The sequence below is a fragment of the Dunckerocampus dactyliophorus genome, chromosome 17, assembly GCF_027744805.1.
Source record: "Dunckerocampus dactyliophorus isolate RoL2022-P2 chromosome 17, RoL_Ddac_1.1, whole genome shotgun sequence".
NCBI classification, from domain to species: domain Eukaryota; kingdom Metazoa; phylum Chordata; class Actinopteri; order Syngnathiformes; family Syngnathidae; genus Dunckerocampus; species Dunckerocampus dactyliophorus.
The window spans coordinates 11,131,763-11,203,851 of NC_072835.1; the positions used below are offsets into that span (position 1 = coordinate 11,131,763).

Below are 72,089 nucleotides of genomic sequence, written 5' to 3' on the forward strand. Positions count from 1 at the left end.
GAGAGAAGCTATCCACAATTAGCGGTCATGGTTGAGAAGCCATTTCAGCGATGTTTACACTTGCACGCATTTTGCCTCCACATCGTCTCGCAATTTGCTGTGGCAATAGGTGTCGTTTATGTACGGCACTCCTGAAAAGTGTGAAGACTAGTTCACGCACTGTTTGTGTTCTGCAAACGGTGTCCATTGGCATGAAACGACCACGATCCCACACAACTTATTAACACCTTGTCGAGTGTTTACGTCTAGTGCACGACGAAAGTACACACGCATTGTTCCCGCATGGGTATGCATTGTCACCACCACTGCCCGCATCCGTGTAGCAGTCATGGCATTATTTGGTCCCGCAGTAGGCATATAGCGTCATTAATTCCTCTATTTGCAAGGGACCTAAAAGATATTGAACTCCAGAGAAGAAGCTCGTACAAAAAAAGGTAAGTCTATATTTTCTTGCAGCTGCAGATAGAGAATGTACAAACGGCAGGAAGGAAACAATAAAAAACCCAAGACAGCTGACAATGTGGGAGATGGAATTGCTGACGACAAGACATCGCTTTGGGCATTATGATCACTTATTAACAGAAACTCACAAGGAAGATCCAAGAGGCTCCGGAAATTACTTGAAAATTACCCTCGACTTGCTCCAGGATGTGGTGGAAAGGGTAACCCATTCATGTGAATGAGACACGCTCTGATACGCACCGCCCGCTGCGTTCACGACTAGTTCACGGAAATTTTGCGTGCCACAAATTTTTAACATTTCAAAATTTTTCTTTGCGCACTGGCACGCAGCCCCGCACAGATTACACATACCTCACAGCTGTTCATTTCCAATTGGCTCATTGGCGTGCCATTCACGTGCAAAATTGTGTACCACAATGGGGACAAAGTGTGTGCAAGTGTAAACGCTGCTTTACTCTTTGCTGTTGTTATGATAGGAAATAATGTACATTCAGCTCGCTAGCTGGCAAAAGGCAATACGGGAATAATTGTAGGTGATATTGTTCCATATAGTGTTTACATTTTTTCACAAATAGTAAAATAGTATGTTGATTAAAAAATGTTTTGTTTGCCTAAAATCGTTGTCCTGTGTTTAATTGTGATTATAAACGTCATCAACAATTTGCAGGCAAAAATCACAAAATCCTTCAGTGATCTTGAAATATGTTCAGGTAAAAGTTTTGGTTTCAGTATTGCCATATTGACTTGGTATCGGATTGATACCAAAGTGTGCAGTATCGCCCACCCGTACTTTCTTTTCTCTCTCTCACACACATTCACCCGTACCCACACGTATTCAGGCGCGCACACGCGTTTGCCTTGCCCGAGTACGCGCCGCTGACAATTCCCGCGTATACTGCTGGCGCGCCTGCAGAGAGCACCTGCCGCGGAAGGAGACTGCTGCGCCAAGAAAGCTACATTTTTTCACTTTGTGACTTTTTGAAGGCGGCGTTTTTTTTGTTTTTTTTTTATATAAGTGTGTGTTCCAGAATGATGCCTCAAACCTGGAGAGCCATTTTCAACTTGGCCTTTGCTGATGGCACGTTTTTTAATGATGTGTGGCAAGTTACGCAGCGGGAACAAACTTTAAGCGCGTGAATCAAAAGGACATTTTGTAAATAAATGAAGGAACGTGAGTCACCCCTTGCTTGAGAGCATCTAACGTTTCCGCGGCTCTGGATTGGAGAGACAGAAGAAGTCGTGATCATCGCGGAGGGGATTGCTATAAGAACGTGGAGGTGATGCACCGATGATACAACATGGGTAAGTGAGGGCGAGAAAGCATGCATGTTGTATTTGCATTGAGTGTGTCATGTCAACAACAATGTGGATTCATAGCGCACTCATAAAAAGGACACCTTCAGAGGCTCCAAGAGGTATTTTCAGCCCACTCTCTACAAAAGATGCTTCTACAAAGCAGCAGCAACAGGGTGCATCATTTCATCACACAAATTGTGTGCATAAAGTAAATGAGATAGTGTTGTAACTGAGTCAGTCAGCATGGGTGAAGTGGCATTGCGCAGTGCACTGATGTGGAATAAATAGAGCCCCCCCCCCCACTCAACCCGTAATTGAAGAGCTTTGACTAACACAAGCTGTTCTTAGAAAAAGATGACATTTGTTCAGCATCCCCCTTTTTTTCTGTAGCATTCCAAGCTGTGGCAGATTTGAGTCATTTTTCTAACTTCTGCACCCCCCCCCCCCAACCCCCACTCTCCTGACAGCTCCTCCAATCTCCTCATCCCACATTGCCTCCTCCATTTTAGTGCTCACAAGGTACATCACAAACCCACACTTCCCTTGCCTTCTGCAGCTCCAATCAATCAAGCATCAGGTTACATAGGTTTGTTTTTGTTTTTTGTTTTTAATTTGGAGAAAAAGCCACCAGACTGCTGCTGTGGTATGCGACAAAGGATGTTGCCGCTTTTTTTTCATTGAAAAAAATGAAGCAAGGGATTCATTTCCCTACGACTGCACTGACATTAATAGTGGTACTGACAGGAGCCAACGTCTGAAGGCATCCGTTACCCGTTACTTTTCACCATTCACCTTGTCGCCTTAACTCATTAAGTTGGTCTCTTACATGTTGGTTTCTTTTTGTGTCATATTTATGTTTGCCACATCATATGGTACACCTATGCCATGGGTATACAAACTTTTTCCAATGAAGGCTCGATATTTTACATTTTATAAAAAAAAGCATTGTGTTAGTATTAATTATTAGTGTCAACCCTGTGCCTTTTTTCTCTATTTTTTAATCAATTTTTAGGGGGTTTTTTTGGTTTAATTTTAATCCTACAATGCTGCAAGTCAACAAAAAAATTAGCCCCAGCCAAATATTGCCCCCGAGCCCCACTTTGGACACCTCTGACCTACACAATCAAATACAATCCAATACAGGAGCGGTATCACAAATTTTTGATTACTATCGTGCTTGCAGGGCATCATCCTGGTGGAGAGGGTTTTTTCTAATATTAGTTAGAATCTTTGGTCATTTGAAAGGGGCAAAATAATAACCACAATAATACCTGTGTTGGTAAATTACGGTAATACCTATTTGACAATGTTAATCACAACTGAGCATTTTTGTCTTGCTGGTAGACTTCTTGTATTGGAACTCATTAGATGATAGCGCACACCATACAAATGTTACGAAAACACGTGACAAATGCTAAGGAGCATACCTGTCAACATTTGCATTTGAAAATTACCTAATTTCCCCACTCAGGTCTTTCAAATTTTACTCACTGCCAATGCGCTGCACCTCACAGATTGCTGTGGCTCAAGGCTGGATACTGGCACCACTGTGCCCTGCAGGATTTTTGCAGAAATTCAATCTATGGGAAATTTACAGGAAACGACAGTATTTAAAGCAAGGCAAAATATGGGAGTTTCCCGGGAAAACAAGAGCGTTGACAGGTATGATAAAACTGGCATATTTTTAATAAGCAGCTTAGTGCAACTACTTAACACACACCACTAAGCTTTTAATTATTTCATAACAATTAGTAGTGATAGTGATATTGGTCCGATATCAGCCACAAAACAGCATCAGCTTATATCGTCCTGGATCTAAAATCTCCAATTTTGGCACTCCAATACAAGCAGTCCATTCACGAGTCTGCAACAGCACTTCTATCTAGCAGAAGCCCTTCTTTTCAGCATGTAGAACCCATGTGATCACAACAACAGCGTGTGCTAGCGTGTTTAGCAAGGAGTAGGAGTGATGTCAGCCGTGTGGCTGTGTTTTTCGTTAAAGTCCGAAAAAGACGTTTCCTGTGGTGGCACAGAACCGGAGAAGTTTAATACGACCAACCTTATCGCACATTTGAAGAGGGATTTTTGCAACAGGATTTTCCTGAAACATCCACCGCTGTTTGACGTATTTGCAAAGTGTGAGAAACTCCTACCGAATGGCAAAACGTCTTTGGCTGTCACAGAAAAGAGCCAAACCCTGTCGGTGGTGATCAATGTTGACTTGATCGAGCACGTTGAGCCTTGCTCCATTATGCCTATCGCCGATAGATGCATCAAGAAGTAAATGGGTCAGTTTTCTTCAGACCCACTTGGAACATACCATTTTTGCATACCAATGTAATATGCGCCACGCAGCTGTGGTTGCATTGTCAGGCTCATGTATTTTATGTGCACATGCATTTTTATAAAACTTCACTTGTGTGGAAGGACTTTTTTTTTTTTTTCATCAGATGGGGGAAATGTGCATTCTTGAAAATATCCATGTTCGTGCCCATTCATGCTTGCTTGAAATATCTAATTTGTCCTGACTGCTGATTGAATGAGCTCAGAACCGGTAGAGGGAGACAAAAACATCATGATCTACGAGATGTGTAACCCGGGAGAGTTTACAGCTGTGGAATGGGCTGATTACGTGTTTCACAGTATACTTTGTTGTAGTTAAAATGATAATTTTTTACTGTCGTATGCCTTTTTAAGGTGTTATTTTGTACACACAGGTTGGAATAGTTTAAAAGTAGTGCCGTTTTTAGTTGTGTAAAGTTAAACTATAGTTGCTTTGAGTCCGGATCTGGCACATTTAGTAACGATGGTTGGGCAAGCAGTGCTGTATATCATGCAGTGGCCACTTCAGTTCAGCAAAACTACAGAAATAGTTGAAACTGACAGAGTTACTTTCTTGCGCAAATCATCGTAAGCATGTAGTTAATGCTATTTCAATGCTATTTTATTCTTATTCAGATTTGGCCTGCAGGACTTTAGTTTGACACGTGCTGTAAGCAAAGACACCCCATGATAAACTCCAAACTACATACTGTACACAATAATTAACATAATGTTGTAGATTGTGCAGATACACCTCGTGTTCTGGTGAGTGATAGCAATCTACTTCAAGTCAAGTTTCCAGTTTAAAATATGTGCTATCTTGCAGCAAATTGCAGATAATCATGCAAACAGCACAAATTCTGAACAAGTCAAAGGCACGATTAATGAGTCCCGGTGAAAAACAAGAAAGTCTTCCATCTGTGCTCACTCATCTGCTGCAGGGATGTCTTCAGTTCTTTTAATATTGTACCAATGAACTATTCAAGAATCGTAGTAATAGCAATTTTAGTTGAATGGTGTGTAATTATTTTGACACATAAAGTAACGTGAACAAACAAAAATAGACAAACTCTTCAGGGAACATCGAGGACTTTAGACTGTGATATTTGCTGTGTGGATCCAAAGTGACAAGCTTGAGCTGATTTTAAAGATGCTGAAATATGTGTTCAGTCATTCTGAGACACGATCAGCATTTGTTGAATATCTTGGTTAAAATACATTTTTTCTCTCTGTCTAGTTCCACTTTGTGCTCTTGTCATTTAAAGAACGATACACTGGAAGCCGCAAAAACATTTAGATCTAAAAACATTTCACTCTCAAGCTAAAAATTTGCTCAATTTAATGTATTAAATAAGCTCCGCTTCTGATGCATTTAAATGTAACTGCATTTGAAATAGACAAGATAAATCAATGATCAATTCCACAATCAACAGAAGTGATAATTGATGACTTGACTAATTGATTATTGTACACATCCCTAATGTCCAAGACTGCATACAGGAATTTACACATCAACAAACATATGAATACAACCACACCAATAGAACCAATCTTCTTGGCAAAGTTCAGCCACTCAGGAGAGAGACAAACACATTGAGCACATACGCAAGAGAGAAAAGGGGATGGATGTTTTATCATGGAATGACTGGTCAGTCAACACCCTAGTGATCAACAGCAAAGGGCAGAGTGGTCTGTACACTGTGTTCCATATTATTATGCAAATAGAATTTTAGTATTTAGTAACAATCCTGTTTACTGGTGAGGGCCATGCAACCTTGGGTGGTCCGGATGGATGAAGTAGAGTATGGCCAGCATATCTCAACTAGGTTGTGATGTCAGCAAGGAGGTGGCTGAGTCATGTTTTGGATCGGAATCATTGGGAGAGAGCTTGTAGGCCCTTTATGGTCATTGAAGGTTTGAAAATGACCTCAGCAAAGTATGTAGAGTTTCTGACTGACCACTTTCTTCAATGGCACAAAATGAAGAACCGTACCATCTGGAGCAAAATGACCTTCATGCATGACAATGCACCATCTCATGATGCAAAGAGTACCTACCTCTCTGTTATTGGCATAAAACGAGAGAAACTCATTTGGACCCCTTTTTCCCCTGACCTCAAACCAATTGAGAACCTATGGAGTATCTTCAAGCAAAACATCTATGAGGGTGGGAGGCAGACATATAAGCGTATTTACTAGTGCTGTCAAATGATTACAAATTTTAATCAGATTAATCACAGTTTTCAAATTAATTCATCACGATTAATCACCGTGTCACACACTATGTCTGAAACATGCCCATTTTTTATGTATTTTATGGAATGAAACATAAATGACAGGGCAGAATTATATATATTTGTATGTATTGACAGCGCCGAATTAACCGAAAATGTAAATCAAGGTAAGATATAGCATACATGTCTGAAAATCTATTTACCTAGCACTGGTTTCTTTAATAGCAGAATATTTGAATCAGACTTTAACTGTGTTGTTATGAGCAATGAGGTGTTGTGTTGAAAGACACCGCGTCATTTAAGTTGAGTTTACAAGTTTTGAGTGAATTTTCTGGGATTTTCGAGCATAATTAAACGCAGCAAATTGTACTTCCGGATTAAGAGTTACAAAGTGAGTGATAAGAAAATCCACTTGTTGTTTTTCTTTGCATTTATGTTTATTTAGACCACCCATACACGCATAAAAAAGATGTTGTGATGTTCGGAGTGTCCATGAATGCATCTCACGGTTTGTCTATTGAAAATGCGGAAGTGTTGTTGCAATGACAAATGGACTAGGGACGTGTTTGTTTGGCGTTGGAGATACATATATGGTGTTGGAGTTGCATTATTGTTGATGTGTTCAGGTGAGAATAAAGTTACAAAAGAGCGTCAGAGACTTCGTGCGACTCTGTGGCGAGCTACACACTGCACCGCCGTCTGTCGTCATAACAGAGAGCCTTGGTTTGCCATGATGCGTATGCATGAATTACGCTAAAAAATGTAACGCAATTAATGAAATAAATTAGTTACCGCAGTTAACATGCTCTTTTTGGCAGCCCCAGTATTTACATTAGCATCTGCTGTGGTCAAATGTCACTGCTGCAGCAGACTGCACAATCTTAAGTAAGGTTAAAGGACAAACACATTGACATGACTACAACCCTGGTGATTTGCAAGACGGCATGGTGAAAATAGTGAAAAAAAAAAGTGATTTACAACTAAAAGTGTTATCCAAAGGCTGTGCACTTAAGCTATAATGCCGTAGTCCAACGTGACTTAAAATCACTCAAAAAGCATCATCACAATACACAAGACTTGTTTAACTGATCCCCGATTCCTCTTTTTTTTGCATTCACGTTTCCACTTTCAGCTGTCATAATCCGCGTGATTCAGCACATCTAGTTGAGAAAAGTCTCATTTTAATTTGCTTGAGTCGAAGGAACGCCTGCGGGGGGGATGCAGAGAAGAAATGTAACCAAAATTCAGAGATTCCAGTGTGTGACAGGAGGAGAAACAATCACACAGCACTAATGAGTCTGCGTGCGTGACAAGAGGCAGCCTGTGTGTGCCATAGAGATACAGCCCTGTCTCTGCTCTAAACTAGATTTACATTTTTTTGTGGAGCAGAATCCTGTACTCTCCACTTTTTTTTATTTTTATTGCCTTCATTTGAATGCGTATTGCCTCAAGAAACCATGCTATTTAAAATAGAAATGTGTTGTGAAATATGTTGACTCATGTGGAAAGAAGTTGATTTTTGTCCAGATCAGTAAAACGAGCTATTCAAAGTACAATGCACACATAGTTTTAAATGGCAGTGTCAATATTAAGCTGATTTGCAGTCAGTTTGGGGGGTGTCACCACACACGCAAAAAGCAATGTAGCAAAATGACTAGGAGGCACAGGCCAGGAGGCACAGTTAGGGCTAAGATAAAACTCAGCAAGGAAGGTGGAAAACAGGAATGTGCCCGAGCAGGAGAATAGTACCGCGGTATAAGGAAACCGCTAACGAAAATGCATCTTACACACACAGGTAACAGGAGTCCTATTTGTAACATTGTAACAGCATTTTCAACACCGACTGCTAATTCATATTTGCTCTTCCTTGTTGGGACTCGTAGGATAGGAGTGTAGGGGATGTTGTCTGGACATTCTATGCAGCTCTGGTTTTGTCAGAGGAAAAAAAACAAACAAACAAAAAAAGGAAGCTCTCATCCACAGTCGTAAAGTTACCAATAATTGTGTGTGTGCATGTGTTCCCAAGCTTGGCAGGTCTGTACATTGCTCATCTTGTGAGGGTCACAGGGGGCTTCAGCTTGGTCTTGTTGTTGCGATAATGAATGAATAAAAATATGGGTCATTCTCCTGGAAGGTGGACCAGCGAGGTTGTTGTTACGTCAAGGGTCATGACGCACAGACTACAGTGATTTGAAGCAATAACCAAATAAAACTATACTGCAAACATGTTGAGACAACAGTGCTGAATACTTTCTTTGTGTCTGTTTCAGCCTGTTTGCGCATCGCCATTTTGCGACATGCAACGAAAGTCCCACACAAGTCACATATGATGTAATGTCCCGGATATGTGTTACATTCACAATTTCTACTGATCTATTTTTTCTAATTAATACACTTTGATGAATAATTTTTGTACATTTTACATCAGTGAAGCGTGTTTTTGCAGTTCGCGCTAACAGTGTTTTAAAGAACAGAGTGACAATTTAAGGTAAGTTTAAAGGGCTTATAGTGTAGATATACATACATTAAAGTGATACTTTATTTTAATATGCAAATTGGTTAGAAAATAAGTCAGTTTTGCTTGCTATGTCACGCGTTTGGTCCCCCTTTCAGCAGACTGACGAAAAAATGTAAAAATGTTTGGTTTTTTTTCAAAACCTCTGACGTAAAACTCATTTATCAGTTAGTTGTTAGTTGTTGTGTTAGTTGTCTTGGGCTTCACACCCCTTAGTTGTCCTAGGCTGTGTTCACACACAGACATGTTAACCTGCTGCAAACCTTACTACGAGCCCTTGACGTCTGTCAAAGCAATTCATCATGTGATTGGATTGGATTGTGCATCTACACTAGTGATCGTGGTAAACTCCATTGTTTTTACTGACTTGCGTTTTCATGAGTCACTCTCTGAAGTAAACCTCGATTCACTTGCGCACGCAAATACGTGAGTCCTGGTTCTGTAAAAAACTTGCGAGTTTTGAATGTCTTGGTAAATACCGGACCGTCTCTAATCTACGCACTGATCTCGAACGTTAGCAGGTACACTCTGCATAAGAGTTTAAGGTGGCAATAGTGCTTCAAGAGATAATAATTTAAGCCATTCTTCCTTTCTGATAACAGTGATAATAAGCAGCTGAAGCATTCTGCACAGCCCTACATTTATCTACTCTAATACTTGGGGAGGTCATTGCACTCTTGAGACCTTGGTTAGAACATCCGCCACAAATCCTGTCAGCATATTTGAGTCCACAAAATTGACTGGTCATCGGATTCATTTTTAATGTCGGCTGCCCAATTGCCGTTACTCATTGTTATTCGCCAGCTACTGTATCTTTCCTCCATATGTCATGTTCTCGTTCTTGCATAAAACGGTGTGTTTAAGGTAGATTGCTGCTTTCTGCTTGGTTTACACCAAAAACTATGTGCAGCTCCAGTTGTTGTAAAATAAGCTTTTATCATCAATCAGCCACTTTATACAACTACCTACTTTTGCTGTCAGTTGAAAATAGAGCTGACTTCTAACTTTTAAATGAATGGCTGTAAAATAATGGGATGTAAGTGTCCAAAAGGTACATTATTTGAATATTGCAATGCTGAAGTATCTAGTGAATCATTGTCGCCTGGGATGAACACCATGCTTGATAATATGTCACATACTTTGAACCCTGGAAGTACTTTTCATTTTATGTGCCCTAAATCTGAGAGCGCACGGTCAGTTATGTAGTAAATCACAACACTAAAGTGCATCTCTCGGATTCTGCTTGGCTAAGCTCAGTCACACATTATGCACTTTCAGACTTGTGGTTTCCATGACAGGGAAACATAAAATGAAGTTGAACTTTAGAATTCTCAATTTAGATAAACATGATATGTGAGGTATTATTTTACAATAACAAAATACAATAAGCCTTTATTAATGCCTTAATTGGGAAATTCTGGATGAAGCCATCATATGGAACTGCACTGCATCATGTAGCAGCGGTGCATTTCTATACCACTCAATTGTATTATTTATTATTATTTGATACTGCTTTTGTACGAGGCAAAAGTTTTAATGGGGCCCTGTCTTGCTCATTTCAGGTTTTTTTTAAATGATATTGGCTCCCAGTGGTGCACTATAGCAAGTTTTAGGGGTGTCATGGTACATGTATTCATGTATCCCCACCCCTGCGCACGCCTGGACCAGGGTTCACGGAATGAGAGCCGAGAGCGCTAGCCATCGAGCTAAAAGCCCAGAATGTCAACTCGATGTCCAACGCAGCTCTTATTTATTTTAGTTATTTTTCTACCATGCAGACTCAGCTCCACGCACTGGTGTCACACAAAACATCGCTCTCCATGTTTTTTTCAAATCGATCCGTTTTTAATAAGACACCAATCTGCATTCTCAGATATTAAATATTCTCAGAGCGCCAGCTGAAGTAGATCGTTTAATTTTTCTGATGACATTCAAAAGTATTGAAAATAGTTTTCAGCATCGATACTTCTCCCTTCCTCGCCTCTATTGGCATTTAATGGCTGTAATTGTTTCATTGCTTTGCAAAACCAGCAGGCAGAACAGCTCTTGTTCCTCGTCATCAGTGTAGGATGCCACTACATAACAAAGTGTAAACAACATGCAAGGATTGTGGAAAATGTAGCGTTTCACAGAAATTTCACAGGAAACTACAATGCGACAATGAAAGCTCTGATGACTGCGGACGTTCGCACAGAGTTTGCTTTTCACCCAAGCATCAATCTCACTAACGCAACCCGTCTGGTTTGCCCGATGCTCAAACCAGGGTCTGCAGAATGAGAGTTGAGAGTACTAGCCATCAAGCTAAAAGTCTGGACTGTCAACTCGATGTCCAGTGCAACTCTTAAGCATTCATTCTGACATATTAAATCTGTAACGACCAAGCCAGATGATGTAACACACATGCTCTTATGATGTGTATAACGTGTTGCACAGCTGAGCATTCAATAATAAATAGTGGATATGCTTTGGTTTCTTGCTCATTTGACATTTATTTGAAGTGCTTCAGCGTCAGTGCTGAGAACACTGCATTCAAATGAAGTACAATGCCAAGCAACTGACAGCCCACTCTTTGGGGACCACCACAAACTTTGGTATCCTTGGGCTGGAAAGTAGATTTATTTTTTTGGGGGATTAAAAAAAAAAGGTTGCCGCTGGAGCTTAACCTGAGGTGGCAACATTAAACAATGTCGTTTGGGAACTTCTCTGTGGTGCTTTTACACGCTTGTTTTAGTTTTAAATACCTCAGATGTTGACGGAGCAGGGAAAGGGGTGCACGTCATTTGGTCTTTGTTGTCTACTGTCTGAAATTGCAATTTGATGAAGCACAAATTGAGCAGCAGCGGTGAGTAATGACTAAATAAAACATGTTTTCATAGTTTGTTGACGTGTCAGTATATTGCGTATGTTTACATTCATTATTTATCATACAAAAAGCTCTACCAATCTATTGTATGTTCCCACCCTCACCTACGGTCATGAGCTTTGGGTCGTGACTGAAAGAATGAGATTGCGGATACAAGCTGCCGAAATGAGTTTCCCCCGTAGGGTGGCTGGAATCATTCTTAGAGGTAGGGAGGCTGGACTCACTCTAAGACAGGGGTGGGCAAACTACGGCCCGGGGGCCTCATCCGGCCCGCAAAGCATTTGAATCCGGCTCGCCAGTTGCTTCCAAAGTATGTAATTTAAATTTCTAAAATACAAACTGGCAACATGACTTGCAAGTAGTCAGACAACCTTTTGATATTGTAAGTAGCTTTTCACATGCAGCGATCCAGACAACGACCTCACCCATGGTGCCAAACAAACACAAGTCAACAACTTTGTGACACACAACTTAACCTACACACTGCGCTGTCTGGGAGGTAAAAAAAATTAGTGACGTTCACATACTCTGTAATAGTCAATGTTTTATTGTTCATAGTTCATATTGTACTGTCTATCACACATCATTTATTAATGTATATTCCAGATGTCAGTCAAAAAAAAATGTAAAATTTAAAATGTTGTTACTGGATGTGGTCTGATGGTTAAAGTGCTCCTGGAAAAAAAGGGACACAAGCACATATTGCGGATTTTATGACACTTTTACAGATAAGATATGACAAATAATTCCAAGTGGACTGTTAGAATTCTAAGCTTGAACTAGTGTGCGTGTATCAAATATATAGTCTGGCCCCCCAGCCAATTTTGTTAACTCAATGCGGCCCGCGAGTCAGAAAGTTTGCCCACCACTGCTCTAAGAGGTAGGGCAAGGAGATCGTTCATCCGGGAGGAGCTGCTACATAGAGAGGAGCCATCTAGTCCTGATGCCTCTTGGATGCCTCCCTGGTGAGGTGTTGTAGGCATGCCCAGCCGGGAGGAGGCCCAGAGGCAGACCTAGGTCATGCTGGAGGGATCATGTCTCACAGCTGGCCTGGGAATGCCTTGGTGTGATCCCAGTGGAACTGGAATAGATGGCCGGAGACTGCTTCAAACGCAACCTGGACGCGGTTAAGCGGAAGCAAATGGATGGATGGATCATACAAAACTCAACTGCAAACAGCAACAGTATCAACATCTGATGGATTTTGTTGTGCATGTCCATAATGCTTAAAGAATTGTTATACTAACATTTGTTAAGCTTTCAAAGTGTTACTTTGTTAACAAATCTAAGACCCTTCTGGTAACAATTGGTCAAGCTTCGCTAAGAGGAAAACGTGAGAAAATTAAGGACAGTATGTGTAGCAGATCTCTTCTGAGGGTTTTTTTTTAGTCTTTTTTTGACTTTTCATATCCCTTTTAATGTTGTCTTTAGTGTTCCCACAGAGATGAAGCCTTTTATAAAGAAGTATTTTACATCATTTCGTGTTTGAAATGCTCTGGCTGCCAAGCACAGTCTCTCAAAATGAGATGTTAATGTTTTCCATCACTTAATTCACAGAACAAGAGTAAGATTACAGCATGGATTGATGATTGGTTAGTCGATTCATTCAAAAAGGAAAATCTTGACTCACTCTGTTAAACCTCATATGGGGGTTTCCATTTTGTCGATGCAGGAATTTATACTGAATCAGTATTTGCTAAAAGCGAATGAGTCTGTAACGCCTGATGTTTCTGAAATGTATCTTGTCGCCTCCCTTGGGCTCAGGAAAGACCCCTCTAAATGCTCTGATGAGAATATCATTTTAAGAAAACTAATGAATGGGTACAGTGCATTAAACGCTGAGCCACTTCACAGAGCAGCTAATGGAGAAGATAGAAGTGGCGGTGCATTTATGGCTTGGAGGGGTCAAGAGATTTATTAATAGCACCCATTTTCACACGGCACGTCGTCCCTACTCTCATTGACTCACCATCACTTTACCTCATTTACGTTCTCCATCAGTGAACTTCTACATGTTTTCACCTTTACATGTCAGTTTTTAAACAGGATAAATTGGCCGGTCAGTTCAAATGTAGGTTTCTCCAAAAGCCAAGTGTGTTAAGTGTTTGGAGCGAGTCTATTTCTTCCATCGAACAGCGCAAAAGTATATTTCTTCTGCCTTCAATAACAGTCATAAAATATGTGTAATGAAGAGCAACATTTCTGCCGTTGCCATGGAGACCCCACATAATCCACTTTAGTGTGAGTGAATCTCACCAGGACACGTCTAATGTATTTGTTGTTGCTTTCAAGTTATTGTCTTACTGTAACATATAGATATAGAATTTGTAGTTATTTTATTATTTTTAAAATAATTTAACTTCATCGCTATTTAAAAATTAAATACTCATTTAAAATAGAAATAGTTGTGCACCTGACAAATGTGTCCCCTAATAATATATGCTGTCTGTGACTTGAGACTGATATCAGTCAAACTAATTACATTTGTCTCTTTTTTTGTTTTGCTCCCTTACAGGTCCAATGCTGAATGATGGCCGAGTGACACATCTCCTCTTTCCTCTCCTCTTTCTTTTGCGGGTTCCTTTATTGTTGAGCTTTGGCGAGCGTACATGCCCCAACAGTTGTCGTTGTGAGGGGAAAACCGTTCATTGTGATTCATCTGGCTTCTTAGATGTCCCAGAAAACATTTCAGTTGGGTGCCAGGGCCTCTCCCTGCGCTATAATGAACTGCACACCCTGTTACCTTATCAATTTGCCCACCTGGGTCAGCTTCTCTGGATATACTTGGACCACAATCAGATTTCAGCAGTTGACAGTCGAGCATTCCAGGGAGTCCGCAGGCTAAAAGAGCTTATAATGAGTTCCAACAAGATCACGTCCCTGCACAATTCCACCTTCCATGGAATTCCCAATCTTCGCAGTCTAGACTTGTCGTATAACAAGTTGGAAATCCTGCAGCCAGGTCAATTCCATGGTTTGCGAAAGCTTCAAAACCTGCACTTACGGTCAAATGGTCTCTCTAATATCCCTATAAGAGCCTTCCTAGAGTGCAGAAGTTTGGAGTTTCTGGATTTGGGCTACAACAGAATCAAGGCTCTTACCCGCACCACCTTTTTAGGGTTACAGAAGCTAATGGAGTTGCATCTCGAGCACAACCAGTTCACACGGATAAACTTTTTTCTGTTTCCTCGACTTGCCAATCTAAGATCGCTTTATTTGCAGTGGAACCGCATTAAGGTGGTCAACCAGGGACTTCCGTGGACGTGGTATACACTGCAGAAACTTGATTTATCTGGAAATGAGATCCAGACCCTAGACCCAGCTGTGTTCCACTGCTTGCCCAACCTTCAAGTTCTCAACCTGGAATCCAACAAACTGTCCAATGTATCACAAGAGGCGGTGTCAGCGTGGATCTCACTGACTTCCATCAGCCTTGCCGGGAACATGTGGGATTGTGCCACAGGCATTTGTCCACTCGTGGCTTGGTTGAGGAATTTCCGTGGCACGAAAGACACCACTATGATATGCAGCAGCCCAAAATATCTCCAAGGAGAGAAAATTATGGAGGCCACAAGAAACCACGGTATTTGTGAGGAAACTGATTATGTTCTTACTGAGACACCCTCACCGATGTCAGAGCTTTTTTCGGAAGTCACCAATGAGCCAACATTTGCCCCCACAAGTGGGTCTCCACTGATGCCACCAACCTATGGTCCACTCCCACCTTTCAGGCCTCAACCTATTCCTCATCCCACACTCCCAGGGCACATGAGCAAAGATCCAAGAGACTCAGTAGCTCGTAGTCGGCCCACTCACATACTACCTCCAGAGATGGAGCACATGACTCTACACAAAGTGGTGGTGGGAAGCGTGGCCCTCTTCTTCAGCATGTCTCTAATTTTGACAATTATCTATGTACTGTGGCGGCGCTACCCAGGTGCCACTAGATTACTCCAGCAACGATCCATGGTGGGCCGAAGGTGTCGCAAAAAGAGTCCAGAGCCGGAGCAGGACCTAAGTACCCAGCTCCAAGAGTATTACATGAGCTACAACCCTGCTGCCACACCAGAGGCATTGGAAGTGCTCGGCAACGGCACCGGCTCCTGCACTTGCACAATTTCTAGCTCCAGGGAGTGTGAGGTATGATCCATCGCATCTGCCTAAAAATTGAAATCAAATTCAAAATGCAAAGACTCATCAGCAAGGTAAATAAATCATCAAGTATGCCCTCACAAAATACTCATTAATCACCGCACCAACCCTGACTCACATTTTGATTTCAAACATTTATACCTCCAATTATTCAGGTTTTAACTTTTAAGATTATCATTCTAAATATGTCTTATAAATGATGAATCCAGGGGTGTCAAACTAATATGTGGGTCAGATGGGAAATCACACAAAAACATTGCAGAAATGGTTTTAATTTATTGAGATTTCATATTTGTTTTCCTTTAAATCTTACAGTTTCAAGCTTTAATGGGACCGTGAATAATTGGACACTAACACTTGAGCAGAAATGACTCCACACCAAGTGGTGCATGAGTCACAATTTTAGTAAATATGCTTTTTACAATTATTTTGCCACAAAATAATTTTTCATAAGCATTTAAAGGAAATTACTAAATGGCAGCATATGGAGATTCTTCTTGTGCAAATGGAAAACATAACACCTTGGTAAGCATGCCAAGCTTTGATGAATTCAGCTTTGATGAATAACACCAACAGCTTTTTTGTTGTAAATGTTTGCTCGGAACAAATAACAGTGCCGACTATAAGACAAAGACGTTCCAAAGGAACCATCACATTCCACCGCCTTTGGCATGTAAAGGAAAAGTAATGGTTTCTGATTACGTACATAAGCTTTTGCAAGAAGATCATTTTATGGCAGTTTTGCACATGCAGTATCTCACAAAAAAGAGCACACCCCTCACATATATATTATTTTCTCAAGCAGCACACTCACTACTGGATAAAATATACTCGTTTCATTTCTTTAGTATTGCCCCCTGAGAAGATATCCTGTAATAAAAATGGTTGTTGAAATGTGATGGCGTGTTCACTTTTGTGAGGTACAGTAAGATCTGCAGATGATGACGAGCAAAGTAGCACCCAGACAAGCAATTAGTGATTTCAGGTTCCTTAATGTTGTATCATTTATGGGGTGAGACAGATGAACAGTCGTAAACCGTATTTATTCCATTTAGTATGCCTCGTGGTATAAATCCAGTCTAAGCCATGTGTCATATATGTGGCTTTTTGAAATGATTACAGTGGCATCTAATGCCTGATCGTGCTGATGATGCAAAGAACTGCGCATCACATGAAGCACATCGCTTTTTAAAACGTTAAACGTAACTCACGAGTGTAAAAAGAAATTAACAGTAAACTCAACCATAACAGTGAAAACAAGTATGGTGACATATTGCATGCATTCCAGCGGTCTTTCAGTCGGAAAAACGGGGCCTGATCTACTACCTACTAGTCCATTTTGTGTGTTTGACTTCATGAATATGCAGAGAATATATGCAGATTATCAGAATGCAAAAAATAATTAGCGGATGATATATATAAGGTATATGAACATATCAGGTATATTTATATATATGTACAAAAAATGCTTTTATTTGAAAAAATGCAAACAGGACTTTTTAAAAATAAATAAAAGCGTTGTAATGGACAGTTGCAGTTAAATAGCTCTCTGTTGCACGTGAAGTCCAACCATCTGTCGTAAGTGAAATAGCGGACACATGTGATAGCTCGTTGACGACATCACTTTTAGCTTTTTCATAAAGTGCTGGTATAACTTTCAGGCTCAAGTGAGGACATGATGGTATTTCGTAGCGAGGTTCAAGAACTTTAATCTTATACAGTCATGGAAAAAATGATGAAACCACCCTTGCTTCTTCAGTTTATTGATCCATTTGAATGCCTGGTACAACTAAAGGTACATTTGTTTGGACAAATATAATGATGATAACAAATATAACTCATAAGAGTTGAATTTAAGAGCTGATATCTACAAACGTCCATGGTTTTCTTGATAATAACCAAAATCGCTTAAGTTCTTACATGAATAGCTATAGCATTGTACTGCCAAAAAATGTAACTCTTATGAGGTATTTTTGTTGTCATTGTTTTGTCCAAACGAAGGCACCTTTAGTTGTATCAGGCATTAAAATGAACAAGACACTGAAGAAACAAGGATGGTCTAATCATTTTTTGCATGACTGTACTTAAAGCCAGCACTCTCAATAACTGAACGTAGACGTAATCTCGTAGCTATAAAAACTCTAATACCAAGTGTTGCTGCTTTGGCCCGGTCAGAGTTGCTTGCTAGAGGTTGTTTATATGCTGAAGTTATCGGTGTTTGCACTAAGGTGGTTTTCTTTCTTGTAGATGAAACATTCACTGCCGGATGATGCCGCTTTAAGTGCGCTAACATGTTAGATGTGTTTCCTGCAGCATACTCAATATCAGTGGAACAATGTCGACACACAACTTTGGATTTATCCACTCGCCTTTGTCCATTCGTAATTTTAACATGGAAGCCAAATTGTTCCCAAACAGGAGACCGTAGTGAGATGGGAGGGCATTCCAGCTAAGGCTTCTTGCTTGAATTTGCCATGATGCCATTTGTCACGCCTGCGAGCTACTAGCGTTCCTCCCCCTCAGTCAGTGGTGTCCGACACTCAGAGGCGTCCGTGTGAGGACCCATACCATATCTCTGCATTTTCTTGTATCTGGGTCACTCTAGCGCACCATCGCAGACCGGCACGGTGTGGTTGAAAAAAATGTGCGTCCACACTGTGACAGATTAGTAAATAGATGCATTTAGACGGGAAAGGATCACTGGGTGAAAACGATGTAATACCCAAGGCACACGTGTGGCGCAGTGAACAGACTCGCTGACTGTACCTCGTGACACACCAAACTGTAGAAGAAGAAAGAACGCATGTGCTCCACTTTCCAAGGCTCATCGCACTTACGACAAAGTGGAATTACTTCTGCCAGAACACGACAACAAAATATCAAGAGAATGTCGACTGGTGTGAGTCATGTCCGTCGAAATATTCAGATATTATGCTGGCTTGTCGTCAAAGCTCACTTCTGGTCACGTTTTTAAAAAAATACTGTGTCAGTGCACCCAGAACGCTGTTTCCGTGTGGATGAAAGGCTGAAACAATACAATAGGTTTCTGTGTGGATGGCCCCTAAGTAATGCGTAAGTAGATAACGCAATATACGGAAATTTTCACTGATGTTTTGTGCATTGTCAGGAATGGCAGCTCTTCCAGGCATTTTTCTATGCAAAAGATTTTGGTAATTCTGCATTGTGCAAATCCAGGGGCTTATCACTTAAGAACTGACACTGTATGTCCATTCCCAAATACTGTGTTTTTTTTTTTTTTACTTCACATGACTAATAATTGAGAGGCTGTTGCCACATTGCTTTTGTTTGCTAAAAAGTGGCATCTTGCTAGCCAACAAAGCTGGACTGTGCTTTAATTATGGCTTTGTGGAGAACAAGCAGTGGGTGGCTGCAGGAAAGCCAGTATAACACATCTGTCGTGCAATGGTTTGAATTCAAAAAGGTGTTCTCTACAATGGTGCAAAATGTGGCCAACAGGGGAAAAAAGCTTGAACAGGACCCAGTTTAGGGGGATGAAAAACCCCATACTAAAAGGTTTTGTTGCAATCCCAGACAAGTGTTGTCATTTCCTGCTGATAAGACAGTGATGCAGATGAAAAACACCTTGGGGTTGGCAAAGCAGCTCCAGTGATGACAAATAGGCCACATCTTCTACTCCTGTAATTTTAGCAAAGATTTGCAATGAATTATGTTTGTCTTAAAATTGTAATGTGAGTGTAAATGAACTGACTTAAAGATTATTTATCAATTATTTAACAAGACAACAAAAATACAAGGGTCTATTGATACACTAGGTCCCAACTAACGAACACAATTGGTTCCAGATGACCGCAAGTCGATTTGTTCGTAAGTCCAACAAAAGGTAGTTTACCGGTTATATAGGTACTACATGTACGTGTATACATATATACATACAGTATATGCGTATGTATGTAAACATGAGTTTGGATGTAGTAGTAATATTAAACGAGGATAATTAATGAAAAAAAAACAATAATAATAAAAATGATATAATAATACGTAATGATAAATGTTATTTACCTTTGAAGAGGAGTGGTCGAGCATACGTCGTTGGTGGTAGTGGTGGAGGAGGAGGAGGAGTTATTGAAAAAAGGACCAATCATAGGCGTCGTTAGACTCTTCTAAAAGAGGTAGTGTTCTGTGGGTGGTGTAGAATTAAGCAGGCTTATTAACTCTTCATAAACTTTAATCACACGCTCTGTCCGGGTTGCATCGTACAGCTACAATTTAGCTTTGCATTTCTCCTTGACACTCTCTGCCCACCTTCTTCCTCTACCTGTTGGTCCCATTAGCAGTGTCACAGTGCCCTCTACTGGTCAAGCATGTAGCAGTATAAATATTGAGTTACTGCAAGGCAAAATACATGAAAATACAGACCAGTCAGCTTGCGTTCGTATCTCCGAATGTTCGCAAGTCAGATGTTTGTAAGTTGGGGACTAGTGTATATAGTTTTCGATAGTCAATAGTTAATAGTCAATAGTCAATAACCGTATCGAGGCACATGCTCACAAAACCAAAATGCTAGTTTCCTCCTGTGAATCAGAAGTTGATAGCATACTCGGAATGATACTTTGATGAGCAGCTAAATATCAGGAGTATCGTTTGGAAAATGCATCGCTTATGCAAAATAAAAATATGCGCAAATGGAGCATGGCAGCCAACTGCTGGACGTTTAAAAATCCTTTATCGTCCTTAATCAATCAAATGAAATAAAGGTTCACTCAATAGTTAATTTTGGTTTCGTTTATGTCAACAACCGCTTATGTTGACATTAGTCAGCCAGTCCGAGGATTATCATAATAAGTTCCACTCTATTACATTTGCACTCAAATGGACGCTGATGTTGTATACAAGCAAATATTCTAAGCAAGTGAGCTTGAACATTTCAGACATTTGATGTGTACTTTATGTACACTGATGGCTTTAAATCTGTCTAATAACGGTTGGTTGTGGTGTATCTCTTAAAGAAATTATTCAATGTCGCAGTTTTTTATTGCTCCTGAAAGACAACCCGGCGTCATGTCAGTGATGAGGAATGGGTAGAGAAACATGGATAAAGAAGCAATTGTAAAGACAGTCTAAAAAAGTCAACACTAACTTTAAATGGTCTGGGAGAGAAAATACAATTTGTCTCACTGGTCATTTCATTAAGCGTTCCTTGTATGTTTGGATTCCTGTGAGTGTAGCCTCTTCCCCTTCGAGGGGGTAGGGATGCCACACAGAGAGTCACGGCGCTCACGCTGCATGTTTTCTGGTTAATTTCCCTTCTAATCTCGTTCCACTTGATAGGTATTCCTCCAAAGAGAAAAACATTTAGAAGAAGAACATTTCCTTTTCAACTCTCTCCCACCACATCAGTTGCAAAGAAGGATTAGGATTTGCAGTGCAAGCATGCGTACAAATTCTGTAAGATAGTACGGTATCTCACTGAATATACTTTGAAGTTTATATTTTAATCTCCTAATTTGTTTTGTAATTTCCCCTCCCCGGTCTGTGGTTGAAAACCTTTTTGTTCACAACTTTAGGCAAAATGCTGTATCTGCAAGCCAAGAAATGAACTGAATTTCCATTGGCAAACAAAATGTTCTGTTTTTCTGCCTCACAAAGTGAACAAACAACATCTTCATTTGGTCTCATTTGAACATGCAGATGGTGAGAGCAGCTGTTCCGAGCGACAATGCAGGCAAAGCCCTTGTTGAGAAGGATCTCCGTTTAGTCAGTGCAACAACCTCTTAACTATAACCGTGGGGCAATTTCATGCCCTCTTCTCTCAATTGCTAGGTCATTCTCAAAAGAAGTCCCTGCAGAGGCAGAGCTGGATGATGATGCATGCACTGAGATGTAATCGCAGCTCTTACCCCAGGCATCCTTTCCTATTACATATGCAGAACTACTGTCATACATACTCCAAACAAACCCCGATGAGTGTTGTATTATTAGCAGCATCAGGAGTTGTGTCTGTGTAATAAATAGCTGTCACAATGGAAAGATGCGTTTCTTTCACGTGTTTAGTGAATGTGGGGAAACAGCTCAGTGGTACAAAAGATCCGCCCCCTTTGCTGGCTTAAATTGAATTTTATAATCCTCTACCTACCTTCGTGTTGCTATTGCCTCAGGCTGAGGTAGACACTGTATCAAAGCATCAACCCACCCGCTTCACTGGTATGACGCTGCCTTAAATGAAAAGCACACTTGCCCACACATGTTTACACAGACTCTGAATGTGCAGTGGCGCTAATTAATTCATTAGCAGTAGTAAGATGGTAATATATTAATTAAGTAATTTGTTGACTCGCTGATTATTACATGAGTGAGAAAAGAACTGGTGCCAATATGTTATTGGAGGAAGAAAAAGCACGCACTTGCAAATTTTACAGCGTCCATGTGGCAAAAAAATTGTGGCATTCTGTTAAAGAAACAGTGACATGAGGCACTGGATCCTTTGGAGTTTGTTAAATGTTACAACAGGCTGCTCATTAAGAGGATAACAAAAAAAAGAAGAGAATAATTTTGGTTAAAAAATGTTCAAATGCTTCTTAGTACCACACATTTATTTTTTTTAAACTGAGGATTTGTGTTCTTACATTTTATCTGTATAAGAAGTACATGCACCCTATCCCTATAATGTCACTTGCTGTTGACCGGAAAGGACGTTCATGGAAAGAGCTCCGCTTTTGCTACCGGAGTTTTGAAAAAAAACAAAAAACAACTACAATAGTATGCTGACATCTCCGGCTTCAACTCGGACTGATGAGCAGTATGAATTATAAGTGCCGATAGCCGTTAGCAAGGCAAGCTAAACAGCTAACCGCTGAAGCTTAAAGCAGTTGCTTAGCAACAATGGCGGGGAAAAAACAATTTGATTCAGGCGCGGAGACCTCATGTCCACATATTCCAGAAAGGCCATCCCTGGAAATGCCATCACCAACAGCCTTGGAGCCACCCAAGATGAAGAAAGACGGGGCGTCATTTATGTCGTCTCAGCCGTTGACCCAAGTGGAGATCTCAATATACTGTATAATGGCTTGACAATCTATTCATTGCGCAAGGAGCTGCAGCAGGGAATTGCAGCAAATCCTGCATATACTGCGGCACAAGTACGGCATGCTCTAAAAAGCCTGCAAAAACAGATTGTAACTACAACATCAGAACGACAGCCTCCAGAAGACTTTCTCTGCGTTTCAAGAGGAGGTTAAACACCTGATGGAAAAGGTTAAATACCTGAGGGAGGAAAATAGAGAACAGCGCGATGAAATCAAAGTATTGCAAGATAATAATGCTGCCTTGAGCGCCGCTCAAGACAAAGAACCAAAAGAAAAAATAATTCAGCAAATGGAAAACACAGTTGTGAAATGGATCAGAATGCACAAATGAACTATGTGATCTTGACAGGGCTCGGACTTAAACCCAGGTCGTATGCCAGTGCAGTCGGGAACAAAGAAGAACCATTTAATGTCATGGATGTCACTTCAACGGAGCAACAAATGGCAAACTTCCTACATTCAAGGGAGGTGGTTGAGACATCTATACTATCGATACTTCGATACATCCCACTGTATGGCAGAAACAACACCACGCCCGTCATCATCGTCACCAACAGGAAATTCAAATCCGCACGACTGAAACAGGGAAAGCTGAAAGGAACAAACGTCTACATGAACGAGCATCTGACAAAACACAACGCTGACATCGCTAAGAAAGCACACTTCTTGAGGAGGCAGGGAAAGATTCAAGGCACTTGGAGTACCACCTGCAAAATCTACGTCAAGCTACACTGAAGACTGGAGTGCTTGTTGGCAAAGACATCAAGGACCTGGAAAAATACTAAAGATAATATCACCAAGACAACAAGAAAAAGGGACACAAATCACCAACAAGAACGATGCAGAGGGAAGGATTACAGTACATTCATTATCATTTGCCAAAACCGTCAGCATGCCGTAAGGGACTGATCATGAAGAAGCACTCCATGTAGGAACCCATTTATCTACATTTAATGACACTCACAATACAACACAACAGTTTGTAGGACAAGAAGATCTGGAATTGGAAATCTTTTGCTTTCCAGACCACAAACAACTGGAATTGGAGAAAGACATAGATCTGGACACAAACCTTTTTTCTCATATGAGAAATGACTTCTGTTACTACACGGGGGAACAATACAATAATAACTTTAATATCGACAAAAGCTGTCAATTATCCACATGAACAACAGAAGCATGTATACAAATTCAAACATCGGGCAATATTTGTGTCACTTCAAGGAACCCTTTAAAGTAATAGCAATCTCAGAAACTTGGATTGATGTTGAGAAGGGCATGGATTTTGAGCTGGAAGGATATAAAATGAACTGCATCAACAGGAATAACAAAAGTGGAGGAGGAGTGGCTGTGTATGAGGACAAACATCTAGCTAGTATTATTTGCAGACGATACTACTGCATTTTGTTCTGGAGAAAGCACCTAAGTAAAACTAAAACAATGCTATTTGGTACTGTAATAGCAGTAAGGATACTTATGCATATATACAAATTGACGGCATGGACATTTACAGGGTGACTGAAAATATATTTCTGGGGTCTCACACTACAGTAGTAATATACAACATAAAGTGGCAAGAATTATCTCAATACTGAATAAAGCAAAATTGGTTCTGGACCAACAAGCACTGCATAGGCTCTATTCTCTGCTATTAAAGGGATAGTTCGGATTTCGGAGCGCCGCGGCCATCTTGTTTACGTATGTGTTCCACAGCGGAAGAAGATGCGAGTGTCTTCGTCACATTCACATGAACGCACAGGCGACAGTGCACAGGGATACAGCCGAAGAGAGATATAACGCCTAGCGTTTTGTGAGGTTTGAGTTTTTATAGAAGGCATTTTTGTGACGCAAATCTTTTGAACGCATATTGTTTTGAGAAGCCAAACTCGTTACTTAATTGTCCCCAGCAACTTCATCACAGAAATCTGACCAGAACTGGACTTAGGAGACCAAGTGGGGGGTAAGTCGCTGTTATTGGACGACAATGCTGATGGGGATGTCATACAACTCCATGTCAAAAAAATCGGAACTATCCCTTTAAGTTAGATATGCTAACTTATTATGTGGAGATATGGGGAAATAACTATAAAAGAACATTTCACTCACTAACTGCGCTAAAAAAGCGGTCATTTAGGATAATTCATAATGCCGCTTATAGACAACATGCAAACCCTTTATTCCTAAAATCACAATTATTAAAATATGCTGATCTGGTAAACTTTCAAACAACTAAAATTATGCATAATGCAAACTATAACCTGCTACCCAAAAACGTACAATTCTTTTCAACAAGGGAGGAGAAATATGACCTTAGGGAAAAAAATTAACTTCAAACACTTATGTGCTAGAACAACGGCAAAAACATTTTGTATATCAGTATGTGGAATCAAATGATGGAACGGATTGACTAAAGAACTCAAACAATGCACTAAAATGAGCGATTTCAAGAAACAGTACAAGCACAAGCAGTTGATGTTTACAAAATACAAGGAAGAAGAGTCTTAAACCACTGTGTGCATACAATGCTGTGTCTAATCCCTCTTGCGCTCACTACTAACTCTTCATTTCTTTGTGAGTACATTGTGTGTACTCACTCATCATCCAACTATGTTTGTGTCAACTTTTAACCATTTCAACAGTTATTATTATATATTTATTATTATGACTGTTATATAATGTATTGACAGTGATTCCTATCGTACCACATTGTTATACTGCCTTATCATTTTCCTATGGATTTAAAAATTGGCAATGAGTACATTTGGAATGCAGGAAGTGAACATAGATTGTGATTGATGTGAAACAGAGAGGGGTAGGATTACATAAACTTTGTTTCTTCCTATTCCTGGAACTTTGAATTTTACTATGTGATTTATTCCAATGTAACTTGTATTCATGTTCAAAATGAATGAAACTATTACCGTCCTTCAAGCAGAAAACGCTGATACTTTGTTGTAAAAGTCTGATCACCTACTGGTGAGCTTGGATATGTAATCCTCCATTTTGGCAGTCAAATTGATTCATTAATTCAGAGGAGCATAGCAAATATCTTGCATTTTACTTGCTGCTCTCCAGCTGCAAAAAAAAAAAAAAAAAAAGCTGGCTTTTTCTCTCTATGGAAAGACAGCAGTGACAAGCAATACAAATACATGTTTCTGCAACATTATATTATTGGCGACATGCTGACAAACAGAAACTGGCAGGTGCTATCATCCAACTCAGTGCAAGTCAGTCCAACTGAGTGCAGGCAGATGGTTGGCTGGGCTTGCACACTTAGCCGAGAAGAGACGCTTGTGGGAGCCTGATCGTAAGTTTCTGCCTTGTATTTGATCAGGAAATGTGCAAATTCAGCGATTTTTACTTCAGAAAATGTTAAAAAGCGATTGAATCATATAGAAAATACATATATAATACAGTTCAATGGACAAATTATTATATAAATAATACTAATGATTATATAAATTATTATTTTATGCCATCATTATTCAAGGTTCTGCCTCACCTGCTACACCCTGACAGCCCATCACTGTAGAGATCGATCTCTGTATGCATTTTCTTCATTAGAGTCACAAGTGAGCTAGCCCGGCTGACTTGGGGCAATCAAATCACCAGGCAATCAAAGGGCACATACACTTCTGATCAAAATTTTAAGACCAGTTGAAAAATTGCCAGAATTTTAATTTTGCACTGTTGGATCTTGCTGCAGGATGCAGCCAGAGGAGCTGTGCCTCACTCTTTCACAAACAGACAGTGACTGATGATCTTTCTGTGCTTGCATGGCTTAACTCCAGCTCAAGTTGCTCAAAGCAGTACTCAGTTTTCCTCAGCTCCTCTCTGTTTTGGTTTGTAGGATATTTAAAATTAGTTGGTAAACTTGTTTCGTAATGTATGCGGTGCAATTGGCAAGACAGAGTTGAAAACGGCTCGTGTCACGTTGTTCACTGCCTCCACTCCGGACGTTTTTTTTTTTAGGTTTTCCTCAGCCTGCCTCTATTTCGGTTTGTATCTATAGTTACTTGGTAAACTTGTTTCGTAACGTACGCGGTGCAGTTGACAAGACAAAGCTGTAAACGGCTCGTGTTGCGTCGGCCACTGCCTGTGTGTGTGTATGTGTGTGTGTGTGTGTGTGTGTGGGGGGGGGGGGGGGGGGGGGTTCCGTCTGCTTGCTGGTGATATCAAGTCAATTGGAAAACTTTGCTCATAGTACTGAACGCGGTGCTTTTGAGAAAAATGCAGTGAACTAGGCTGACAGATTATTTCCCTGTTTGCCATCAATGGATGTTTGCATGAATCACCGACCTCACACAGATCATTAAAAAATTATTAAATACTAAAGTCTGACAGATCACTTCCACACATACACAGTACACATATAGCTGAATCATAAACAATAAATATAGCAAATCTGATCGATCCATGTCGTTTTCAGACTTAAAATAATGCACATATTTAAGCTCCACCCTTTCCGGTTAAACCACGCCCACTTCCGTTTTTTACCCGCACAATCCGAGTCCAGACACGGATACAGATAAGTTAGATAGTCGAACAGATACAGACACAGATAGTGGTGTACACGCTCATCCCTAGTAATTAACAAGTAAAAAAAACATTGCCGTTACAACTGTTGCTGTAGGCAACCTCCTAATGCATTTTTTGAATTATCTCCACCAGTAGTTGAATTTCAAGAATAATGAGTGGACAGCATCAGCGGCTTTATCTACCTCTGGATGGACTTTAAGATGTTGGTGGGTGTAAAATAATGCGTGTTACACTTGCCGTATTGTTTATGCTGAACTCATCAGCGGTATTAATGCTGGCTGAGTAGTTTGCTCAGCCACATATGCTGAGCTGTGTGCGATATATTTTTCATTAAATAACCATATGGTCAAAGGGAGCTATTTCTAAGCTATTTTCTATCAAATTAAACACATTATTCCAACTAGCACAACTCAATGTCCCACGTATAACTTTCTTTGCTTTTATATGTTTTTTTTCTATTATTGTCTCATCCTACTTTGAAAATTCTAACAATGTTTTACATCATTCAGTGTGTGAGTGTGCTTTCCCTGCTTAACCTCTTGGAATGTGACTCAGTTCAAACTTAATTTGCATGGACTGCATGTGATCTCATAGAAATGTTCCGAGTGACCTGGCCTCCGCGGATGACTGTGACTTGCTGTTGACAGGCACATGGGGAAATACAGTGGGACCACGAAAGTCAAACACAACCTGTTTCATGACAAACTTTCATTGAGATTAATTATATTCCAGAATCAAGGGTGAAACCTTTTTAAGTTTTAAGTTATATTTAATTTGCCTTACATAACTGTCATTCAAGTACACTGGAACTCAAACCTCAATGCTAACCGAAACGGACGTTAACCAAATAGATTTTTCCCATAAGAAATAATGTAAATCATATTAATTTGTTCTAGAAAGGCAAACATGTTAACACAAAACACATTTTTATAGTTTTAGAAGTATAGTTTTACATGCAGAAAACGATTCGAAATTAATATAAATACATATAAATGATGAATGAAAAGGATGAATTAACATTTAAGGTTACTTTCAGCCAAATGTGAGGTGAAAAGGGTTAAAATACAGTATAGTTGTAGTAGTACTGTAGTAGTACTGTGCAGCGTGGGACAAAGTTAGAAGGTGCGTTCAAGGACTGTCAAACAAAGTGGGACAAAAGGCCGCTCGCATTAAACATGCATAAACTGTGGGCTTTTTAATTGTACATTATTTTTTGAATTAAATAAAACAGAAAATTTGATGTAGTTGTAGTTGCGTATCGAATCGTTAAAAAGATTTACATCCCTACTTATTTTTCATCTGCAATTAAATGTGATTAATTATGAGTTAACTATGGACAAAATGTGATTAATCACGATTAAATATTTGAATCGACTGACAGCCATAAACTTTGCAATAATGTATGTATCCAGCCAACCAAAGGGGTTATGTGTTACGTGTTTCTGTAATATAGTGATGATCAAGGATATTTTTCAATTTCTGATCTTGTCACTATTGTCCAATACCCCAGTTTTCCTGTGCAAAACCTTAAAGGCTTTTAAAGTGATACGTGATGATGAAACACATTGGTTTAATTGATTTAAGTGAAGTGCTGGGGCCACGTTTTCACATCATTCACCCATTTGCCCTGTTGAAACTTCCTTTCTGGGCCCTGCAGTCCTCATTTGCTGTATAGTTTTATTCCCCACAGGGAGCACAAAGAGGCCAACTGATTTTAACATATGAGAGAATACAAAGGCTGCATGAAATCAGCTGGAGAGGGCAAAGACACGAACACCATGCAGTTAAGGGAACTATTTAAATCGCCACAAGGTCAGTAGATTAGACATGAAGATCTGTCATGAAATCACCTCAACCTCAACGGTGCACATTAAAGCACGTTAAACAATGACCAGTTTGCCCAAAATAAAAGGGATTGAGCAAATTTGCTGCTGTTCCTGCAGCTCAAATGACTTCATGGACCTTTAACTAGGAAACAAGCTCATAGCAAATTGTTCTTAATTGAGTCATTCTTCTCTTTAAGAAGCACCTTGGAAGATTAGCATGGGTTTTGTGATCCATAGTCTATTATGTAGACCTTTTTACTCACCCTTGGTTTATTTAATTAACAGAGACTGATTCTTCACTAAAGAAAAACATTGTTCTGGCTCTGACAGTACACTCGTCCTTTTTTTTATTGAGGTTAATTGGTTCCAGACCCGACCGCGATCAGTGAATTTCCGTAAAGTAGGATTCAATGTTAATAAATGCAATGTTTTCGTAATTACGGCATAGAGAACCTGTATACAATCTTCTAAATACGGTTTTTAACATTATTAGAGACCTCTAGACATGAAATAACACCCATATAGTTTACCTTTTACCCAATTTACCCTGGGTTTCACCATTTGTATTACCCAAATGGTAATCAGAGAAAATCAGACATATTAGACATAAATAAGATAACACCACACACATTAGCAATTCCCTGTTTTTTCTGGACAGCGTACTCCATGCGGTGGCTACTGTCTCATCAATGTATTGTAATGGCGGCTTTAAATGCCTTTTACTCTCGTATTAGCCAATATACAGTAGTAGACATAATAAGAGCAAATAAGCCATTTAAGACGTAAATAAAACTGCTTGTTTGTGTCACAGTAAATGTGTCCCTAAGGGACTTTAGTGGCGGGCAAACGTGGAGGACAGGAAGTGACGTCGGAGGTTCAGAGTTGAGATTTAGCTTGTAGTGGGTTATGGCTCCTACAGTAGCTTGTTTTGTTATTATCCATCCACCCATTTTCTATGCCGCTTGTCCTCACTAGGGACGCGGGGGTATGCTCGAGCCTATCCCGTCTGACTTCGGGGTACACCCTGAACTGGTCTCCAGCCAATCGCAGGGCACATATAGAAAAACAACCATTCACACTCACATTCATACCCTCTATTGACGTCTTTTCAAAAAGTAACGTTGACTGCCAAAGACGTCTATTGACGTCGTTTGCTTTTTTTTCGAGGGAGCTACAGATCAAAGTCTTCTTCATTTCTGACTTGTGGGCAATGTGTTTCTGTCCCAGTCGGGGGCAACAGTTCTCTTTTCCTCCAAACGGCAGCGACAGATTGTCTATGAAGAAGACGGATTGTGAGTTGAGAGAGGAAAATGGCGAAACACATGCAGAAATTGAACGGAGACAAAAAAAAAAAACAGGCAGCTAAAACTGTCACAGAGCTTGTCTGGTGGTGGATCTGCCTTTAGTAGTGACGCGATTGCGAAAGATAGAGGTGACATGGGTGATGTAGGTGACGTAGACACAAACGCAGTTGACAATGGCAGCCGAAGTAACAAGCTAGTGGTTTGCGTTGCTGAGCCATGTGGCGCGACACCGGAGCCTGACACCGGAAGCAGTTCAGAGTCGGGTGGCTCAGAACCCGACCCTGATTATTCTGATAAGTGGCCGCCAACTGGATCGGTCAGCAGCAGGGATTCATCCCCACATTCAGCAGACCCCACCGTCACTCTGCTTGACTTTGCTTCTTTGCAGAAAAAGCTTGTTTTCTCTGTTTTTTGGTCAAAATCACGTGTTTTTGCTGAAACTACCCTATGTTCTACCGCCCAAGACCCAAAAAGGCTAGAAACGTTTTTTTTCTGATGAAAGAAGAGGGTCAAAAGTTTCTTTAGATAGTTTCAATGTTTATGTACTCCTAAAACTCAATATTCTGTGGGTCTTGAAAGCTCAGCAAAAATGCCCCAAAACTCTGGCAGTATGGAGCTCTCTGCTTTGAACATGGCTGGCAGTCAGTGAGTTAATAAATGCCTGTTCTGACGAAGTTCTGGCGCCTGTCTCACCAAACCATTACTGAGACCTGGTGGCCAATGTGGAATACTACATTCACAATTAGAACGCTTCTTCTACCTTGTATTTTTGTTCATTTAGTTAGTTTATTTAGCCATTTTTATGCTGAGAAATGCTTAATTTAGGCCAAGAATAAGTATGATTTTCTTCAATAATTGCATCGCAGTAACCTGATCTCATAGACATGGGGTGACACATAAAGTTTCTTCAAGGTTGGCGGGTCTGCAGTATTTTCGTGATGTTGCTGCTTTTGAACAGGTCTTTTGCTGTCCCTTTTGTCGCCCTTTAAATGATCATTATTATATTTGGATCATTATATTTGCATTGTGCTAAAAGGCACATTCTTCCTGGTATTTATCCAAGCATGACACTTTGATTAGAAGCTTACTTGGAAGAAGCCTCCTGCAGCTATTCGGCTTTTCATCGACATCAGGTCCTTTTAAATCGGAAAGACACGGTGGAACTTGAACATGTTGAATTGAGGTACATTTTTTATTCTTTCTGGTTCAATGGTGTGCAAATACATAAAGAAAACCAAATATTTGGAAACCAAATCTTCCTTCTGAAGAATTAAATAAGCAATAAAAAAATGCTCATTAAAAACGCATGTTTTATGTGTCAGAAAACTGGGGATTAAAACCAGTTGCCTCAAGATGTGTAGTGCATTGTCTCGGTCAGGGGTGTCCAAAGTGTGGCCCAGGGGCCATTTGCGGCCCACAGCTATTTTTTTATTGACCCGCGGCACAAATCCTAAAAATATCATTCGACAAGAAAACTAGAAGAAAAGAAAAAAAAAGAAAATTCAGCAGTAATCTTACAAGAATAAAGTCATTAATATTAAGAGAAAAAAGTTGTAATAAAAGAAAAAGCTGTAGTTTTATCAGAATAACGTTGTTACTGTATATTAGGAATAGAGGAAATAAAAAAAATGTTTAACTTTTTTTTTTTTACCCCAGAGGTTATAATAAATATTTTGAAAAAAAAAGCAACAGCAAAAATGAAAAAATCAATAGTAATTTTACAAGAATAAAGTCCAAATATTAAGGGACAAAAGTTGTCATGAGAAAAAATGACAATTTTACAAGAATAAACTTGTAATATTGAGGAATTCAATATCACTTTAGGAGCATCAAGTAGAAATATTAAAGAAAAAATTGTCTTTTTAAAGGTTGGGGAAAAGGTTATAATATTATGGGAATAAAGTCAAAATATTAAGGAAATAAAGTCATAATATTACAAGAACATCATCTACAATTGAAATATTTCGAAAAACCTTTCATGAGCAGCTACACTTTGTCACTTACTAAAACATCATACTTTTTTTACATAAGTTGAAAACTTATGTACAGTAGAGCCCTGCTTTTTGCGAGAGTTGCATGCCACGCCTACCAGAAAATATGCCCATAAAATGTATTTTTAACAAACAGCTCGCTTCTCCCCCTCCAAACCGTCCTGCTAGCTTGACCTAGACATCCGTCTCTGATTTTGAATCAACATTTGCAAAAAAAGCTCCAGAACCCTCTCTCTTCAAATGCCATTGTTCACTCAGCGACGGAAGCTAACAAGCTAAATGCTAAATGCACAATCAGTCAATGTGCCTCACACATTGATTAAACACACTTTCATTTATAAAATGTGTAGGTACTCACCCCTAAAGAATGACAACAGATGCATTGGCATCATGGGCTAGCACTTTTCACAGGAACTGTGGTGCGTTCAAGGACCGTCAAACAAATCATAATTGTAGCTGTTTGAAAGGTTACCAGATCAGCAAATTTATATTATTTTGATTTCGTAATAAAGGGTCGGTATGAAAGCATTCTGGTATATTTGATTGATTACATCAACCGGTCTTCTTGTGAGAAGGTCAGTTTGGGTTCTATTATGAAGGCGGGGAAAAAACTGATTGAGTCAGTATTTTCTGCTTTTCACATAATCAACATGCACTGTCTTGTAATGGCGTTTGGTGACATTCATATGCAGTGATGTATTTATCATATTGTGGCGGGGGCAAAATGTTTGATAGTTATAGCGTTTTAACCACTTTAAGTGCTTTTGCCAGTAGACCTCATCATAGCCACAACCAATAGATATACTGTTGAGGAATCAGGTAGAAGCCACTATATCTGCACACAGACTGTGTCTGATGAAACGCTGAAACAGATGAAAAGAATAATTTGGAAGAAGAAATGTCATGCATTTCAATTTGGGATGAAAGAAAATTAAACACTGAGTAGTCACCACGTGGAGAATCACATTTCACATCACAGCCATAATGTTTAAGGGTCTTCAGGATGTGGGGGCTTGTGTAGAATTTGCTTGTCGTGTTTGTCTGGGTTCTCCCTGGGCACAATACTGTAAATTCTTTCTCTGTGGGCCGTGATCCGCCCACTAGTCAGCCAATGCACTACACTACAATCTTGCTGAGTACTAAAATAAAATCCGGTTTAATCCAGGAGATTGGATAGTAAGTACTACTACGGCTGCGTTGAAAAACAGAATCGTCCAGTATTTAGTTCTGTCCAGTTTTGAGTTTTCATTAATGAATGCCGGGGCACTTAACATGAAATTTGATGCTAGACTTCCTTCCTGCATCGGGACCGATATATGGTAATGGTTTAATTTATTTTGAACATGCATACAAGTTACATTAGAATACATAACATATTACAATTCACAGTTCCACATGTCCAAAAAGGACAGCTCTACCGGGAGGACACCAAGGCGTTTCCAGGCCAGCTGTGATACATAATCCCTCCAGCGTGTTCTAGGTCTGCCCCGGGGCCTTCTCCCGGCTGGGCGTGCCCGGAACACCTCACCAGGGAGGCGTCTGGGAGGCATCTGGACGAGATGCCCGAGCCACCTCAACTGGCTCCTCTCGATGTGAAGGAGCAGCGGCTCTACTCTGAGCTCCTACCGGATGACCGAGCTCCTCACCCTATCTCTTAGGGTGAGTCCAGCCACCCTACGGAGGAAACTCATTTCACCCGCTTGTATCCGCAATCTCGTTCTTTGGGTCACGACCCAAAGCTTATGACCACAGGTGGGGGTGGGAACATAGATCCACCGGTAAATTGAGAGCTTTGCCTTCCGGCTCAGCTCTCTCTTCACCACGACCGCATTACTGCAGATAACACACCGATCTGCCTATCAATCTCACGCGCCAACCTTCCCTCACTCGTGAACAAGACCCCGAGATACTCCTCCACCTGGGGCAGGACCCCATTTCCAACCCGAAAGAAGCAAAGCTTATTTAATCCTACCCCCCCTGTTTCACATCAATGATAATATATTTAACCTCCTGTATTCCAAATGTACTCTTTGGCAATGTTAAAATACATAGTAAAAGTGTAAGGGAGTAAACCAATGTGGTACAATAGGCGTCTGGCGGATGATGAGTGAGTAAAAAACAATGTACTCACAAGGAAATAAAGAGTTAGTAGTAAGTGGTTAGACATAAGGCAAGAAATTCCACTAAGTAACCCTGACAAGGCACACCTGTGAAGTGAAAACCATTTCTGGTGACGACCTTATGAACCTCACTGAAGAGAACACCAAGGGTTTGCAGCGTTATCAAACAAAAATGATTAGACATAAAATATATGTCTAAAATATAAGACATATTTAGAGTTACTTGACACTTTTGGCATGTACTGTATGCACACAGTGGTTCAGGACTTTTCTTCCTTTTACTTTGTAAGCATCAACTGCTTGTACTGTTTCTTGAAATCGCTCATTTTAGTGCATCGTTTGAGTTCTTTAGTCAATCCGTTCCATCATTTGATTTTTAATGTTTTGCTGATGTTTTTTAGTATTTTTAGTTCTCGCATATAAGTGTTTTAAGTTTAGTTTTTTTTATTTTTATTAAGATTAGGCCGCATAGTGACAAGTTGCCATGAAAATGCGGCCTGTGAATGGGACATTGACTGTGAATTGAGGCCACACTAGATGTATCTAGATGCATGGAAGTCTGCTATGTGAACCAGTGTACTACCAGTGACATTCAATCCCAAATGCATGAGGGTGTGAATGTGACTATGATGTGGTCATTTTATGTCATCTTGGGTAGGGTTTAGCTCCCTGTGACCCTGCACCAGATAAGCAGTATTGATGATGGATGATGTGTCTGGTGTCCCTTCACCAAGTTGCCAATGAATTATGCTAAAGTATCATCAAGATTGATCATTCATCCATAGCTGCTGCACACATACAGTACACACGGAATGTAAATGGTCTGCACTTATGAAGCCCCTTCATCCACACATTGGCACTATAATGGTGTCGAGGTTGCCGTGGAAGGTAACTAATCATCTCATTCACACACGTTCACGCACTGATGGCACAGTACCAGTAGCAATTAAGGGTTCAGTCAAGGGGCACCCATGCATATTTCAGGAAAAGGAAAAAATCACACTCTGCACAAACTATGGCTAAGGACTGACTTGCATTAGTTTCAGCCTGGTATGTTTACATCGTCACAAAAATATTTTTGTCTGTGCTACTTCATTTATAAACATTACAATGACTATATTTCTATGTGCCATTACATTCTCAGATATGATATTGGAGGTCTGATAATACAAAACTGAGAACAACTGCTCTGGTGCTACTCTTTGTAAGCTTGAGCTGCAGTCTGAAAAATGAACATAAATTGGCGAGTGGTTGTTCAACGGCAGTGGCAGGCAACAGGACTGATAGAAATTAGGAATGGATGATTATTTGTATCATTCTTTCTGCCGATAATGATATCGGCGTGCAAGTGATGATACTGTATGCTCCACAAAGCAACAAGCTCAGTATGTCTGCGGTGTGGAATTGTTTCAAAGTTTCTCCTTCGGTTTGCAAATATAAAATTGTGTAATAAATGGTTCTGCAACATTATATTATTGGCGACATGCTGACAAACAGAAACTGGCAGGCACCAAGAACCAAGTCAGTGTGCACTCAGACAGTAGGCGGGGCTTGTGCACTGAACCGAGAAGCCACGCTCGCAGGTTCCCTATATTTGACCAGGAAATCTGCAAATTCAGCGATTTTTACTTAAGAAAATGTTAAAAACAATCGACTCATACAGGAAATACATTTATTATACATTTCAGTGGACAAATGTTAATATTTATTGGCTGTTATTATTCGTCTTTGTCTTTTTCATCATGGCAGGCTCTGACTCACTGGCCATGTCACTGCATGGAACAGACATAAAGCGCTGTTTATACTGTATGAGGGGGGAGTAAGGCATCTCCCATTAATACTTCTATTATAATGTCATACCTCAGGAAGAACCACTTGGAGTCAGACAAAGCGTTTTAGAACTTTTTGTATAACTTGTATTGCATATTGCAGCATTTGGTTTATTTTGCACTGTTAATTTGTGAAATGTGTTCAGTGGTAAAAAGAAGCATAATATGTTCATTACACGATATTAGTTTGAGGCATATATTTTGCTGCATATATTTTTTTAGTGCTTCTTTTTTTCTATTACAGTGTATGGATGCTGTTACAGGCCGACCCTGGCCATTTATGAAGAATTGCATTGTGGGAAGTTGAGTGTCTGTCTCTTTCCTCTATTGTCTGTCTGTACCACCCATTGTTTTCTGCGTCCTGATTGGCTGTCGACCATTGTCAATCAATCTCCTTTGTGCCGTCGCTAGCTTGTAAATGAATCTTCAGTTCGTCTGCAGCCATATGTTTTAACAAGGACACAAAAACGCTACAACGGAATGGTGCCAGGATGAAAAGGCACGATCACGTTACGTTACGTTACGTTACGTTACGTTACGTTACGTTACGTTACGTTACGTTACGTTACGTTATGTGTTAATGGAAATTAAGGTTGGTCATTAAAATTCAAATGAAGGTTTGAATTTTTTGGAGAGTGTTTGAACAAGAGAGAAATGTGAGAAAATGTTAAAATGTTATTGCCTGTCTGAGACGTGTACAAAGTGTATGGTGAGGGATTTTACAGTCTTAAAACATATATAATAATGGTAAAACAAAAATGAAGTTGGTTACTTCGCGGATTTCACTTATTGCGGACTATTTTGGGAAACTATCCCCCGCGATCAACGTGGGAACACTGTATCAGGATCGACTGATGTCGATATCAGTGACGAAGTGCTAGACAATATGGGATATCGGATATCAGTAAGAAAGCCAGTATAGAGCATCTCTAGTAGAAATGAGTTAAAGTACGATGCAGCATAGTGGATACAGATACGAATACTGTATACCCTACAGTGGTCCCCAACCTTTTTTGACCCACGGACCGGCTTGGGATTGGGGACCACTGCCCTACAGCACAGCATATGGACTCAGGTGTTAATCAGGTTAATTAGTAAATCAAAGTTTGAGCACCTTAGTTGCCCTCCGAATCTTCATCCATCCATCCATCCATTTTCTGTACTGCTCATCCTCACCAAGATCATGGGTATGCTGGAGCCTTTCTGAATGTTCATTTTCATGATTGTTGAAAGAGTATAAGCTGAAAAAGCTACAAGTTCTCTCATTTTCTCTACCTGCAAAGTAGTCTACAGTAATTGCTAATGTTAATGCAGCACCTACCAAATTATGTCAGTTGTATCATACAATTATCCACGGAACCCATCAACTAGACAGAAAAATTTATGACTGTATGCCGAGTTGCAAATTGTGACCCCCTAGCAACTCTACATCATTGCATCAAATCTTTCTTCTCAAGCCACCATGGTAATAACTGTTAATATTGCATCATAAAAATCAATTTAAGGTGCAGTAAGAGCTCGCTTCTTGCAAAGTGATCCTGCATATTAGAGGAGATTTATTTACTTGGCATCTTGATACGTTCTGTCACGATGGCTGGCCATTTGGAACAGCTGCCTGTATTTAACATCAGCCACCTTTAAAATAAATTGAGGTGGTGTCATCTCATCTAAATCATAATTATGTTATTTATTTATGTATGTATCCATGCATGGCATGGAGCTGCTGGCTTTTTTGTGCCGCCTGTGTTCAAATCATTTGTCGGGCTTATAAAAAGCATTCACATAGAATCACTGTTTTGTTTACACATTGTTACAACAATCTCTTGTGGCAGCTATTCCAAGTAGTGGTTTTATTTGTGCTCTCTTAAAAAATGTTGTGTTTTCTAATTGTGACACATGAACACATATAATATATTACTCTTCTTAATTAGCCTCAAAAAGCCACACATACAAGGCAACGACTGCTAAAACATAATATCAGAAAATTAAACCTTCCTGGGAGACTCATTGAAATACCTGGAGTTTGCAATTTTTTTTACAGTGGAACCTCAGTTTTTGTATGTAGGATGCAGTTTTTGACAAAAAAAAATTCTCAATTTACATGTTTCGATTTTCGTATACGGTCTAGGTTATTGTACGTCCAAACAGTGCGCCTCAGTGCGAAGTTGTTCAACAGAAACACGTGTCCAGCTTTAGACAGTGATGCTATCACAGGGGTCTCCAACAGGTACCAGTAGCTCACCAGCTGATATTGAGTACTTCACCAAAGATTTGCTTCACTTTAGTGTTTTTATAAGTGTTCTATTCAAACACGATGTCTGTATTTAAAGACAAATGAGCACACTGAGTGGAGATGCGCTTTGTAAATAAAGTGCAATTTAAATGTTGGCAGTCACATAAAACACTAGATTGATAGTGATTTAATAGTGCTGCAAGTTGGATACACCTGTGCTATCATAACCCTGGACAGATTAGTTACATAGTACCATTGGACTAAATAGGTCAGGTAACAAAAGAAGTCTCGGCATTTTTAGACTCACTTTAAGTGCTTAACTTTGCCATTAAATTAACAGTTTTGCAATGTTCTTGGTTGTTGTGCTGGTTGCTGAAAAAAGTTAAATAAGTTAAATAAAAAAATCAGAAAAAAATGATATTTATCATAAAAAAAAAATAAATAATTGCAGATGCAGCACTGGCAGGACACAGCGACGGCAGTCCCTTGCTGCCCACCACCACAGCTTCAAAGAATCCTTGGGAAAACCCTGTTAGAGTGTGTAAACTCTGTTAGAGTTGGGGCACTACAGACAGATTCCGGCCAGGGAATCATTTAATCATCTTTATTATCTGTGTTTGTGTGGTGTATTTGGTCATAGGACGCACACAGAATGATGAACAATTCTGTTTCTGTCTCCTCCCTTGCTCCTTTCCAGGATGTGATGAGACACATTCTTTTGCGGCTGTTATTTAGGACAGCCGCAAAAAAAATTGGAAGTGCCAGAACTTTGATAAAGAAGGTGAGAAACACTATTGAATTCAAGAAAGAAGTCATAGCAAAGTAGGACGGTAGCGTTTCATTTCCATAGCATTGTCCCTTCAGAAGATATACTGTATATTAATAATGATGGTTGCTGAAATGTGAGGGGTGTATTCGTTTTTTGTGAGATACCCACTAACTTGCACATATTGACACATTATGATCCAAAGACAGCAGAAGAGTACCGTACCAGGAAGGGGATACATGACCACTGATTTTGAGTTTAAAATGCATAGCAATGGAAGAGTTGTAGGAAGAGTGTATGACCTTGTGTGTATGTGTGGAGAGTGAGTGATGGAGTAATGTGCATTAGCTTGTAAAGAGGATAAAGGTTATCTGACACATAAATACAGTACATCAGTGGAAAATATCTTGTTAATATCCTGTTTTCGATAAAGGGACAGTATTTTGTATTCTTGTTATAACGGTGAAGACGTGACCAGAATACACACTATTATTATACTGTAGTTAGATACTGAACCATATTGTTTGGGAATATCTCAAACCATAACCAACCAAATCTTTACATTGCTTTTTTTTTTAATCTAACAAGAGTTAAACATAATTATGTCATTGGAAATTCCCACTATAGCAATTGTGTGTAATGTATAGTGGAACCTTGGTTAAGCCGAGGTCACAACCAGTCATATGGGCTCCTATGGCCGGTGGATGTGCAAAGAAACGCACGGAGGGCACGCGTGTGTCGTGCTGATATTCGAGCCATAGCCCGGCCGCAGATGTTATTTGTCATGTCAAAGTTTGTCTTTGTGCGTCGTCCATACGGCCAAAGTGTGTCTTTCTAATGTTTTGCTGGTGTCAGGTTTGGGCAAAATGTAATTTTTTTCATACGTCACACTTGCGGACTCCCTATGTGTGTCGTGCACCACACGTGCACCCCACATACGCAATCAGTGCAGCCAACGCACGTTCAGATATTTCTTCTTACGTGCTCCATGAGTAGGGTAAGTCGGTTGCTTGTTGCCCGTACGGTGAGAGTACATCAATCACACGAAAACTTGAGTATATACAGCTCTACACAATAACTTGGGTATGGTAACAGGAACAACTAGGGAGTGATTTTTGGTCCAGAACTAATTTTGCTTTCTTCGGTATTGAGGTATTTCTTGCCACTTAATGTTGTATATTTTTAATGTGGGGTTTCCAGCTCTTTTTGTCATCTATTATAACACCTAGAAATGTATTTCCCATATTTTCTTTTGTCTTTTTTTTCTATCCATCCATCCATCTCCTATGCCGCTTATCCTCACTCGGGTCTTTTATCTAGATTTATTTTTTATTTATTTTATTTTAAATTGTAAATCTGAGCAAATCGGAGCTCAACCAGCGTGCTGGAATGGGTTACTTAGATGTCTCCCTGTATGTTATTTGTTTTCTCTTTGCCAATAATGTAATATTGCATTGAGTTGTTTAATATGCTACCACACAACATATACTGCCAGAGACTTTGGGAGGGATGGCATAGGTGTAACTTCTAATGTTGTCATCCATCACCTGCATAAATCCCAACCATCATAAATCACAATGCCCAAGTGCAGATAAAACATGCACATATTCACCCGCATGCAGTAAATAGGTTCACACACTGCCACACCTCACCAGGGACGCGCTCGCTTTGCTCCAAGTCTACAAGCCCATCAGATCGGAGATCCTCTGGGAGTTCTTGAAGCTGTGCACCTTTTTTCCAACAAATGCATTCACACACAACATTGTTCACTTAGGCTTTTATTTTTTCCCCTATTTCTTTTTTCCTAAATTTCATTTTTTCTGTTTTAAAATTTTTTATTCTGTTTTGTTGCTTTTTACACTTATTTTATCACCATAGATTGTGTGTTTTTTTTTTTTTTTGTCAGTGAATAAAATGACCTTAAATGAATGCAAAAATCCTTACAGTACATTTATTGATGCAACACATCATTGGACAATTTTGCCCAGTATTTTTCAAACTTTTCATTGCTGCAAAATCCTCAACAAACGATCATATCCGTGCTTGTGGTTAAAGCAGATGTAGTTGCAGATGCAATTGCAATCGCTTTACTAATGTAAGCTATTTGAAAGTGATTGCAATTGCATCTGCATCTATTTGTGGTAATAAAATAAGGGTGACATAAAAAATATGTGTGAGCTTTTTTTCATGACACCCTTATTTTATGACTACTTTTAGACACAATGTGCAAGTGTGGTGTGCGTTGAATTTTGACTGTCGGCAAGTGAGATACTGTAGCTCAATGGGTGCCTCTTGCAGCCGTGGATGTCGTCCTTATTTCACACACAACTAGCATGAAGTCAGCGGGCATCCAAAAATGCTTGGTGTTTAGCCAGTGTTCCAGTTTGCCGCCTCGACATGTTTAGTTCAGGAGTGGGCTGGTTAGTGTTTGTGAGGGCATGCCGCTATGAATGAGAGAAATATTTCCCCACATGGGTCGCACGGTGGCCGAGTGGTTAGCATGTTGGCCACACAGTCAGGAGATCAGGAAGACCTGGGTTGGAATCTCTGTGTGGAGTTTGCATGTTCTCCCCGTGCGTGCGTGGGTTTTCTCCGGGTACTCCGGTTTCCTCCCACATTCCAGATGCATGTTAGGATAATTGGCGACTCCAAATTGTCCGTATGTATGAATGTGATTGATCAATGATTGTTTGTCTATATGTGCCCTGTGATTGGCTGGCGACCAGTCCAATGTGTACCCCGCCTCTCACCCGAAGTCAGCTGGGATAGGCTCCAGCATACCCCCGCGACCCAAATGAGGATAAGCGACATAAACGTTCCTTCTCCTCACAATTACAGTATGTGATTCACTATATGTCTCCAGTGAGATTCCGTGTTGAACAGTGGATTCCGTTTTTTTTCCGCAATTCTGTCAGCAATTCCATTACCGCGTAAATTATAGGACCCTCTTCACTGTTCAGCTTTGCAGTACATTCTATAAGACAAAAATAATCAACATCACATTAAATGTTGTGAAACACACTTTATTGTGTGTTTCTGTGGATTGCTGTACTGCCTGTGGTCAATAACTAAAGTAAGGCTTTTGAGATTCCTATTCATTTTTTTGTGCTTGCAGGCCTGTAATTATTTCTTTGTGGCATTTTGAAAGTGGTTTACTATCTTCATCTTCTATTTTCTTTATGTTCTTCTCAAGTATTTGAAAGCTGTCATTGTAAAGTTGGGATTTTCACTCCGAAGTCATTAAGCATAACTGCAGGCGATATATTGCACTTGATGTCAAGATTGATTTATTCTCCCATTTAAGACTTCAGAACTAGTTTGAAGATGAGCACATAGTTATATATTAAAGAACCACAGGATATACATTTATTACAAACAGGCCCGGTTTGATGTTCGTTTTTCTTCAGTTAAATTCATGTGGGCTATGACATCATTATTGTTTAAATACACAATAATACAATTGAAAGTCACAAGGGTATTTAAAACAGGGCTGCATTCATTATGTCTCCTGTGATCCATGTATTAGATTATTCAGATGTTGTGCTCATAACCACAAGGGACTGTTTCCACCTTTTTCAGGAAAAGGTAATTAGAAACATTGGAAGAATGGCTTTTTGACAGCTCGATAATTAACGAGGGAGTTACTATCATTCCTTTTGTTTAAAACAAACAGTCTTCAAAAGGATGATCTCAGTTACTCCAAACTGTCTTCTTCTGCTGACGTGGTATTGTTTATCAATTTATAGTAGTATGGTAATTCCTCTTCGCCTTAGTGAGGTCTGTCTGACAGAGAACGATGACAGAGTGCTCAGGAGAGTGGAAGATATTTTGTGTACCATCAGTCAAGAGCTTGTACAGGCTTCCTTGATTTTCCTTGTAAAATCCTTGTTTTTTTTTTTTTCCCCTCAGCGAAAATAAGCTTAGTGTTGGAGCTTAAACCTGCTGGCTTTTGTCTGAAACATGGGAAGAGATTAAAGCTGTTCCTTGTTTGCTGATTCTTGCAACGGTGAGACATGGGACGTTTGAATAAGCACAGAGGCTATCACAGAGCAGACCAAATTCTCATCATTTTCAGATGAGAAATATGGTGAAAATACTGAGAAGTATTAGAATGATCTGAATAAAGACAGTGCGGGGCAGTGGATGGGATGAGTATAGATACCGCTGTTGTTAAATAAACATGGTAGGTGTGCAGCAAGAGTAACTTAATTTATTTAGTGACACAGAAAGCAAGACGAACAAAACCGGAACACGGCCGCTGTTGGCACACATCAGAAAAGTGCATGTAGAATAGGAACAACATGACTTGAAAAACAACTTGGCAGAAGTCTGATAGCAGCCTAATTTCTTGCCTTTAAATTCACTGTTGGGATATACTGTAAAAGGAAGTTGGCGTAAAACTTACTAGGGATGAGCGAGTACACCACTATCTGTATCTGTATCTGTTCACCCATCTAAACTATGTATGTAATGAAACAAGTTTACCAAGTAACTTTCCGGCCAGCTGCGGAAAACCTAAAAAAAAAGCATCTAGAGTGGAGGCAGTGACCAGCGTGACAACTCTGTCTTTCCGATTGCACCGCGAGGCATGGCTCCTCTCCGGCTGCAGTCTGCAGCAAGTCTGTCTAGGGAGGGGCAGTCGCTGTGTGCGACTGACCAATCACAGAGCATAAAGAGTGAATACATAAGTCGTTACCCAATGAGGATTTTCCTTCAGCACGGGTACGGCTAATGACGAACTGCACTCATTTCATGCTCGTACTCAGCAAAAATGCATTATCCGTAACGGATAATCGTCTAAACCGAGTACCCGGATCAGCCCTAAAACTTACTCGTTTTAAATGATGTTCATTGATGTTCAGTGATGAGCCAACGATGTTGGTTGTTGTCACATGATACAGTATCTAAGAAGCTCCTGACATCAATTGCACTTCACTTTCTGGAGCCATCTTTAACCTTTTCAACACTTTGGATATTTTTTTTAGTAGCTATTATGTATTGCCTCATAATGGAGTCCGTCAATTTTGACGGTGTTCCTAGTGTTCAAAGCCACCGAAGTGGGTGATTTTATTAATGCGTGGAAAGTTTAGGTCTTCTGTTAAACAAACGTGTCATTTTCAATTCTTTATTGGCACAAATTAGGTTGTTTTTGTATCAAAGGAGGCTATTTTTTTAACATAAAGAGACATTTTTTGTAAAATATGTATGCTCAGCAGCAGCCGTAGTCCAAATGGTATAATCTGGACCGCATGGCATTTTCGAATTAGACTTCTCCGAATCAAATCATCGGCATTCTAAGACACCCCTACTGAACACAGTTCACTTGGCTGTTCGATTTGGAATTAGTTTCACTTTTCACTTAATTTTGACCGTAAGCAATAATGTGACCTTTAATTTTTCTCAACCCAAATTAATTGATGACCAGAAACTCAGTGTCGTGACAATGGTTTGATTCCTATGTCAGTCCCAAAAGAAGCATATGTGCATGATATTTGGGACTTGCTATGATATGCTTGGATTGTATTACCCAGTGGTATAATCCTCAATTCATTTCGTTCTTGTGCATTTTGGCATGGTTTCAGCAATTTTGAGGGATTTTCAACTTTTACTAATGTATGATAATGATGATAATCATTACACTCACTTCAGTGGCTTTAGCGTCTTATTTCCAGTCTAATCTGATATTTGGATCAAAGAGCAAAAGTTTTAAGAGGAATTAGCTGTAAACATAAATCTCTTCTGAAGTTTAAAGATGTGTGCGTTCACACATTTGTCCCTCAGTGACTATTGAAATTATCACATAGGAATTATTAGACAAGGCACAATATTCACAGACGGGTGCTTTGTTCCGATTTGGTCTTACTTAGAACCACTTAGCAGATTGGGGTTCCAAAACATTCACACTAATTTATCTAAAAGTAGTTGACGTTGCACATTTAACTACTGTATGATCTCATATGTTAAGCCTGCATTTCTAGCTACAGGTTGTTTCCTATTGGACTTTATCAGCATCAGACACAGACTCTTGTCCAGACAGTGTGGCATTGTGTCTGTGCGTAGGCACGGTCCATATTCTGTAAAATATGTGCCTGGTGTACATTTTTGCTGGTATACTAGAGTGGAAAATACAGTAGTAATAAGTTGGTAATTGTGTCAAGTATCCAACCTTCTTCTGCCCCTACAGTATGAATTGATTGCATACCGATCTGATACCGGTACTTTGTCCAAATACACCTAATGTGTCGGGTAAATTAAAAAAAGTAGTGTATTTCAAATCATAGGATAGCTCATAAAATAAAGAATATAAGACATCAGAGTAATTTTTCATTTATTATAAATGACTGCATAAAATTTAAACAAGGTCTCAATAAGTTTGTTACTTTCCACTGTGTTAATGATACATTACATCAAATGACTGAAGTATCAAAGTATCGATAGATTTGATCTGAGAATCGATTTTAGAGCCTAAAGATCTGGTTGTGGAGGTATCGATATTTCAGTATCGATACGCGCACCACGAGTGTCCATATGTCTACTATACTGTATACTATTCTCTATTATACCAGGCGTAGACACAGTATTTGGGCATCTTGTTACAATATTGCAGCATACAGTAACATTTCTGCGGCAGAAATTTCAACGTTTGGTTTGACTGTACTTTTAAAAATCAACAATGACACCGATTAAGGTCTTTACAGATCCTTTATACTGTATCTGCACACATCTGCATTGGATAGTTTTAGACTCGAGGGTCTTCCCCACTCAGGTTTTCACATTTGAGTGAACGCAGTGCACATATAATGTCTTTCCCTTTTGGCAAGGCACGACAGAATTAAGCATAGCTACATAAGCCAAGTCATCTCTGAGTATCAAGGCGGTGATCCTGGTGGTTTCAAAATAGTTTAATTTGAAACCACCAGGATCTCTGCCAGCACCTTATGTCTTTGTCCAACAACACAAAGCCAAGACTGCAGGAAGAATGTCATGCGGACATGTTGAAAGGGGAGTATTAGGGCGACAGTGGAATTTCAATTTTTGATGTAGCTTGTCAGCTATCGGCTTGTCTGAGGACATTACATTACTTTTTAAATGCCTCGCTGTGCTTTGAGGCAAAATATTCCTGATGTGGCCTGACAACATGGTTACTGAGATCATCACCAACATCGATGGCCAAACAACTGTCACTCTGCATTGGTGCAACTGAAGGGTCCTTGTCAATAAGGCTTGCCAAGTTTCTCCCAGGACCGTGCCGGCTTAGAATTTAAACTTTAAAAGCTAAAGCTGAGTGAAATACATCAACGCGGTCAACCTACTTATGCAAACATTGCGCAAGATAGACTAACGTCTCTAGTGATGGATAAGAAAAGCTTTTTAAGACTGTGCAGCTTCCCATGATGTCATCATCAAGGATGTGAGCACTTCATTCCAGGCACCAGAGTGATTAGATCTAAAGGAGCCAAGAATATATTATCTTTATATACAGTATTCTTATGTAATTATGGCGTGAATGCAAATTTGTGACACTTAAATTGAGGGGCTGCGAAACCGCACAATGAGCATGTACAGTATAGAAAGAGCAAACAAAATAAATAGACTACCACACCACTAATTGCTCCATTACCAGTTGCAAAGCAAGACATGTCTAATATTGATTATCCCGTGTAAAGACAGATACGAAGTGGGTACATCTACTAATGTAATTGTCTTCCTCGCTTTTATCCATCAGCTTTTAATTTGCCTAATTTCCTTGGCAGGATTAATTAAATACAGTATGTATATAGATTATGTGTGTACGTGCCAGCTTGTGTGATTTTGTGCTTCATTCTCATGCAAGGAACCTGATACTCTTAGGAAAAGCCAAAAGGAACTTGGAAAAATGTCCAACGTCAGCCACAAAGATCCCACAAAATTACCACATGATGACTGCAACAGATCCAACAACAAGAAGTGAGGAAAACTGATGGGTCATATCCCTGCATTTTATGTTATACAGTAGATCTCTGCTTTTCACGGGAGTTATGTTCATCGCCTCCCAACGAATGGGAAAATACGTGAGTGATTGATGTGCCTATAAAAAAACACACAGCTCACTCCTACCCCTCCAAACACTCCTGCTAGTTTGACGTTGACTTTCTCCTCTGATTTCAACATTTGAAATAAAAGTGACTGTTGTTATTATTGATTCAACTCCAGAACCTTTTTCTTCAATTGCCATCCTTCACTAGCAATGGAAGCTAGCAAGCTAAATGTTAAACACACAGTCAAGAATAAATATGCCTCAAACACCTTTAAAGTGTCAAATGCATAAGGTTCTAATAAACGATAACGACGATCGATAGAACAGACAAATCCGAGTCACGGGCTACCACATATCACATTAACTATAGTGCATTCAAGCACCGTCTAACAAAATCTGAGATCACAACGCTCGATGAAAAAAACATTATCATTGAAGCATAAAGACATAGATATAAAATTGTGGGATTTTTTTCAAAATAGTAGTACATGTACCTGTTCATTTTACCTGTACAGTAATCCCTTGTTCATTGCGGTTAATTGGTTCCAGACCCGACTGTGATAAGTGAATTTCCGCGAAGTAGGATTTCTTATTTATAAATTTAATATGTTCGTAGTTAGATCACAGAAATCCTGTTTATGACTCTTTAAATACAGATTTAACATTATTAAAGCCCTCTTGGCAAGGCAACGCAAGGCAAGTTTATTTCTAGAGCACAGTACATACACAAGGTAATTCAAAGTGCTTGACAGAAAAGAAGGATAAAATCACTTCATCACCTCATTCCATAATTCCTCTAGACATGAAAGGTGTCCTGGTGCCAAGTGCACATGTGGACACCCTTTTGCTCGTGTTTGTTATCAACAATAGTCCAATAACAAAGCACCGCTGGGGTTCAGATCAGTGGGGCCGTTCCTCCCAATCACGTCTCTCCAGGTCTCGCTGTCGCTGCCAACGTGAGCGTTGAAGTCCCCCGGTGGAACAATGGAATCCCCTGAGAATCCTCGAGAGACTCCTTTTTGGTGGGTATTCTGAACTGTTGTTTGGCGCATAAGCACAAACAACTGTCAGGACCCGTAACCCACTCAAAGGCGGAGGGAAACTACCCTCTCGTTAAACTCCAACAAGCAGGCCACAAGCCGGGGCGCGTCAAGAATTGCCACCCCTGCCCATTGCCTCTCACTGTTGGCAACACCAGAGTGGAACAAAGTCCATCCCCTCTTGAGAGGACTGGTTCCAGAGCCCTTGCTGTGCGTTGAGGTGAGCCCGACTATATCTAGCCGGAACTTCTCAACCTCGTGCACCAGTTTAGGCTGTTTCCCTACCAGAAAGGTGACATTCCATGTCTCAAGAGCTAGTTTCTGTAGCCGAGGATCAGACCACCAAGTTCCCCGCCTTCGGCTGCCACCCAGCTCACTCTGCACCGACCCCTTTGGCACCTCTCATGAGTGGTGAGCTCATTGGAGGGAGGACCCATGTTGTCTCTTCAAGCTGTGCCCGGCCGGGCCTCATGGGCATAGGGCCGGTCACCAGACGTTCACCATCGTGCCCCTCCTCCAGGCCTGGCTTCAGAGGGGGGCCCCGGTGAACCGCGTCTGGGCAAGGGAAAACGTGGTCCAATGTTTTTTTTCATCATAGAGGTCGACTGAGCCACGATTTGTTTGGTCCCTCACCTAGGACCTGTTTGTCCTGGGTGACCCTACCAGGGCATTAAAAACCCCCGACAACTTAGCTCCTAGGATCATCAGGACACGCAAACTCCTCCACCATGATAAGGTGGTAGCTCAGGGAGGAGGGCTGGAGGTCTCTTGTCTCCAAAAGACGTTCTTCATTTGCTTATCACCTGATACAAAGCCTTGGGCGTTTAGGCATGTGAGTCTGTCCTTCACCACCTCTGACCAAGGAGAAGCTTGGTCACACCTCCCCTCGCATAAGTTGTTTCCTGTATTAACTAACATTTAGCATTAATAGTCAAACATTTTTTGTAGAAGCTGTCCGTTCAGGTTGTATTTGTATGTATATTTGTATGTATATTGTATGCATTTGTCTCCTTGCAAGCAAGTTTTCTAAAATTGTATTTCATTATTCTTGTCTTTTGAGAACTTGTCTTGTCTCTCATCTCTTTTGGTGTCAACAGCAGATTTTCCCTCTGTCAATCTGGCATTTATAAATGATAACTGACTTAGTATGAATGAGATGTGATTTCTGTGAAAAAATGGCCTATTTCTAGGAGGAAAATTTAAAATAAATACATTTTTTTAAATACAAATCCGCGAATTTGCGGGACTGTGAGTGCTGAATCACGAATGTGCAGGGAGCCGCTGTACACCAGCAGTGTCCACCCCTTTCTGTGTTGGTTCTGTTTGTACAGAACAGTTACAGAAAAAAAAAGTAGAAAAATAGCGGATTTTACAGGCAATATAAAACAGGATAGTGTCTCTTGCTGTGGCTAATCAGCTTAAGAGCATCACTCACATCTGTTCCTTGCTTCTCTTTCCAATAAATGTCCAATTCCAATAAAACATCTGCCATGGCCACATCCATGCTAATTTCTTTAAAGGCTGATAGTGGAAGGTACATTCTGTACATCTGTAGCTGTAGCATCTAGCCTCTCAAATGATGGTGATTGGTCCATCACAGTCAAGCACATTATATCACACATGCTCAATAAACAGCTATTTTTTTTTCTATTTTTGTGTACTTGCTTGTAATGTTCTGACAATTTATGTTCACTTAGCTTCACTCAGATCCACCAGATGACATTTTTTAACTGGCAAGTGAAGACTTGTCAGTCTGACAAATCAAAATCAAAGTTCAGCTCAGGGCATGCCCGTCGGGGTTCTATATACTGCTGAGATTTGCTTCTCACTAACAATAATCTCTGCTTTGCTGGTGGAGCAAAGAGTTCAGATGGGATCATTGCAAGCGAATCCGGAAAGCTTTTGAACGTTTTCTGCAAGATGAAAGCCATCCTTTGTTTTATTGAGGACATTTGGAATTACACCGCAAACAGTTTGGTAATTTTACAGATTGTTTAAGGTTAATTAACTGTGCAGGGTCTGGAAGAGCACATATTTCTATGGAAAATGTTCAGATGCAGCGTTCACCCAAGAAACACATTTTCACTTTGCATCAATTAATAGTCACATTCTAAAAGCTCAGGTACACTTCTGGCACAAGACAACACTCTAACACTACATTTCAGATTTATTTTACAAATAACGAACTCTGTTTTTCCTCATATGTTTATACTGTGGCAGGCGAGTAAATAGTACAAATGGGCACAATAATTGATTAAAGGTCCCATATTATACTCCATCCATCCATCCATCCATCCATCCGTTTTCTATGCCGCTTATCCTCATTAGAGTCGCGGGGGTATGCTGGAGCCTATCCCAGTTGGCTGTGGTCGAGAGGCGGGGTGCACCCTGGACTGGTTGCCAGTCAATAGCAGGGCACAAAGAGACAAACAACCATTCACACAATTTTGAGTCGGCAATTAACCTAACAAGTATGTTTTTGGAATGTGGGAGGAAACCAGGGTCGCCGGAGAAAACCCATGCATGCACGGGGAGAACACATGCAAACTCCACACAGACATGTCGTGTGTGGCCAACATGCTAACCACTCGGCCACCGTGCGGCACCATATTATACTATTTTTTAACAATTGTAATACATTCTCAGAGGTCCCACTATAGTGTGTTCGACATATGTACTGGATGTAAATCTAGTTCTGATGCTGGAATTTAGGCTGAATTCTAATTCTACCACTTAGCCCTTCCCCTTTGTATTAACTTTGTCTTACCCCTGCCTCTACCCCTTAAAACCTAGGGCCAAGGGGAAGAAGCCACTAAGAAATGGGACACCACTTGATTCTCATTTCATCATCACCCTTCATCGTTTTCTGGCTTAAAATGTTCATTAATACATGTTTCCTACCAGTAAGGTGCATGCATGTCTACATCTTGAGGGACAGCCAATTAGATCCTCCGTCTCAGGCCTGGCAAAATTTTTTGGGGTCAACCAATTGATTTTTTTGTTCCATAACCGTCAGGATCTTTTAAAGAAGTTTAATATGACCGTCTTACTGCGTCCAACCTCAGGAGAAATGGCATGCTGCGAAAGGCTTTGTCTCGCTCCCATTTCTTATTGTGATATTTTTAACCTCTACTTATAAAATCCGTAGGATTCAACAGTGCAAAATGTAAATTCTTGCAAATGTTCAACTTTTCAAGTTATAATTTTCAACTACAAATTTTGAACTTAAAATATTGATCAGGAGTGTATATAAAATCTAACTGGTAAACTTTGAAACTCCTATACTAAATACTAATGAAATAGTAAATGATAAATATATGATAATAACAAAGTATTTCACAGTTTCAAAGTTTACAGGTTAATAAAATAGTTGATATCATTCAATAATTGACACTTCAATTCAATATGGCAATAGAGATAATTACACATAATTCCTCAATAGTTGTGTAAATAACCTGAGTTCATGTATTAAGTCCAGTTTGCATTTGCTATCAAACATTACAGATATATAAGAAATGAAAATGATTATGCAAAAGACAATGCAGTCCAAGTCAAGGCAACATATTAAAAAGATTTCAGCATTGTTGGAAAAAACTGTCACTGGCATAAGAGTACCCCCACCTGTGTACAATGTACAACATCAGGGGCAATCCAGGATACTGTATGTCCAGCCATGTATTGAAGCTGTCCAATTGTCGTACATTGTAGGATTTTTTGAGTTATTGATCGTCCATTGTACAGAGGGTGAAATGATTGTACAAATATGATACGCTGGCTTTGTTGCTGCAGGAAAATAGACTCGTGTTGACGTAATCGTGCCAAACTTCCTGACTTAAACATACTGAAAACACATGATCAGACATGGAAAATAAGAAACAAAGTATACACTCCAGTTTGAATTACTGATTTACAGGTTGCTGACAGATTTTTTTTTAATCATTTGTATTATCAGTTACTGAAATCAGTATTGTTTCAGCAAGAGCTTTATATTTCTTGACAGAAAATAAGTACATATAAATCATTTTAATTTACTAACTCATGTATTTTTTTTTTAACAACCCACGGCTTAACTACCCTTCCTTGCCTTGCTCTCACTTCACTGTTATGAAATCACCAGTCACTGGAATTACTTCAACATTTTGCATCTGAGAAATGATTCTAACTTCATATTTGTATTTGTTTTCTTACAGAACGAGTATACATGTCCACGCCCCTTACCTGGTGCCTGGCTGGGGGATCTGACTACCATCCATTAGACAGAACTGCTCTGGATCGTGATCAGCATCTTAATACAAATGCAAAGGATAATTATGCACAGAACACACAAGGATCATGTTCAAATTGTTCGGTGAAAAAACTCCAACTAAACTCCTCGAAATTAACATTCACAAGAAAACTGCAGCCCTAGTTTGAGATGTATTAATACCTTTTTAATAACTTATACCCCTGAGGCAGAAAACTTTCAGAATTTCTGATACTGATGGCCTACTGTGTTAGTCATCACTAACAGGAAATGACTCATCTTGACCATAGTGGATCTTGTCCCTGTGAGGACGATGATGGTGATTGGTTTCAAGCAAAGAGACATGCTGTATGTACATATACAAGAGGCTTTAACAAGTGTTACTGATGAAGATGCACTCATCAAGGAGCTCTGCTGGCCCGACAGACCTGTGTGTGATTTCAAATTGATTTTGATTCCACAGGAGTAAGGTAGATTTGTTTTTCCAGTTTGAAAAGACCAGATTGGTGTATATGTGCCTCACTGGACCAGGATCAGTCTTTTGTATTTGCACATGTTGGTAAAGATGAAAACGCTTTACCAGGCGCAAGATGAGAGAATCAGTGAAAGCTGAGACTATCCCAAGCCAATGACTTTCGCTATTATGTGTTTCTTTTTAATGTATTTTGTTTGACTTTTTTGTTCAAAATGGTTTCTTAGGATGAACGGGCCTCGCCTATCTGGTCTAAATAACAGAAAATGCAATCAGGAGTAGGGTAGAAAAAAGAGAAATGCTCATGCCATGAAGAAAATGTACTTTTCTAAGAATATAATGTTATTAATGTTGTACTTTAAGGGTATTTGTTTATGCCATTTTTAACAACAAATAACGAATGCACTGCTTTTGCTGTTGCCGCTTCTGACCTGATCAAAATCTCAATGAAGTAGTGTTTTCACACAGTGTTTTTTTTCTTTCAGCACATTTTTACTTCCGTGCCATTGTAAAAATCTGACTTAGCATCTCATGAACGTCTCATCATTATGTGTGTGAAGTAGAAAGCATGGTTTCTTCTCACCTGCTGAGTGCATTCCATTTCCTCAGGCTGCATTGGTGATCAAATGTTGGCCTAAAAATGAAAATATAACTCATCACAAATGAGACAATTGTCTTCAATGGAAAGAGTTTAAACTGTATGGTTTAAAAAAAAATGAAATTATTATTTTTTTTTAACTTAAAAAGTGATGTTCTAAATGCCATGCTGTTCTCATAAGAATCGGGCTGTAAAGCCACAAAACATATCTAACTGAGATTAATCGTAATATTTTCAGAATTAACTCGCAATTAATCTCATGGGGATTTTTCACATCCTGTTTACCTTAAAGATATAATTTTCACATTAAACTAATACAGGAGTCAGCCATGCTTGCTTGAAACAAATTGTACTATTCTAGTATATTAAACGATCCACAAGAATAGCCAATATTTTCCAGATTGTTCCGCACAGTACTTAAATAGTAAACACATTCCAGCCGCATCACTTCTTGTTCTTCCAAAGTACAGGACATGCAGGCATTAATGTTGCATTAAAAAAATAGTGGCTTTAAACAGAATGTGTGTAATTTTTAGCCCTAATTTTAAAGTCCTAATTATCATTTAAAAGCAATATTATTGTTGCCGTTCAAATATTACAATAATATCATATGAGTTACTCTAAGAGTCCCATCTCAGGTTGATTATGACACAATTAGGGCTGCAACGAACAATTATTTTCTTAGTTCGATTAATGTTTGATTAATCGAGTAATTGGTTACTGGTTAGTAATTGGTTAAGAATGCATTGCTGGGTGAACGTACAGTCGTCCCTCGCATGATCGTAGTTTGATTATCACTCCCTTGCTATATTGTGGTTTTTCAGAAATTAATTAATTCATAATTTTGTGGTAGATTATGGTATATTATTAGTCCAAACATATTGAAATACAAGTGATATGTAGTATTCTGGTCACTAGGCGGCAGTAATGACACAAAACATTGAGAAATTACCTTACATTACCTTAACACTACATGAAGTCAGCCATGGCTTGTCCGACATGATAGAGTGAAAAAAAGTTCTCCTTGCATTCCGTGTGGAAGTAATACGTTTTTGGCTTCTTAAGGGGCTATCCACACGGAAACGTTTTCAGGTCGAAATGGCAAAGTATTTTATCGTTTCACCCTCTCATCCACACGGGAACGCTATTCTGGGTGACCCGGAATGGTATTTCTGGAAAACGGCTCCCAGAGTGGGAAAATCTAAGAACGCCGGCTTGTCGTTGCCGTGAAATATCACATGACCAGAAGTGAGCTTTGACGACAAACCAACATAATAGCTGAATATTTTGACGTACATGACTCACCCCAGTCGACATTGTCCTCATATTTTGTTGTCTTATACCCCATAATGACTCGCAGAAGTAATTTATCTTCTCGGAAGTCTTGAAAAGCAGAAGACAAGTGACTTTCTTTCTTGTAATGTATGATTTGGTGTGTCACGTGGCTCCCCCCGTGTGTTTGTTCACAGCGCCACACATAGGTGTGCTTTTGTATTACATCATTTGATTTGTGATTCGTTCCCGTCTGGATGCAACAATTTACTAATCCGGCACATTATGGACGAGACTTTTTTCAACTCGCCCAAAAAAAAAAATCTCAGGAACGTTCCCGTGTGGCCTACGTTTAGAAGAAATAAATTAGAGGCTAACTGGTTAGCTTGTTAGTTAGCTAGCTTGATAGCCAGTGCCCGTCTCATGTCCCTGCAGCATAAGAGTTGCGCAATGTGTTGTAAACAATTAATAATAGGAGTGCAAAGTTGGCTATAGGCGTGTTATTTCATGTCTTGAGGGCTCTAATAATGTTAAAAACCGTATTTACAAATTCCTAAACACTTTTTCTATGCTCTAACTACGAAAATATTACATTTATTAATAGGCACCCAGTTAACGAGACGAAACGATACACGAGGTTGGGTCTGCGAGAACAAGTTGGGACGAGATTTTAATATTACTTTAAAGGAAAGTACAATGAAAAAATGTATGACAATATATTGCAATCTGCTAATTTAATTTCTACTGCAGTACACTCTTCGGCATACACACAGAGGTATGCTAATGGCCCCGCCTCCACCCACCGAGACAAAGACATTGAATGACAAAAGACCTCACCCCGTTCATGTCGTTGTTCTATGGAACAAATGCACCAAGGTGCTGAAACCAATGCACACAGTGAATCCTCTTCCAGCCTGTTTGGAGGCGAGAGACGAGGAAAACAGACAAGCATGCGATATATTGAGGTGGCAAAATTGCCAAGTGCATTTTCATTTATTGTGTGGTTAATTCATTTTTATTGTCCCATGTGTAGTGCCCATGAGAAATTTTTTTCTCCAAACAAGAAATCTATTTTCAATCTCCCGAGATCTTGTGGCACAAGATCTTGTGGTATCCCTGTTTATTAACACTGAATCCTATATCACGGAAATTCATTTCGCCAATGAACCGCTATAAACGAGGGACAACTGTATGTAGAATCAATTAAAACATGACACAATGAACCGCAATAAACGAGGGACAACTGTATGTAAAATCAATTAAAACATGACACAGAACAAAGCTCGATTTTATTCTAAATTCTTATGAGAACAGGTTGTTTCATCACATCATCAAAAGGCGCCTCCATTTCCGTCATTTGTGAAAGTGCTCTGTTAGTGAATCAGCTTTCTCTTATACGTGCAATGTGTGTGTCTTTGTAAGTCTTGCAGTGGCGGTGTTCACTCAGAGAGCCTGTCCTGTACAGATAACTGAGCACTTTTTTTTACATTAAACAACTTGATTCGCTTTCCTCAAAATAACCATCCCACACTCACCACCTTGCTGCGTGCTGTTCTTTGTGTGCTTGTGGTTCATCCAGTTCTTAATTAGAAGGTATATTAAGTTGTGACTTGTTTCTCCAGACCTTTAAATGTAACCCTTTCTACACTGGGAAAAGTCATTTTCTATTGTAAATTCCTGCTTCCCTCATTGTTGATGCTTAGCGGCTGTGTTCTTTGTTCACTTTCAACTGTTTTTTTCATGAAAATATTGACTTGGTTGGTCAGCAATATGAATTGGTAAAATAAAATATGACTCAGCCATATCCTGTTCCTACTCCACAATTGTATCTCGTTGTACACTGTGGTAGATTTCTTCACACCGGGCGAAGACCAGCCTATTCCCTACGGATCAACGGTGCCAAAGCTGTCATATCAAAATTAGCCTCATTAATTTAGAGAGGAACATTGATCTCTGCTTGGCTGTTCTTGTTCACAGCGGCGCCCGCTGCGAGCAGCAACAGCCCTAATTATACTTCCTGCAGAATGTGTTGTATATCTCAAGAGGGAGTCGTATTTAGTGATTTTTTTCTCTCCCTCATGCTCGCAGTGCTTGGAACATGTCAAGCTGTCAGCTCAGAGGTCCAGATGGTCAATAATCACAGAGTCACCTATCATACTTTTAGATAATCTCCCCTACTTATAGAGTGTGTTCACCTCCACCAACTCTTCTACTTGTTTCTACTTCTCCGCAACTCGTTACATTTCTGGTCATTCCTTACTCTGCTCCGATCTGTCTGGGAACATCTGTTGTACCTTGAGAGTCTTTACTCTCTGCAATCTATTTCTAGCGATCATTCTTTGGTTGCTGGTCGGCTGTCTACATCAATTTCAGTTAAATGTACCCTTTAAAGTGCCAACCGAGTTTGTGTTTCTTTTTGGTGTACAGGGATTTCTGCTGCCTCATTGTAATGGGAACGGATGGTGCTTCGTTTTTGGTACAGCAAGTAAAAAATAATTTTGTTTGCAATGTAAGTGCTGACTGTGGAGTCTCTGGATTATCCTCAGTGACTTGTACAATGTGTCTGCAAATATACGCCTGCAGCTTTTTCAGAGTGATTTTCCAGTTATTTGGGGGACAAAATTCAATTTACCATCACGGTTTGCTTGAAAGCACAAGCAGCCATGGAGTTGCCATAATCCCAAAACCGGGCCCTTGAAATGAAACTGGCATTAACAATGATCAGATAACAATAAAAAGAGTGCATTTTTAGAAGAATGTTAAAATGACAGGAAACATGACCAGTTGATTTTGACTGTTTCAAGCATTTTACAAATGCCGACTCATCAGTAGATTCTTGTTTCTTACTAGAGCTGGGCTATATGGCCTCAAATCAATATTGCGACAAATTGGGCAGTTTTACCTCGATAACGACAAATGCATGATAAATCCCCGACCACTATATATCTTTGCCATCTGAAAATAATTACAGGAAATGCAAATTAACTGCTTTTCGGTGATTTATTGACCAACTGGCACACATTACTTTCAATGAAATATAATACACGTAATGGGACACACCTATTCCGCCTATAAAGCCTTCTGAAAAAAACGCCAAAAATGCTCCATTTCCATAATGTGCTTTGGGTGGCTACGACAGTTTTCATACTGACTTTGCATATTGCGTTCTTTAGCTCAACATCATCTTTGTGGAACCCAAAATAAATCTCTCTGGGACTGCAGTCCACAAATATGAATGTATGGCATACGACATCCTGTACGCACGTGTACTAAGCTACACATACAGACACATAACATGACTGACATCACGTCTCATGCAATTACATGACTAATGGCCACTTATCACACTGCACAAGAAGAACGGCGTTGATATCAACCCAACCTTCCACAACCATGTCAGGAATGAACATAGCGTGCCAGCACACACAATCAAAACAGACAAAAAAATAATTTTATTTTCTTTTTTATTAAAACACCAAATTTATCGACACGGGCAAAATGACGTCGGTGATCGTGGTAAATTTCGGTAACAGTAAATTTTCAGTTTATCGCCAAGGCTTATTTCTTACCATAGGGTTTGAGCAGACAGAGTTTGTTTGGAACCAGTCCGAGACCACCTCTCAGACCCAAGTTCGGTTATAGTGTTCAGACTTGAACAAACGAACAGTGCCAAGGGCCAAAACGAACTAGAGTTAACTTAAAACAGACCAAAGGGTGATAAGGTGTGAAATATGGAACAACTTTGGTTCCGTTTGGTCTTTGCAACTATTGCCAAGTTCTCGCAAAGTATCTTTTAAAGGTTTCCATCAGACTTCAATAAATCAACTAGGTACTTCAAATAGCACAGTGGACCATCAGTTGTCAAACATCCCAGTTTTCATATGATGCAGTTTTCGATGAAGTTTTGGCCCAGATTTTGCCGTGGTTCTCGTACAGTCTTAGTCATCATACAATATTGCACATAACAAACTGTTACTGTTTATTGTACTCTTTGGTACGTTGAATCTTGTGGTATTCATAAAGATGTATATGGCCTACTCCCAGCATTGCTTGTTTATTCTGCCATCTTTGGTTACACACCCAACACCAAATCTCACGATACTTAGTTTGCACAATGCTTTTAGACTCATTCATTTGGCAAATTCAAATAAGAATGTTCGACAAACTAGTCAGTTTGCCTGTGTTTCATTCCGCGGACACAAGTGCCCAAAGAATCCCGAGTCTTGCTGTGTTATGAATACACCGCATGACTCCAACTGTGTTAGTGACCTGTCTTTATTGTAAAACACTAGCAAGCCATCAACTGTAAAATGGAACCGGAAGTCATTCTCCCCCAGCTCCATTGCCCTTCTATTGCGTCACCACCGGTTGACTCTGCAGTTTTTTGTAAAATAACACAGTTACGTCACTGCTTTGTTTTATCGATACAAAAAAATCCACAATGGAGCCAAGTGCCAGCACGTTGACAAAAAACTTCAGAAACAGTCTTGAATTCAAGAAATAACTCGTAGCCTTTAGCTCTTGCTAGCAAGAGTCTTCAATCAAAGTAAAAGTGATGTTAAATGTTGATTTATCCGTTTCATTTGTCATTTATATGCATTTCTGCAGATAAAACTAGAATTGTTCTATATTAAATGTGTTTTGTGTTAACATTTTAGGTTGTCTGAAACAGATTAATTGGATTTACGTTGTTTCCTACGGAAAAAATGTTTCAGTTTTTGGATGATTACATTTTCGACAGACCCTTTGGAAGATGAAAACCGAGGTTCTACTGTATAGTTGTTTTAGTTTAAAATAATGAATGTTGACTATATATTGAAGAACCCCACATAATGAATTTAGAGTTTTTACAGCACTGGAACCCTGCTGACAACCATTGAATGAACTACAGTGTAAAAGATGGTACCAAAAAGTGATACAACACATTATAACACTTTTTTTTTTTTTTTTTTTTACAATGAAAACACCAAAAATTCTGTGTAACACACTGGACTGATACAAACTGGAAGGAAATAGGAAATATGTTATATGGAGCTAGTGTGCATGTTTCCTTTCCATCTTTTTGCGATAACAGTACAAAAGATGGGCACAGCGGTGGTACCAACTGAACAGTAAAGCAAATCAACTTTACTTTTTTTTTTATGACTTGCAAGCCAGTGTGGCTGGCCGCTCGCCAGAACGAATCTGCTTGCGGTTCGCCTAGTTTCCCAGTCCAGAATCCCCACCTCAGGGGTCCGTCCTGGCAATCCTCCCTATTCTATGCCTTGCCTGAATTATATGCAGCCTTTGCTGATTCTACAAGAGCTGCATGAAACCTCCCTGCAAACATTTTTTTGTCATACATTTTATATATCTCTGTGCTAAGTACTGCATCTGTCCCCCTTCCTCCTTTTTGTGTCACCGTCTGATCTGTTGCTGTTCATGATGATCTCCATAACTCAGTATCCATCAGTGGCATGTGAAGTGGCAGAGCAGACAGTACTGTATGCCTCACAGAAGATACCATGCATTATTCATGGGACTTCAGTTCCCTGGCGACTAACAGTTGGCGCTCTAAAGCCCTTCACCAAAGAGGCCCCTGAAAGAGGATGTTAAACTATAAGCTTAATGGTGACGTTAAATTTAGCACAGTGGAAAATGATACATTGGAGTCTCAGCAGTCTCCAGCTATCAAGGGATAAAAAAAGAGCTACTCGGAAAACTAAATTATTGCTTTTTTTCAATAGAAATACGTAGTTATGAGGGGTCAGAAATGAAAACGATTCAATGTCCAAAGGGAGAGGATTATTTGTAAAACTGGAAATGGTCATTTGACCCCCAAATTATATTTCTCTTCCTGCTTCTGGCCTTTGCTACACAATCTTGCCTAACTTCAAGAGCTTACTCACCAGCAAGGCAGCTAAATTTGATATGGCACTTTTCATGTGACATTCCTTTCAGTTTGCTTGTCTAAGAGGGAGGTGTTACTGCTCAGAACTTGTGTAATCTCCAGCTTTGACGCTTACCGGCTTTTAGTCTAATCAGGACTGCTGAAGAAGCTCATGAAGTGAACTCCATTATTGAACCAATGCAGATTTCTTTATGTGAGTGACATGATGATGTAACTTCTTTGCAACCCACACAAGGAGCAGCATTCAGCAGATCATCTGTTTTAGCCATCTGCTGCCGATACTTCCTGTTGAGATACTCTCAGACACATCACCACCAAACTTCTTCGTGCAGTCTCCTGTTTCCAGGAAACACAATGTATGGCTGTAGTTATGAACTATTTTCAATGACATCCCTCCGATTTTGCAATCTGGGTTGAGATATTTCCTTTCAAATATTGTCATAAAATGATCAAAAGCAATTTGTTTATTTTTGGCAGTAAAAGTTAAATCCACATTGACCAAAAAGTACACATCCATATTGATCAACCACCCCCTATATCTGCATGGAATGGTTTGGTCCTGCCTTAGCATACAGACCCGTGACGGTGCTTCGTAGCTGCAAGAGAGATACAAAGTTGCCTAGTACTAAAATAAAAATCAGTTTTTCAAAAGGAAAGAGAGAAAGGCAGTGGTGAGCCACGTGGTGGCCATGGTCACCCTTGGTCACTCGCCGGCCACCCACTGGCCATCTAGACATTTCAGGTGTCAACTTATTTCCACCCCTATGTGAGTAATGGTCTCACTTTGGCCGCCGCAATGAAAAATGCCTGGAGAAAGGAGAGGGAAGAAAGGCAAAAGAGGGAGATTGGATAGTAGTCCATTCTTAAATTTCTAAAGTTTAGAAACCAGTATTATTTTAATTTAAGATAAATATATATTAATCTGTTGTTGAAGAATAATCTAAATAAGGTTTTTAGCTTGTTATTGTTAAAAAGCACACATTTCTCTTCATCAGAATTGGCTTGCTATACTTTTTTAATATAAGATTGTTTTTCTCAAGTCAAAATTGCTAGAAATGTCTTTATTTCTCAACTTTTTTTGCTTTCTAGCCGATAAAAATTATATAATTTTGAAACTTTTACATTTACATGTACAGAGATGGATTCATTCTGCATGCGTCCAATAAAAACCTCTTTAAACATTTCTATGTGTCAATGAAACTGTACGCAATATTCATTAGAAAGCGTTTTGTGTTTGATTTCATTTTACTGCACTTTATGTTATGTAACTCTCTTTTGTGGGGGTTCTGTACTTATTTGACCTCGATTTACATTGTTAGTCATCTGCTTCTACTGCTTCTGTTTGCTCCGTTTTTTTCTCGGTGCTCAAGGCCAGTGAAATCAAATCGATACATTTTCTTTCTAATTAAATTTAATGTTAAATATAGTAAACTATGACATGGATTTTTGTTTTTAAACTGACGATCTCAAACTCATACAAAAGCGTTCATCTAACAATATCATTGGTTGTTGGGTGCAATGAGGATACTTCTAACACTACAAAAAGTAAAGCACTTATTACTAACATATATACATATTGTATACTGTACATATAAGTCATATATACTTATATTAACTTATATTAATACAGCATATTCAAATATTGTGGGGAACATACAGAAGAGGTAAAAAAAAATAGTACTCTGTGGATATTGTAATACAGTACAGCACCTGATGTGCAGCATATATTCATGTCAGTTTTTTGTTATGAATACTGTGAAGTTGATTAATGATCCACCGAGGTGCAAACCGCTGCGTCAATAGTACAGTTCATGAAATATGTATATGTTAAATTGCTGTGGGAAATATTTGCTGGAACTGGATGGACAATCTTTGATTTCTATGAGCAAATGCATGAAATAAAAGCATGTTTCTATTTAATGGCTCAGACAGCCACTCACAACAGAAGCAGCGCCTGAGATACGAGCAGATGCGAGAATGAAATCTGTTTAAGACAGAGCAAGTCATACGAGCTGACTTGCTTGTGCAAACATGCAGGGTTCAAGGAAGCAAACCATTTAACACTACCTTAAATTTTTTGTGATTAAAACACAGCTCATATTTATTTATTTATTTTGAGATTAAAGTTAAAGGTGCTGTCTGTCATGATTCGGTACTACAAGGGTGGAAACAACAGATCCCATTCAGTTTAACTCGTAATTGTGCTGTTTTTGTACTGTCTGTTCTCTGAGGCCACCCTGGTGGTTGTCTTACATGTTTTGGATGAAGAAAAGTGTAACTTGGAGCCAAGGAGAGATTCCTTGGCTCCAAGTTGCACTTTTCCTTTCCTTTCCTTTAAAATACGGGACACTATTTAAATAGGAGGGCAATGGGAATAGGAGAGTTGACAGGTATTGTAATATTTGTGTCTGACCAAAGTATAAAGGCCCTGTCACACCTTGACGATTTAGGCTGCGCATGCCTGACGTGATCATTTTGATGGCATACGTTGAACTGCCGATGTTTTTTTTTTTCAATTTTGGGCGTATATATAGCGTATTCATAACAAGGTCGACGTAAATATGACGTATTAGTAACTTATATAGAACGTTTCTTTAACTTATAGACAATTTATATCAACTAATGCGTAGCGTGTTGCCGGTGTTCACAATTTATGCCCAAAGCCCAACGCCTGTCACACGTTGACGATTTAGCCAGCTTACGCCAACGTATGAAAAAATTGGCCAATACGCTGGCGTACGTCCAATAAGTTATGGGTAAGTTTTGTATATGTTAACAGCACGCGGAAGCACACCGGCATACGTTGTTGTAGTATGTCTAAGTCATCCAAAAATTTTGTGCCTGCATAAAACTTTTCCACGTATGTCAACGTATGATTCATACGTCCCGCATCCGCGGGCAATTAGTTATGCGATCGTTGACGCCCGTTCACACACGTTATTTGTAAGTTACGTACAAGTCAAAATACGTCAATATCCCTTGAGACAGAATTGTCTTTTTGGCGAGTGAAGATGGAGAGGAGGAGAGGCTGTCGTGTTTGTATTTGCAGGTAAGTTTGCAGCTTGACCAGTAGAGGGCACTGTGACACTGGGAATGGAACCAACTTGTATTGATTCAACTTTATTATCAACTTTATTAATGCCTTAGCGAGTCACAAATCCATGAGTGGTAGCGTATGCAGCCTACACCAGGGGTCTCAGACTCGTGGCGCCAGGACGATAGTTTGCGACCCCCGTCTTAATGTGAAAGATTAATATTCGTGTGGCCCGCAACTTTGATATGAATGCCACTTGTCATGTGCGGAGATGAACGAACCAATCACGGTGAGTTAAATTGATCTCGAGGGCGGGACCTTGGCCGGGCAGCACGTCCAACGCCTCACCGCCTTAACTCGTTCGCTCGCTCATTCATTCATTCGAGACGCTCTTCTTTCATCAGAAAAAAAAAGTTTGTTTCTAGCCTTCCTGTTTTGCCACGAGTTATGTCTTAAATTCAATAGTGTCCGCCTTCTTTATCAAAATGCTGCAACTTACAACATTCTTTAGCTCCATTGTGGGTTATTTTGCAGCCGTGATCAATAAGAAAATCAGAGACTTATGGTGCAATTGTGTTAGTTAACAAAGAACTACAGCATCAACCGCTGATGTCATAGACAGGCGACAGAACTAGGGAAGATGCTAACAGGCTGCTAAGAGCCATGTTTTGTAATGGATACGTTATAAACACAGTTGGACTTACGTGGTGTATTAATAACACAACAAGACGTGCGCCATATTGTATGAAAACAGAGACAGTGTCCGCGAACCGAGGCAAAATTTTTGCACAAATTTTCGACGTAAACCGAAATATATGCTAACCTGCGCCTATGCTAGCCAAGGTTGTATTGTAAAATAAATGAGTATGTGAAACGCCTATTATCATTCCTTAATTTATTTTCAAATGCTTATCCTGTTGCTTATAAATTCATGACTAATCTGGAGCCTGTTAAAGCTGACTTTGGGGCCTCCATTTAACTTTAGAGAATTTGTAACCCAGAACCACTTTGCTTAATGGCATGCTCCAATACGCTGCCGCGAATTTATACTGTACATGTATTACGTCGATCGCAAGCTACCGGTAGCTCACCAAAGTAATTTGGGTCAATCGCGTAAACGTCACTTTGTAGTTGTCATATGACATCAGTCAGCTGACATTAAGCTCCCCTCCTGATTCGCTCTTGCTCCCCGGCGGCGTTTGAAGCTATACACACGCCGATTCAACTTTCATCTTTATTATTCTGATTACGGATAAACTAACTCAGCGTTAAGATGCTTATTTCTACAACAAAAGTTATCTGTTCACTCGTAGCGGCTAGTGATGTAGAAAAAGAAGTGTATTGTTTGATGGCTTTGCTTCCTGTCATGAACTCCACTACAGAAATCAGTGTTTTCTACACGTCCGCTTCTTAAACCATTATTTCATGATGAAATGGAAAATGTGCCCATTGCTGAAACCTTTTGAATATGTTGCCTTGACTTCGGCTGCATTGTCTTTTGCATAGTCATTTTCAATTCTTGTATATCAGTAATGTTTGATAGCAAATGCTAACTGGATGTAATACATGAACTGTGTGTCCTAATGGACGTTACGCAGCTATTTTGACTGACATATTACCAGTACTCAGGTTATGTACACAACTATTGAAGAATTATGTGTAATTATCTTTATTGTCATATTGAATATAATTATGTAATCAACTAATTTGATTACCTGTAAACTTTGAAAATGTGAATGTGAAATACTAATCATTAATATTTACAAAAGTGTTTCAAAGTTTACCGGTTAGATTTTATATATGTTATATAGAGAGATATCATTTTGACTTGTACGTTGCATGCTGAAAAAGTGTGTGCATCCCTGATATACATGCATAACGTACACAAATACGTACTCATATTTTGTATTATGAATATAGTAAATATGTATATTTTTTATATTTATAGTAGGAGGTAGATCTTTGGGACTTCGTCATTTTAAAAGTAGCTCGCAGGCTGAATAAGTGTGAACACCGCTGCTGTACATTGTGTATCGTTTGTCAATATATAACATGCTTTCATCAGGGCAGTGTGTAGAGAGGCGTGATTGTTACTTTGAAACTGTTATGGGCAATTGAAGGGCCTTGCCTGCAGCAAAGCTTTTGTTCATCTTTTGGCATCTCCCTGCAGTTTTCACATGTACACGAAGCTACTCCAGGTAGGCCCAGCAGATGGTGGGACACCATGTCCTCGTGCTTCATGAGTGCATTATGAATGCTGATCCAGGTTCCATTGCAAACAGCTCACTGGCTGGCTCTCATTGCGCTTTCATCTGGGTGTTTGTTTTGAAGAAAGTGCTGAGAAGGTGAAAGCACATTGTCGGATTACATCTGGACAGTTTGAAGAGTTGGATTCATTTTTTATTATATGATCTGCACTGTAGTACATTTTGGAAAGGTGTGTGACTTCAACTGTACCCTTTTAGCATGCTGATTACCAAACAACAACAATCAACTGTCTTTGCAGCACATGTATTGTTTTACATTTAAACTGGAACATACATATTAAAATATAAATATTTGAAAAGCACATATTTGGAACACTTGATTTTCCATCCTCAACATAATAATGTATGTAATGTAAAAGAGTTGTTGCTAAGTAAAGTGGAACCATTTGGAAATATAATTTGACCATGGACATGTTAAATTGTGAACTGTAAACATGTGATGAAGTGGAACGTTAATCTCATCAAATACAGTCACTTATTGCAAATGTTGATCTGAAAAGAATGGATAACATTAATCTCAAGGTAGCAGGAGGGTTTGGATAAATAGACATTTTTATGGGCGTCTGGATTACTCGCTGATTTTTGCCTTTGCCTTTCGTGGTCCTAAAACATAACATCTACAAAAAGTGGCGCTCTACTGTATATTATGTCTTGAACAACTTGAACCTATTTTTATGAGACTGTAAAGCAGGGGTCACAAACTCGGGGCCCGCGGGCCATTTGCGGCCCACCAAATCGTATCTTGCGGCCCGCAACTGGACATCAAGGAGTAGTGTAACTGCAGCCCGCAACATCAGCTCAGTATTACTTCCATACTTACAGGGGCAAGTAAACACCAACACTGAACTAACACTGGTGTTATCACATGGATGTATTGTGAATTGTATCGTATTGTGAGGTACCCTGAGATTCCCAGCCCTGCTCCCAATACTTGATGCGGCCCAGCCTCACCCAGACTCTGCCTCCACTGGCCCCCAGAGAAATTGAGTTTGAGACCCCTGCTGTAAAGTGTCATGTGTATACAGAATGGCACACTGGAGAGCTCAGGCCAAGCTCAGGTGGTAATTAACGATACAATGCGAATCTGAAATGTGAAACTGCTCCTGACAGCAAACATTTTTCACCACTTAACTTCAGATTAAGTAGATATATATTTAATGCAGATATCATCATCAAGAATGGCCAATTAATCAATTAGTGCTGCATTTCTGTTGATTCCTCCACTGTCAAAGCTCTTCAGTGATTCCTACGATGACTGAACACATAGAATCAATTCAAGAAACTACAGCATGCATCGTAGAGTACATGACATTATTACTCATTCATTATGGGTATCAGATATTAAAATACCTAATATAAAATTCCTGCAGACATAGGAACACTTAAAAATAAAAGTACTGTCCATCTTTACATTTAATGAGCTCTCTATGGTATCGCTAAGGTCTTTCTGAGAATTAACCTTAAAAGGTCAAGGCCACTGGGCCCATTTGAAGCCTCAAAACAACCGGACATAACCTCTACAGTCAAATGTGAGTCATGTGTGACTGAGATATACGAATTAGGACATTTCCATTCCTAGAACAGCATAATGTGAGAAATGATGTTTCACTGCTGCCATTCACATAGTGCAGGGGTTGGGAACCTATGGCTCGGGAGCCGTATGTGTCTCTTTTGATGACAGCATCTGGCTCTCAGACATTTCTTAACACCATAAAATGCATTTATTTTCACTTTTCTTTTGCTGACATTTGAAAGTAAAACATTACAGAAATCAGAGTGTTCAAAATAAGGTTCAAAATATAAAAAAAAAAAACTTTCTTATGGATTTTAATCCATCCGTTTTCTAGTGCGACACGAGTGGCCACAGCCAATTCCAGCTGCCCTTCCCATATTTTCCGGGTCAGACACCAAACCTTGATTATTATTGGATTATTGGAGCCTACTGGGGTCTTCCCTCCTTTAATCATTCAATTCTGCAGAGCAAACCCCTTTGACGAAGAGGATGGCAAAAAGAAAGAAAGATACAGAGTACGGTGCAAAACCATGCAGCACCAAAAGTCGCATTTATGGTAAGAAGTCATTTATTTATTATTGGTAAACTTCAGTAAACAACGTTATGAAAAAAAACAATTATTGAGACATTTATTATATTCTAAAATTGTTGGTCTTGCTTAAAAATACACACATTTGGTTAGAATAGAATAGAATAAAATACTTTATTGTATTGTATTCTTTGTTAAAAAAAATATTATATGGCTCCTACATGGCTCTCTTCGCCAAAAAGGTTCCCGACTCCTGACATAATGGCAACCGGATCCACGCTGAAGTGAAGATAGATAGATAGATAGATAGATAGATAGATAGATAGATAGATAGATAGATAGATAGATAGATAGATAGATAGATAGATAGATAGATAGATAGATAGATAGATAGATAGATAGATAGATAGATAGATAGATAGATACTTCATTGATCTCCAAGAGAAATTCACAACTTGATTATTGTTGGATGAATGAATCGATGAATTCTTACCATTATAATTACCATTATAATTAGACATATTCTGGTGACCAATGGATTAATGTACAACATAAAGCAAACATCAACTGCAGTTTCCGCATTAAACCTGTCTAGATACTGTCTATCTGAAGAACAGTTGTACAGAGTCCGATCCACCACTAAATTCTTCACACAAGCGGAACAAAGCACGCTTTCTGAAAATTGCACTTTTAACGGTTCAGTCTAACATTTAAATGCACGTGTGACCAATTCAACCACCATGCAGCTGAATTCCGGTGACAGTAAAAAGTGAAAGACTGGAAGGAAAGCCATCTCGTAGTATGATGCAGAACAGAATGCAAACGTAACATTAGTAAAAGTATATATGCTTAATATCTTGTAAACACCTACAGAGCTGCAGGGGATGTCTCCTAATGGAGCTTTCTTATATAATATACAGTACACTGATATTGGAAAGGCAACAGCAACCTCGGTACAGAGGTTTTATACAGCATTAAAAAAAAACTCTTGAAAAAGATGAGCATCATTTTTGTAGAAGCACATTGCTGCATTTGTTTGTCCGTGGTGGTGATGAATCTCTCAAGCTATTCAGATGGGTTCAAATCAAATGCCAGCAAAGACCACCGAGGTTTGCATCATTTTCTATCTCTTTCAAAATATGGAGTGCCTCATCGCATCATCCTCTTGTAGCTCCATTGGATCTGTGCAGCATGTTTCAAATTTATGACAAGGTGTAATAATCATCATATACATACTGTTAATATACAGTATATACTCTATGTGTATGTAATTGACATTTGAATAATTTTATTGTCCATATTGTGCTTTCCTGGGACTTTCCTGCATTGCAGTAAGTTCCATTTTCATTCTATGATTATCACACTTTTTTCTCTTTGCATGACTGCTACCGTTTTGTGGTGACACCACAAAAAACAAAAACTGACTTCTTCTGGCATCTTTTGTATGGACTCATCAAAAATCATATGACTTCGGGGGTATCTACAGTATGATGTGTGTTTGATGCTGGTTTAATAATGCTTAACTGGAAGAGATAGCGATATAATACACTGCAAAATCAACATTTTGTCCCACTTGTACTGTTTATGCAAATAGGATCAGCTAAAACAGTAGAAACATAATTCCCAATGGTTAGATAATGGCATAAGGGTGTGTTTGCCCTTGGTCACTCAATGCAATCATGCATGTTATTGTTCCGCCTTCACCACATGAAAAAGACGTCTTCTACTTGGCCATCTATTCAAGTATTCGACACGCAGAGCCAAGTTAGTGCAGCTAAGCGAGTCCACATGTGCACTAATGAGTGGAAAGATTTTATCCTTACACAACAGCACACTGACTCCTGTTGCCTTCAGCAAATTTGGATGGTTATTAATGCTTATTTGCAGATGCTGATGTTTGATCCTGATGGCTTGTAGTTGAATTTGTATGCGGCTCACCATCACATCCGAATGCCTTCCTCAGTTTCATTAACATTACCACTGTCCGTGGTGCTGAAAAATATTACAATGTGCTTTCTCGTTTGCATTGCTGCAATTACATTTTTGTATATGTTTAAGAAATTATCAATCAGGGAGGACGCAGGTACAAACAGCGCGGAAAACTGTAGTTTTCAATTATTAGCAATGATTTTATTAAAATAAACCAAAGAGATATGACTTTAAAGTTATTATGTTACATCCCAGCTGCAAAAGTCATTTGCGTAGATGAACCATTTGGCTTTCAAAAAACAACATAAAATTATGCGCTATGTTAATCAGAGGAAATCTGCTTTGGCAAAACAAAGAACAGAGGCTGCATTTGCCAACATAAAACCAAAGGCAATACGAAAAATATTTGCATTACAAATAACACAGTTGCAATCCAATCAATTGCTTGCAAACATGAAACATGTCTTCAAGTTATATTCAGAAACATCACACACAATTAATTCGCAGTGCTGGTGAATTTCCAGTTTGTTCAAGTTAACTTTTTGCTGAGCAAATAATGGAAATAGAAATGGATCTTTTCTGTAATGTGTATACATTGTACAGAGCACTTGCACTATGTGTTCTCCAGGGTTGCAGAGGAAAGAAAAAACCTCAGGACAAAAAAATAAATATGTTTTGATTCAGCCTTGCATTTCTCACAAAATCCATTACAGTCTGTTCTTACTTCCTTCAATCTTTGCACCATGCTGTAGTGTATGGTGACAGTGGCCTTGAAAAACCGAGCCACTTGTGAGTCATTTTGGTGTTAAAATCCTTCTCACTTCAGTCAAGCAGACTTGTTAGAATAAATCATAAAACAAAGACTAAACGGCAACGGACCCCGCAAGCTGCCAATCCCCCAGATGGCACATTACTGCGTGTATGCCTTAAGCTGAGGATGATGTATAACTTAAGATGTAACCGCTGAGCAGCACTGAGGAGTCCCTGAAATAGCGCGCTCATCCACTTTACCCTTCCTCTCAAGGGAACAAAAGGGGAAGTCTATACAGTATTTTGTAAATTAAGTGCTATGTATTTAAAACCTCTGATCCATGCGAGCCATTACTCTTGAGACTTGGAAACAAATGAGCCAATGAGCAGCAAATGGTGCAATAACCGAATATGTGTATAGAGATGTCAGGGTGTTGGCTTCAGCTCAGCCTGGACTGGTTTAAATGAAACCAGAGAGAATAGGTGCTTGGTTCAGTGTAAGGCAGAGATAACAAAGACAAATCTCAAACCACTGCCTCAGTAGAAAATCGAAATCCTTTCGATCAGCTGTGCAATCAAGTGATAGCGATTAACTCACTGTCTTTGGGACATTATCATTGTATGACTGGCTTCATCCATCCTGTGCTCATTTGCTGGTTCGATGGATGGTCATTGTGGGTACACGTGTGTGGCTCTGTTCCAAGCAGCTTTCATGGCTCCCTGGGAGACAATGCAAAGTATGCCATATGGAAGCTGCTTTAAACAGCATATAATCACATTGATTTACCACAAACAAATTAACAATTCATGGTTCATAGAAATGGCAATTTCATGACATTTTCATTACAATTGCACATTGATACTTATCTACCAACATAAAAGAAAGAATTTTTGTATGTTATAAGTAGGGCTGTCAATCAATTAAAATATTTAATCGTGATTAATCACATGTTGTCCATAGTTAACGTGTAATTAATTGCAATTTAATCTTAGAAATCACAAAGAAAGATGTTTTATCTA

General features: G+C 39.5%; 1 protein-coding gene across 2 annotated transcripts; it reads left to right on the top strand.

Annotated features, from left to right (window-relative positions):
• Positions 1-1,328: 1,328 nt before the first annotated feature.
• LOC129169944 (leucine-rich repeat transmembrane neuronal protein 4-like) lies at positions 1,329-59,381 on the top strand. Of its 2 annotated transcripts, none has more exons than XR_008566507.1 (3): positions 1,329-1,764; positions 14,207-15,896; positions 52,763-59,381. XR_008566507.1 is itself a non-coding variant. In XM_054756946.1 (3 exons), exons 1-3 carry the CDS (start codon positions 1,761-1,763, stop codon positions 52,826-52,828), a joined length of 1,695 nt encoding a protein of 564 aa, XP_054612921.1. In that variant the 5' UTR covers positions 1,329-1,760; the 3' UTR covers positions 52,829-59,337. The 2 variants fall into 2 exon arrangements, 1 of the variants encoding a protein (XP_054612921.1); XM_054756946.1 differs by having other exon boundaries at positions 14,207-15,831; positions 52,763-59,337.
• Positions 59,382-72,089: the final 12,708 nt, after the last annotated feature.

Excerpts from the sequence above, each read along its gene's own strand:
- LOC129169944 (XM_054756946.1), top strand. Across the intron at positions 15,832-52,762 it reads CTAGCTCCAGGGAGTGTGAG|AACGAGTATACATGTCCACG; the intron begins GTATGATCCATC and ends GTTTTCTTACAG.